Source organism: Bos taurus, chromosome 8 (genome assembly GCF_002263795.3).
Source record: "Bos taurus isolate L1 Dominette 01449 registration number 42190680 breed Hereford chromosome 8, ARS-UCD2.0, whole genome shotgun sequence".
Lineage (NCBI taxonomy): Eukaryota > Metazoa > Chordata > Mammalia > Artiodactyla > Bovidae > Bos > Bos taurus.
Window position 1 is genome coordinate 49,517,821 of NC_037335.1, and position 72,089 is coordinate 49,589,909.

The 72,089-nt window shown below is 37.8% G+C and overlaps 1 pseudogene; it reads left to right on the plus strand.

Annotated features, from left to right (window-relative positions):
• Positions 1 to 32,484: 32,484 nt before the first annotated feature.
• On the plus strand, positions 32,485 to 55,468 carry LOC100138486 (S-phase kinase-associated protein 2-like; annotated as a pseudogene).
• The last annotated feature ends 16,621 nt before the right edge of the window (positions 55,469 to 72,089 follow it).

A 72,089-nucleotide genomic window follows, 5' to 3' on the forward strand; every position in this document is an offset into this window, starting at 1 on the left:
GCCCACAGTAGTAGGTATAATGGTTATCTGAATTAATTTACTTAATTAATTAATGTACTGAATTAATGTACTTTGACACTGGTTATTTTCTGCTTTTACCACTAAGGATCAAACTCAGTTGTTTAAACTCATATTTCAGAATTTGGAAATAAGAGTGGGGATACAGAATATGTGTAACAGGTGTGATGCTTAAAATAACAAATTTGATGCTCATTCATTTTTAAATATGAGTAATATATAATAACACTAACCTATTTTTGGTTAATAAATATCATATGACTTATTAGAGAATAAATTTAGGTAAAATCAATGTTGCTAAGAAATAGAGACTATCTGTGACAGAAGTTGAATACAGCTTACACTTATTTCTTACGGGTTGAAATCAATCTTTTACTATGATATTTATTATTTCAAGATATGTTAATTCAAGATACGTTGTCACGTTCTTAATTACTTCCTGACTATTTTGCTAAAGCGACTGGAAAATTAATTTTGGGTCAGAGTTACAGAATAATATTTGAATACTCTATCAGATTCTATATCTTTTATGCAATAATTTATGGAGATTTCCCTTAGAGAGAGTAAGTTAGCATTTAAAAACAGGACTGGCTTTTTAAAAAGTTACTAAAACCTAGCATTCAATCATGAAACTTTATCAAGTCTGAATTACAAATTATAATTACTCTAAAAATTTTACTGCCAGCTAGAAGTTGTTGCTGAAGTTTTGGTAGCAAGTGTTTTCATTTATTAAAGGATTTTCACATTCATTTCTCTGGAATATACAATTTTAAATGTCCATCTAATAGCAATTCTACATTCCTCACCTTCTCCCTTTCACATAAAAGGAATTCCTGTGTGGTTAATAATTATTAATAATAAAAGGACTTAGGAAGGACATAGATGCTTAAAGTTGAAGCTATTCCTGGTTAGCAGAGCTATACTAACTGAATATGTCCTCCTTCCAGATCTCCAAATATGTCTTCTCAGTGTCTAACCATGCCTTCCCATTCCACCCTTCCTCAGTGTTTTTCATCTTTCCATTCCCATGCTCCTTCTCATTGGCATCTTATCTATTCCCACAACTCTCACTGCCATCTGTTGATATCTTACAAATCTGTATCTTCCGAATAGACTTCTATTCTGATAGACTGGTAAATTTAACTCTCACAAGCACATCAAATTCAATGAGCTGTTTCCAACCTACCTCTTACAACTGAGACTCCTTCTGATACTAAATTTTTTTGTTCTTTTGCATGGAAATACCATTTACCCACACAGCCTCCATAATGCGTGTCTAATATCCATTATGTGCATATGTGCTATATTGCTTCAGTCATGCCCAAGTCTGTGTGACACTGTGGACTATAGCCTGCCAGGTTCCTATGTCCATGGGGATTCTCCAGGGATCTTCCGTACCCAGGGATTAAACTCAGGTGCTTATGTCTTCTGCACTAGCAGGCAGGTTCTTTACCACTAATGCCACATGGAAAGCCTCTAATATCCATTAAAAGAGCACTTACTTTCTCTCACTAACAGTTAATTAGTCATTAAGCTTTACTGATTATATATTTTAACAATATTTCTGTTTTCATATTTCACATTTTGGGGTCAAACTCTATTGTTTTTTGCATGGACTAATATAGAATTTCTCAACTTCAATAGTATTGACATTTTGGGCTGAATAATTCCTTGCTGTTGGCAGGCTGTCCTATGCATTGTAGTATGCTTGGTAACATCTCAGTCCTCTACCCAATAGATGCTAGAAGCATCCCCCACTGGCAGTTGTGAGAATCAAAAATGTCTCTAGATGTTGATAACTATGCCCAGTGGGGCAAAATCACCCTCACTGACAATGCCTGGATTAGTACAACCAACTCATAACTTGTCACCATGTTGTGAGACTTTTCCAATCCATCTTCCACCAAAGTGAATTTTCCAAAATTAACTTATGACTCAAACTTCCCAACCCTTTACTGACTCCACAATGCCTAAAGAAAAGTAAAAACTTTTTCAAGCTATTTATTGAATCACTAATCTATTTCTTTTTGGTTGGTAGTATTTCTGAAGGAGACAAGAGTCAACCTCCAAAGTTTTGTATTTAATATTTTCATGATGTAGACAGGTACATTCTAACATTCTCTTTGGTAATATTTAATCACCATTTCTAGGTAGCTTTGAATAAATTTGGAAAGATATTTAATTACCCCAACTTTTCCTGTCCTTGATTTCTTATATTTCTATATAGCTGGACCAAGCAGAAAATCTCGATACAGTAAGAAGGCAGCACAATCATTTAAATTATTGTTAATGAAGAAGCTTACCCAGAAAAAGGAAATCAAAACATAGGCTGTAAGCTGTTAATTTTAATTCCTATTCTTCCCAAATAACATTGAAAAAAAAAACCCAGAGAAACAAAAACAACTGCCCTACAGAAAGAACAGCATATATTTCAATGCACAATTCAGAAGCACCTGCATTAGTCAGAAATGCCATGGCAATAACCTGACCTATTGTTAGAAATCTAGCAAGTACATTTTTCATTGTTCCCCAGTGGGACTTTCTGGCAACCAGTATTGATTGTGGGAGTTCCAAACTTCTATTAGACTTTTCTTATCTCTTAGATGATAATTATTTTAGTCCAACAATAAGACAATTTAGGATGTGAAAATAAGCTGATGTAGGCTAGGTCAAATGATGCCAATACTTGGGTAAACCTTATTTGAATTATAGTCTTATTTGATGTCAGAGCATAAAATCCCAATACAGGTATTTCTCATAAGACTTTACATTATTTTACATGCTATTACATATGATTTCTACTTGATTTTAGACATTATTGTTTTATTTTTTAAGAAGTATATGTTCAATTTACCATTAACACTTAATATGACTCAATACAACTGAATAGCATCAAGAGTTCATATGAATGTAGACATACTGTGATGTGAAGCAGGATTCAAGATTGATGGAAAAAGAAGAGGAAACATTGGCAAAGGTTATATGGAGAAGAAAGAAATTGGGATGTCACTTGGTCTTGATAGTAGATAGAGTTTTATTTCTTTGAGAGAGAGATCAGCATAGACTGTTTTAACTTGTTTCCTCTAATGCAGCATCTATAAAAGGTTACAGCAAACTATCAGTTTCTCAGTACCTGGAAACTCCATTAACATTTTGATCAATATAGTGTAGTAGTTTAAAAATGGACCCTGAAGTCAGACTGTTTAGACTTACGCTCTAATTGCACAACTTGCTAGCCATGTGGTGTTGGGTAACTCAGTACCTGAGTTTTCTCTCCTGAAAATTGGGCTGGGTACTTATATGCCACTTATCCCATGAGGCTGTGATATTAAATTAATAGCTTAAAGTACTTAGAAAATTGCCTGTCATTGAGTAACCACCCAATAAATGTCATATATAATTCCAGTAGTCATGTATGGATGTGAGAGTTGGACTATAAAGAAAACTGAGCACCAAAGAATAGATGCTTTCGAACTGTGGTGTTGGAGAAGACTCTTGAGAGTCCCTTGGACTACAAGGAGATCCAACCAGTCAATCCTAAAGGAAATCAGTCCTGAATATTCATTGGAAGGACTTATGCTGAAGCTGAAGCTCCAATATTTTGGCCACATGATGCGAAGAACTAACTCATTAGAAAACCTTGATGCTGGGAAAGATTGAAGGCAGGAGAAGGGGATGATAGAAGATGAGATGGTTAGATGGCATCATCAACTTGATGGACTGAGTTTGAGCCAGCTCCAGGAGTTGGTGATGGACAGGGAAGCCTGGCATTCTGCAATCCATGGGGTCACAAAGAGTCAGACACAACTGAGTGGCTGAACTGAACTGAAATGTTATCTGTCACAGAATAAACCTTGTAAGTGTAAAAAGAAAAGGACAAAAGCAGGTAGCATCTCAATAGTCAATCTCACATGACTGAGGCAAACACCATTTAATACAAGCTGCAATGACTTTCTTCAAAGAAATGTTGTCTTTCCATCTGTTTTATCTGTTTTTAGACCTCTGTTTCATCTTCATGTGAAGAGTTCTAGTACTCAATTCCTTCCCGGGTTACCTTATGGTTATAGTGTCTTCAGTACTTGGCCTAGTTTTGAACTTGTAAGAGGAAATAAAAGCAATTACCTCTTTTAATTCTGAAAAGTCTTCTGTGGTCACTTTCAAATACAACTAACACATAACATGTCCACATTTTTCCAGAAAATCTTGGCCGAAGAAATGTGAACTTGTTTGATATGCTTACTTGTGATCTGCAGATAAGATCTCCTTTTGCTATTTCTATTTTGCTTTGTTCTACAATCTCTCTTTCTGCCGTGTTTCCTATCACAAGCTAACGTCTTCTTCTTGTTCCCTAATTTGACATTTTGCCATGCTTATTAGTTAAATGTTATTTATAATATTTGGGAGCTCTTGTCTGATGTCCTAAAGACTTAGGGAGAAAGGTACTATGGAAAATATTACTGTTGTTATTATTAACGATAGCAATAATAGCAGACTACAGCTGTGAAAGAATTTGGAGGAAATCAAGCCAAGTGTTTTTGCAGATATTTTAAAGTTTACACAGCAAAAGCTTGAAATATGTCTCCTCCTATATTCTGGGCCAAGCTAAACCTTTGATTTATGTTAATTGTGCCTGAAAATCCAATCCCCAAGGGCTTGGTCTTTTCATTCTCTCATTTAGAATTCATTCTCTTGAACTGGCTGGTAATTACTGGCCAATGTCCTGACCACCCAGGTGCACGCTGGCAAAGGTACCCAGCTTTTGTGTTCCCATCTTCTGCTGAAGTAAGCACTCTTTCCTGCTATTTAGTGACTGTTAAAATCATCTGCAAAGATGCAAATATTCTGCTCCTTAGTGCAGAGAGAGCTGGCAGTGTGAGTCTTCTTTTTTTTTGCATGATGCAAGTAAACCATGTATGAGTAGGAAATGAATGAAACTACTCTGGATGCTTATTTCTCTGGACTGAATTGTAAGGTCCAGATCATACGGCCAGAGGAGGCATCTCTGCTGCTTTCCACAAATTCTTCCACATAATGCTCTGAACAAGTGCTAAATGGCTAAGGGCAGGGATTTCATCCTCCTTAAATGAAATGAACAAGGGATAAAAAGCCAAATATAAGTTACTTTAAGAATCACTTCTTGTCTGAAGAGTTTGAAATTCTGTCTTTGAATTGACACCTTCTCTTCACTCCACCATCTTGTAACTTATATAGAAGCATAGGAAGACAACAAATCAAGGTTCAGCATGACCTACTGGCAACAAACACAGTTGTAAAGTGGTGCTGAAAGTGTGCCTTTAAAGACTTCACTGCTTCATTGAATTTATAATTCTTTTTTATCTATGAAGCTTTTTCAAGGAAAAAAATTTGTTCGCAACTAGTCATAAGATTGGGGATTTAAATAGACGGTTAAGCTCATACAGAGCAAATTATAAATGTCTAAAAATAAAACTTAGGTGTCCACATTTGAGATTGGTCAATGGAGCAACTTCTCAAGAAATAATATTTTAGCATTAGTAGAATACTGTCATTTTTGACATATTTATTGAGAAATTTTGAGTTGGAAGAACTTTAAATTCCACTCTTCAAAGAAAATCACCAAGGAAACCAGCTACTTCTTATAGCTAAAGGTATATCTCTCTTATGAATCTGGAACCTTGAATTTAATGTATTAATGTTAATTATAGATATCAAAGATGATAGTATGAGTGAGAAAGTGAGAATCTGTTTACCTAATGAATAAAAGTTACATTGAGATAATTATTTACTTTCCAAGAAACTGCTCAACTATTTCAACCTACATAAATCATAGTTTTGATGGTAAAACAATATATTTTTAGCATTTACCTAAGGTAGAATGGTATTTCTGGCTCTTTAGAACTACATTGTTCAGTATGGTCTAAGTAGTCATGTGTGGCTACTGAACATGTGAAATGTGGCTGGTCCAAACTGAGATGTGCTGAAAGTATAAAACAGACACTGGATTTCAAAGATTTAGTAAAAAAAAAATCTGTAAAACATATCATTAATAATTTTAATATTTTAAATGTTAAAACAATACTTTGGATTTAATGGATTAAATAAAATGTATTACTAAAATTAATTTCATCTGTTCCTCTTACATTTTTAGGGAAAAGTGAATAGTCCATAGAGTCGCAAAGAGTTGGACACAACTGAGTGACTTGACCTGCCCTGACCTGAACAGTTTAAAAACTAAAATTTCAAACTACACCTCAACTCACATTCCATTCCTAGTGGATTGTGCTGCTTCAGAGAAGTAAGCATCGTTAGCAAAGTGGGTGCCAGGAGTATGGAATGGAGAGGCCCCATGTGGTCAGTTCCCAAGTCTGTCCACTTTTTCTGATATCTGAGCAGTATGGAAAAAGAACTATAGACCTGAGCAGAAAGACAAGTTTTTACAAGGAACTATGAAAACAGTTATCCCTGCTTGAGAACTACCCTTAAAGACAAAATAGGAGTTAGGAGGATATTCTTCTCTTTAGAGCACCTGATGTTTTCCATGGCTTCTTTCAGGTCTTCTGGAAAGCAGCTGGGGGAATCCACTGGATGTGGCAATCTCCCTAGATGCTTGGAGGAAGAAAGCCAATACTAGTCAGACACAACAAAGTCCAGTGTACAAGTGTCAGAGACGCAGTAGCACCTGGTGGAAGCCTTGTGTGTAAACCATGAGTCTATTGAAGAACATCGGACTTTGTGGAGGACTGCATGAGTGATATGGCAGGATGTTATCAAGAACCAGAGTCCTATTACCATTGCATTTCTCCATCTGTACTTGTAAACTAGTGAAGACTTGGAAAAATTGCATTCCCCAAATTTATTCTTAGTGGCAAAACTTAGAAAGAATATTCAGATTTGAATTTTAATCACCACCCAGTTATAACTTTTTAAGAAATTTTTTCAATTATTATTATTATTTAGAGCTACTAGATTCTATTTTAAAATTAACCTTTAATTTTGGAATGCATGTCAAGTTTTTCAACGATTGAGGGTTTATTTTTGTATAAGTGTTTGGGAAGACCTATTTCTCTCCATGGATTTATTCTGTTTCATTTCATTTCCCAGGCTGGGGCTGGTGTGTAGACTTTTTAATATTCCTTTGTATAAGACCCAACTTTTATAATAAATTCCCTACTCTAGAATATTCATAGTGGTTCTGTTTCACTACTTGAACCCTGACTGTTGCAAGTAGCTCAATTAAAGCCACTCCATGCATCTTCTGCAAATGCTGCCTTTCTGAATGGGAGGAGACATTAGCTGGAGGTGCTGATTGTCTCTGTGGGTACAGTGGTGGGGAGGCAGAAAAAGTGGATATGGCCATATTTTTATTCATTCTCCAAATCTAGAGCTAGGTGATAGATTTTGTTTCAGCAAGAGCACTTACAATCTTTAGCTGTGGCTAAGAATTTGAAAGCCACCAAGGGAGACTATGTTCTCAAGAACAGAAGTAAAGATTCCACTAAACTTAACAAAGAATAAGTCAACAGAATAAATTTACTGAAAAAATACAGGCCTCTACTGTGTTTGGCTTACTTTTGTGTTGCTTATTTGATCATGTTTATTTGAAACTTGACTCCAATATGACAACCCATTCTGTTGAGTTTATTGTTAAAAGACCAAGAATGATTAATGACTCTAGTGAAATTATGGATTTTTATTGTTGCTAGGCTAATATAGTAAGTCCCAACTAAATCTTATAATGCATAATACATATATGTGTGGCATTCTTTGGGATATAAATGATTGTGGAAATGCAGATGCTATAAATTTTGCCTTCTGGACTATCATCAACTTCAGCTCACAAAATAAATAAAAAGGTAAATATGTTGAATTTAGTTATGGACTTTCTCCAAAGGGAATAAAAGAGAATAATTTTAAATATTACTTCTCCATGGAGTGACAAGAAATGTTGGCTAATTTTCATAAATTGAGGAGTGCAATCTGATTTAGGGCAAAATTACTACTTTTAAAATAAATGCAATTATATTGCTCTGTTTTATTATCATCTACTGACATGAAATTGCTATTCCATAATCTTCTAAACTTTTAAATAGGTCCTTTGTAATGGATAGATTTATGTGCATAGTGTATATTATTTATATAACAATGATAATAACAAGTATAAATTCCTTACTGGGTACCTGATATTGGGCTATATTTCAATCCTAAGAGATAAGCAATATTATTACCCTGATTTCACAAATGGAGAAACTGAAGTAAAAAGAAGTTTAATAATTTATCCAAGATGACATGGCTTATACAAGAAGGAGTCAAAATTTGAATGTAAATAGGTTAGCTCTTAACTTCTATCCTGTACTGGCAAGTTATGTAGAACTATAACGTCTGTAGATTGGTGGCTCTGGGTAACATTGGTTATTTTGGATGACCTGTTTCCTGTTTCTAGGTAAATTTATTCATTTGGTAAGAGTTCTTTGGCAAATGACTCTTCCATTGCATACAGTTAAAGTGGGACTGTCAGTGTAGATTATTTTCCACCTTCTAGAACTAAATGATGGTCAAATAAATTTTATCCAAGAATATAATTCTTAAGCAGAATGACACAAGAAAGATAAGTGATTGGATCTGAGCTATGTCCATGGTAATTCTTTGTATAAAGCCCTCCATTTCTTCCCAGGACACATTTTCCTGAGGGTATCCCTGGTTCCACTTTCCTGAGGCCTAATTTTTCAAGTTCTATCTTGATAATTTTGTTCCTGTGACCTGTCCTGACTTTCACATCTAAGGGCTAGAAAGGAATAGTTTTTTTGGCATTATTTTAAAAATTGAGATACAATTCACATTCTTTTACACAAAGTTTACCATTTTAAAGTATACAATTCAATATATTTTTAGACTATGTATAGGGTTATGCAACCATCAGTATTATCTAATTCCAGAATACTTCCTCACTCCAAAAAGAAACCCTGCTGCCATTAGTGATCACTTCCTAGGCTCCTTTACCCCCAATTTCTGGGATTCACTCTTTCATGATCAATTCATTTATACTGTTTAAATGCCCAAAAGCATTCCTTTTATAGCTTTTTCTAATTTTTTTTTCTCTATTTTTACCCACTGACGTTCAAATAAAAACAAAACAAAGTGTATTTGTGTATCGAGAGAAAATAACTATGACATTTAACCCATATATTTTTTTGTGGCTTCCCTGGGGGCTCAGATAGTAAAGAATCTGCCTGCAGTGCAGGAGACCCAGGTTTGATCCCTGAGTCAGGAAGATCCCCTGGAGAAGGTCATGGCATCCCATTCCAGTATTCTTGCTTGAAGAATTCCATGGACAGAGAGACCTGATGGGGTATAGTCCATGGCAAAAAGTCGGACATGACTGCCCCCATGTATTTTTTACACTTCCTTAATTCTCTCTCTCTTTTTTTTTTTTTTTTTGAGTATTAACGTATTTCTAAGTGTGAGAAATTGCATAGTCAAATACACATATTTAATCCATATGTGGGTGAATTCAAAAAGACAATAGATTGAAAGCATATACAGCATCGTATTCCATAATCATCCACAAAATATTTGTCTTTTTCCACCCTCCAATCACACTTCCTTATCATTAAATAGATAAGAAAAATTTCATCTTTAATTTAGCAATTTGAAGTAATTTGAAATTCCTTTGAATGTATACTATTTCTCATATTTCCTAATATCATATCTGAAAAAAATGATAGTTTTCTTATTATATGCTTTGTACTAAAGAAAGCAACAGGAAGCAACAGTTAGAACTGGACACTGAACAACAGACTGGTTCCAAATAGGAAAAAGAGTACGTCAAGGCTGTATATTGTCACCCTGCTAATTTGACTTATATGCAGAGCACATTATGAGAAACGCTGGGCTGAAAGAAGCACAAGCTGGAATCAAGATTGCCAGGAGAAATATCAATAACCTCAGATATGCAGATGACACCACCCTCGTGGCAGAAAGTGAAGAGGAACTAAAAAGTCTCTTGATGAAAGTGAAAGAGGAGAGTGAAAAAGTTGGCTTAAAACTCAACATTCAGAAAACGTAGATCATGGCATCTGGTCCCATCACTTCATGGCAGATAAATGGGGAAACAATGGAAACAGTGAGAGATTTTATTTTTGGGGGAATCTCAAATCACTGCAGATGGTGACTGCTGCCATGAAATTAAAAGACGCTTACTCCTTGGAAGGAAAGTTATGACCAACCTAGATAGCATATTCAAAAGCAGAGACATTTTACTTTGCCAACAAAAGTCTGTCTAAAAGCTATGGTTTTTAAAAAAAAATAAATAAATAAAAGCTATGGTTTTTCCAGTAGGCATGTACGAATGTGAGAGTTGGACCATAAAGAAAGCTGAGCATTGAAGAACTGATGCTTTGGAACTGTGCTGTTCGAGAAGACTCTTGAGAGTCTCTTGGACTGCAAGAAGATCAAACCAGTCAATCCTAAATGAAATCAGTCCTGAATATTCATTGGAATGACTGATGCTGAAGCTGAAACTCCAGTACTTTGGCCACCTGATGCGAAGAGCTGACTCATTTGAAAAGACCCTGATGCTGGGAAAGTTTGAGGGCAGGAGGAGAAGGGGATGACAGAGGATGAGATGGTTGGATGGCATCACCGACTCAATGGACATGGGTTTGGGTGGACTCTGGGAGTTGGTGATGGACAAGGAGGCCTGGTGTGCTGCGGTTCACGGGGTGGCGAAGAGTCGGACATGACTGAGCAACTGAACTGAAGTAAAGATTTAGTTAACAGCCACTACATAATGGTGTCTACTTACCCAAGAACAGTGATTAAATAATAATTAATATTTTCCTCTGGAATATTCTAGAAAAAATTTTAAATAGCCATTTTTTTTTCAATTTAGTAACTTTTAAATAAATTTATTTATTTATTTATTAAATTTAGACCCAGCTATGCTAGGTCTTCATTGCTGTGTGGGCTCTTCTCTAGTTGCAGAAGGCAGGGGCTACTCTGTAGTTGTGGTGCAAAGGCTTCTCACTGTGGTGGCTTCTCTTCTTGTGGACCATGGGCTCAGCAGTTGTGGCATGTGGGCTCAGTAGTGCTGCTCCTGGGCTCTAGAGCACAGGCTGAGTAGTTGCAGTGCATGGGTTCAGTTGCTCTGGCAAGTGGGGTCTTCCCTCACCGGGGACGGAGGCCATGTCTCGTAAACTGGCAGGAGGATTCTTCTCCACTAAGCCACCAGGGAAACCCCTCAATTTAGTAATTTTGACTCCTGTGCCCATTGTTCTTGGGCAGTATAGCAACTCCTATTTCTCAAAAGACCTGCAGAGGTCTTGGGAAGTAGAAATGTGACTTTTAAGAACTTTGGCTCTGGAGTCAGCCTGCCTGGGGTCAAATCCCACCTCTCTTCTTACTAACCACATGAACACAGGTAAATCACTTAACCTCTTTGTGTCTGTTTCCTTATGTATAAAAGGAGAATAAGACAACCTACCTGAAACATTTTTTTTAATCAGTGGATGAGATAATAAAAATAAAGTTCTTAAAAGAATGAGTAACATATTCCAAGGACTTATTTAAAGCTAGCAACTGATACAAGCTGGAACTAGCCTTCCTCACTTCAACCCAATGATTGAGACAGCAACAGTTTAATTAAGATACATCCAAGAAGATTCCCTATGAAAGATTAATGAAATACTATATCATTGAAACTGTAATCATAATAACAGCAGCTCTAAATCGTTGAACATCCAGGGCCAACATGATGATATGTTCTTTACTTGTTTTTCTGTTTAATCTCTCAGAAACCCTGTGAATTAGGTAGTTTTTCCATTTTACACAGTAGTAAACCGCATTCAGAAAAGTAAGATCATGGCATCTGGTCCAATCATTTTGTGGCAAATAGATGGGGAAATAATGGAAACAGAGCAAGACTTTATTTTTTTGAGTTCAAAAATCACTGCAGATGGTGACTGCAGCCATGAAATTAAAAGACACTTATTCCTTGGAAGAAAAGCTATGACCAACCTAGACAGTATATTAAAAAGCAGAGACATTACTTTGCCAACAAAGGTCTGTCTAAAAGCTATGGTTTTTCCAGTAGTCATGTATGAATGTGAGAGCACTGAATAAATGTATGAATAAAGTATTCATAAAAGTATGAATAAAAAAACTGAACACTGAAGAATTGATGCTTTGGAATTGTGCTGTTAGAGAAGACTCTTGAGAGTCTCTTGGCCTGCAAGAAGATCAAACCAGTCAATTCTAAATGAAATCAGTCCTGAATATTCATTGGAATGACTGATGCTGAAGCTGAAACTCCAATACTTTGGCCACCTGATGCGAAGAGCTGACTCATTTGAAAACACCCTGATTCTGGGAAAGATTGAAGGCAGGAGGAGAAGGGGACAACAGAAGATGAGATGGTTGGATGGCATAACCGATTCAATGGACATGAGTTTGAGTAAACTCTAGGAGTTGGCAATGGAAAGGGAATCCTGGTGTGCTGCAGTCCATGGGGTTGCAAAGATTCAGACATGACTGAGCCACTGACCTGATCTGAAACCACATTGCAGGCTAGCTAAGTAACTTGCTCATGACTTGCACATCCTTTACATTGTCTTTCCAAAAACTTCTCTGTTAAAGTGATTCCCAGTGACTTTGTGAGAACTCCAAGAGCTCAAATATATTAATTTACTAGATCTTCTAAAATGTTTCCTGTAAGGTAATCCATTAGTTTGCCTTGTCATATCTTCTTTTCAGGGACATTTAATTGAGAAAGCACTGAAGAAACACAAGTAGCAGACAAAGAGCAGAGAATAATCATGGGCAGATTTCACGAGTAAGGAGAGCTGATGTTTTTCAGGAATTTGCCATGGGTACAGTGGTAGGGTTAAGATCTGAATGTAATGTCTCTCCTTCAGAATGTTAACTCTATGTCCATTTCCACAGATGGAGAAGAAAGGCCCCATGAAGGAGAATCAAGACATGTCCTTGGAGTTGCTTTTGCCAACCTGAATAGGTTTTGAAGCTCCCATGAAGAACCTCATCCATTCAGCTTACTTAGGACCATTGGTGGACTCTGATAGCCAGGGAACAGACAATCTCTCGTAGGCCACATAAGTATGAGAGGGAAATAAACTTCCCAGGGTAAACATCACATATCATCCTAAAGTGGCAGTCTTAATAAATATAAGCAATCGAGAACACTATAGTTTTTAAGGTACACTTTATATTAAACCATATTAGGGAGTATATTTGGAGAAGGCAATGGCACCCCACTCCAGTACTCTTACCTGGAAAATCCCATGGACAGAGGAGCCTGGTAGGCTGCAGTCTATGGGGTCACAAAGAGTCGGACATGACTGAGTGACTTCACTTTCACTTTTCACTTTCATGCATTGGAGAAGGAAATGGCAACCCACTGCAGTGTTCTCGCCTGGAGAATCCCAGGGACGGGGGAGCCTGGTGGGCTGCCGTCTATGGGGTCGCAGAGAGTCGGACACGACTGAAGCGACTTAGCTTAGTAGGGAGTATATTATCAGAGTCCCAGCAAAGACTAGAAGCCATATTCTAAAGTACTTAATTAAACAATTAACAAGGGGACGATTTGTTGACATGTGAACAGAACACCAAAGGATACTGAAGCACGTATGAACCAGAAGCAGTGGGAAACTATTACCAAATTCAGAAGAGTGATTATTTCTCATTCCTCTTTAATTCTCTAGTATCTACCACAGTAACTGTCACATCAAAGTGAAAGTGTTCGTTGCTCAGTCTTGTCCCACTCTTTTTGACCCCATGGATTGTAGTCTACCAGGTTCCTCTGTCCATGGAATTCTACAGACAAGAATACTGGAGTGGGTTGCCATTCCCTTCTCCAGGGGACCTTCCCAACCCAGGGATTGAACCTGGGTCTCCTGCATCGCAGGCAGATTCTTTACCATCTGGGCCTCCAGGGAAGCCCTAACTGTGGCATAACTTGTCATTATGATCATCATCATTATAGCTATGTTTCATGAAGGCGTCTCATGTGCTGGCCACTAAACTAAATACGATACACTGTTTCATATGTTCTCAGCCATCTTGTGATTTGGAAACTATTGACTATATTTTACATAATGAAAAGTGAAATTCAAAAGTCAAAAAATGGATAACAATTCAAACAGGTGATAGGTGTGAAGCAGAATTAAAATCATGCCTGACTGATTTAAAATACAGTGTTATCCAAGTTATAGTAAGTGAAGGTCCATGTTAGACATCAAATAAAAGATTTCTCCTCCACTGACTATAAAATTTCTATTACTTCAAAAGCCAACCAGTAGGCTTCCATCTAAACTCCAAGGAATAGTTAATGAGATAAAACTATATCACTTATCGCTCTTTCGCCAGAAATTTGTTCATGCTTTGTCTCACAAACAGATCACAGACGCCTCAAAGAAGGATTCCTTGTGTTATACAGCTTTATATCTCCCAGAGACTCTGGTGTTTTGCGAATATCAGTTCTTGTTTATTTATATAATTTGTTTTTCTATACTTATTTCCATAGTTCTCCACATGGCTACAAGCCTAGTCCTCACAGGGTTTTTATGATAATTAGTTCTAGAGCAGCAGTTTCCATATCCTGAGTGTACAGTGCTCATTATGTTTAGTTTTCAAATTAAGGTTAATTTTGTCTTCCCAATGCCTCTACTCCCTTTGAAAACTTTAAGATGTCCAAGTTTGCAAAGATGGGCTTTGCAAAATTACAATTGGAAATTAATTTTACAAAGGGCAAATACTAAACCTGTCTGACTCATCTCTCTTTTATAATGGCTTTCCTAACCACAGGCATTCCTAGGAAATGTTTCTGACTTTGGTAGCTAAAAGTGAGAGAAGGAATCCTTACTGTTTGCTGACCCGTCTGACTGATCTTGAAATCAATGAGGTAAGGTCATTCAGGACAATCTTGCAAACTGCTTAGCAAAGCACTGAAGCTCTTCTGTGGCTTGGACCCAATTAAACACAAACTTGAATTTTCCAGCATCTTCTATCACTCTCTCGGCCCATGCATCTCCTAGACTCTAGCTGGAGAGAATGTTTAAGGAATATGCTGTGCCCTTATGAGTCTCCCTATTTCACATTGCTGACTGCCTCTTCCTGGAATGCTTCACCTCACATGGACTCAAATAAACAAGGATGCAGCTACATTTTGCAATAGAGTCTACTGGTTACTACTACATGTTCCAGAGCCAATCCCATTTTTCTAGTTCTAGTATATCAACTAGTTATCTGACCTTGAGCTTGACACATAACCATTCTGAGAATTAGTTTCTACATCTCTGACAGGAGCAAAATACTGTCTACCTCAATGCAGCTATTGTGAATATTAAAATGAGTTATGAAAGTAAAATGATCACACGATGTCTGATAATACAGTAAATGTTTAATATGTAATAGCTACTGTAATTTTTATTTAGATCAAATAGTTTCTCTCAATGAAGCCTTATTCTTCTCCAGCTAGATGACTTACTTCCTCTTTGCTCTCTTAGCACATTTTAGTCACCACTATACTGGCACTTTCTTCATTAATAATTTATATGACTGCATTCCATAATCAGAATTATATGACAAAATTCAGAAATACGACATAAATTTGACATAAATCAGAAATAATATGACATAACTCCATAATTCCAGGTGGCTCAGTGATAAAGAATCCACCTGCCAATGCAGGATATGCAGGTTTGATCCCTGGATCAGGAAGATCCCTTAGAAAAGGAAATGGCAACCCACTCTAGCATTCTTGCTTAGGAAATCCCATTGACACAGGAGCCTGGCAGGCTATAGTCCATGGGGTCACAAATAATTGGACATGACTTAGCATGTCAACTAAACATGCTAAAGCAACTAAACAACAACAATACCATAATCAGAACACAGGCCTTTAGCTTTTTATAGCTTTAGCATAGTTGGTTCCTGTGTGCTTATTAGGTACTGAATGAAATGAATGAATGAATGGTGAATGGAGGCTAAGATACAAAATACTCTTAATTAATATAAAGATGTTGATTATTCTAAAGTGACCAAGTTACTCAAAGTGAGTAATTTGGGTAATGAGAGACTCTGTGTTAGGATAAACTTGATAAGACCTAGTCAGCAGATAGGCTTGGCAATATGATCTTGCTGACTCATTTAATCAATCACTCATTTCTTTCTGAAGTTAAGAAGTGGGGAGCCTTTCTTATCTCTATATTTTATAACAGTGAGAAAATAAACGATCAATGCTCAATATCTGGGATCAATGCTCAATACCATTAAAGTGGTGTACATTTTGCAGTTCTTAATTAAATTGTGGCAAACGCATTGTGGTCTCCATGGCTAGCTTCATCTGCATATGGCAGCATAATCATTTTTTTCCCTTAAAGACTTGTTATGAGTCATAAGTCTTCTCCGGAGGGTGTGGTTATCATCTGATAATCACACCCTTGGGAGATTAAAAACACTTATCTTTGGATCATGACTTGCAATGCCCTAGGGGTGTGATTATCTCAGGAAACTCACACTTTCTGTCATGCCTAATTGCTTAATTATTATAGCGGCAAGTTCACACCACCATACAAGAGCTAAAGTTGTGTCAGCATTTCCACTATAAATTCTTTTTCTAAGACTCTATAGCTCAGCTATTAAAAAAAAAAAAAATCTATGTTTCTTAGAAGCACTGCACTAAAGGTCTTATTCAAAGAAACATATTTCTTCAATAGATTATTTTTATCTCAAAAATTGGGTCCTTGTCCCTGTAGTGAGTTGACCAAAGATGTAAGTGTTAATTAAATGTCTTTAAATCATATATTTTTCTGAGCAGCTGGGAAAATAATACACATTATAAAGATATAAATATGATTTCATCTATCTGAACAGCAAGAATGGCTCACACAATTTCCAGTTCCTTTGGAAATATGCTTACACTTTTTAGGACCATTTATAAAAGACTTTTCCTTTTGCAAGTAAAACAAGCTAGCCCATAGTTGAAAAATGTCATATATAAGTAAGTTCCAAACCTCAGCTAAATATTTTCTTAGGTCATATGCTGTTAACTTTCTAAAGAGAATTGAGTAAAGTCTAGTTAGGTAGAAAATGGGGAACAAGGAGATGCAGGCAAAACACTGCATAGTTACTTATAATAAGGCTTCTCAGTTTTATCAGTGTCTCAAAGGTGACAAGTGTCTCAAAGCCTGGAAGAGGCTGACTCACATAGATTGAATTTATGAGAGATCAAAGATTATGAGATACTGTTGTTCTTCAGTTGCTAAGTTGTGTCTGACTCTTGGTGACTCTATAGACTGCAGAATGCTAGCCTTCCCTGTCCTTCACTATCTCCCAGAGTTTGCTCAAACTCATGTCCGCTGAGTCAATGATGCCATCCAACTATCTCATGCTCTGTACCCCACTTCTCTTCCAGCCCTCAAACTGTCTCAGAATCAGGGTCTTTTCCAATGAGTCAGCTCTTAGCATTAGGTGGCCAAAGTATTGGAGCTTCAGCTTCAGCATCAGTCCTTCCAGTGAATATTCAGGGTTGATTTCCCTTAGGATTGGTTTGATTTCCTTGTTGTCCTAGGGACTCTCAGGAGTCTTCTCCAGCACCACAGTTTGAAGGCATCAATTCTTTGGCACCCTTCCTTCTTTATGGTCCAGCTCTTACTAGGCTACATGACCAATGGGAAAACCATAGCCTCGACTATAGAGACCTTTGTCGGCAGAGTAATGTCTCTGCTTTTCAACACACTAAGTTTGTCATAGCTTTCCTGCCAAGAAGCAATGATGACAAACTTCTGGAAGGACTTATGCTGAAGTTGAAGCTCCAATACTTTGGCCACCTGATGGGAAGAGCTGACCCATTGGAAAAGACCCTGAGGCTGGGAAATATTGAAGGCAGGAGAAGAGGACGTTAGAAGAAGTGATGGTTGGATAGCATAAATGACTCCATCAACAAGAGTTAGAGCAAACCCGGGAGACAGTGAAGGACAGGGAAGCCTGGCATGCTGCATCCATGAGGTTGCACAGTCAGACATGACTGAGTGACTGAACAGCAACAGTATTTAGAATTGTGCTAGTTACATTTCAAATAGTTATTATTTTTACAGATATTTTTCTATTACCAGTTCCTAGTTTAATACTGTTATAGTCAAAATACTCCATATGAGTACTGATATGTGTTTTATGGCCCTGCATACAGTTTTTGGAGAAGGAAATGGCAACCCACTCCAGTGTTCTTGCCTGGAGAATCCCAGGGATGGGGGAGCCTGATGGGCTGCCCTCTATGGGGTCGCACAGAGTTGGACACGACTGAAGCGACTTAGCAGCAGCAGCAGCAGCAGCAGCAGCATACAGATTATCTCAGTGATTGTTTCCTGTGTACTTGTGTATTATGCTGTTGATGGGCATTGTGTTCAATAAATGCCAATTAGATCAAGTAGACTGAATGGATATTTAGGCTTATTTATTTCACTTTTCTTGTTTGTTCCATTAATTATTAGATAAGTGTTGAATTCTCAAAGTATAATTGTAGCCATTTCTAATTCATTTTTATTATGTTTTTGCTTCACGAATTCTGAAACTCTCCAATCAGATGCAGAAACTTTTAAGATTTTCATGTCTTCTTTATAAATTGATTCTTTTATCATTATGAATTGTCCTTTATTCTCTGGTAATTATACTCATTATTTTTAGAATGTCAGTTATCACTATAAATTAAAGTCAGCTTTTTATGATTAGTGTTTGCTTGGTATAGCCTTTTCCATACTTTAACATAATGTATACTATCATCTGTATCCTTATATTTAAAGGTTATTTCTCATCAACATATTTAGATCTTTTAACTAGGATGTTAAACAGTTTATTTTTTATGTGATTACTGAAATGTTTGAATTGAAGTCTACTTTCTTGGTAGTTGTTTTCTATTTTTCCCTTCTGTTCTGTCTTTCCTTTGTAAATGTCCATCTTTGGGTTAGTTGAGTAATTTCTAGGGTGCTATTTTATTTCTATTATTGACCATGGCACAGGCAGCAAGATACTCATAAATAATTTTGACTCTTTCTAAGATTTTTAAACTTGTTTAGGGAAGCCGTAACCTTTATTTTACAATAAAATACCACTTTTCAATGTTTTAAATAGTTTGATTCATTTTTTCCCAATTTCTTATTTATGTAGGGTTGTAAGTGTGAAGTGAAAGTTGCTTAGTCGTGTCTGACTCTTTGTGACCCCGTGGACTATACAGTCCATGGAATTCTCCAGGCCAGAATACTGGAGTGGGTAGCATTTCCCTTCTCTAGAGGATCTTCCCAACCCAGGGATCGAACCCAGGTCTCCCGCATTGCAGGCAGATTCTTTATCAGCTGAGCCACAAAGGAAACCTAGGGTTGTAAGTTGGTCCCTTTTAATCTTTCAAGGGTTCTGTTAGCTTTCTAGGTCTGTTATAACAAAATACCACAGTGGATTAAATAACAGAAATATATTGCCTCACAGTTCTGGAGGCTAGAAGTCTTACGTGGGTCATGTTGCTTTAGAAGGCTCTAGAAAAGGATCTGTTCCAGGCCTCCCTCCCTGTCTCTGGCATTTCCTTGGTTTGGGCAGCCTACTCTAATCATCACACAGCATTCTCTCTCTAGGTACATCTCCGTATCCAAATTTTCTCCTTTTATAAGGGAATCAGTCATATTGGATTAGGGGGTCCATCCTACATTAAATAAGATCTTATATTAACTAGTTACACCTTCAACAACCCTATGGGTAAATAAGGTCACATTCTGGGTTACTGGGGTTCAGTGCTACAACAAATGTATATTGGGGAATGCAGTTCTACTCATAACAAGGATAGAAGCACAATGCCCCACATGAGTAATTTATGATATCAATCAGAAATTCTGCCATTCACAGATTAAGAAACATTATATAGACTGCTACTGCATATAATATGACTTTGATTGGGGATTACTACTATTTAAATTTACTGTCACACAGATATATTGGGGTGCACAGAAAATATTGGGGTGCAATGACTAGGTCTGGCAGGCTGTTCCCTTAAACATGCAATGTTTTCATTTCTAAAAACTATTTATTTATTTATTTGACTGCGCTGGGTTTTAGTTGCAGCATGTGGGATTCTTCATCTTTGCTGTGGCAGGTGAGCTCTCAGTTGTGGCACGTGGGATCTAGTTCCCAGGTCAGGGATCAAACCCGGGCCCCCTTTACTGGGAGCTGGGAGCATAGAGTTTTAGCCACTGGACCACCAGAAAACTCCCGCAACTTTTTGTAATTACTGTTGGGTGGTTATAAGTCTTTGTTGTATGCTATTTCAATTTTGTGTTTTGTTCCATTTCCTTATTGTATTTTATTATTATTACTATTAATACTATTATGATAAAAATAGTCAAGAAACTTATTCAATCTAACCAGGATTTACACATTATCCAGGAATATCTAAGTAAATTTAAGTGTTATTTTTTCCATCTTTATATATAAATTATTCTTGATATGTAGTTTTAAATCTTATATATTTAAAAATTATCAATTAAAAATTTACTTGAAAAATAATTACTGTAAGTGTGAAAATCTGTAGATGCTGAAACATTTTCCAGTGAAAATTTTCTAGATATACAGTTATATCATTATATACTATTCAGCTGCATGTAAGCAATCTAAATGTCCATAGATAGATGACACAAATAAAGAAGACATGGTACTTATATACAATAGAATATACCCCAGCCATAAAAATGAGATAACGCCATTTGCAGCAACATGGATGGATCTAGAGGTGGTCATACTGAGTGAAGTCAGTCAGATAGAGAAAGACAAACATCACATGATATCACTTGTATGTGAAATCTAAAAAAAAATGATACAAAAGAACTTCCTTATAAAACAGAAACAGAATAGCAGATGTAGAAAACAAACTTAGGGCTACCAGGGTGGAAAGGCAGGAGGGGCTTAAATTGGGATACTGATATCGACATACACACACTGCTATTTATAAAATAGATAACTAATAAGGACCTGTATAGCACAAAGAACTCTGTTCAGTACTCTGTAATGACCTATATGGGAAAAGAAACTGAAAAGGAGTGGATATATGCATATGTATGACTGAGTCACTTTGCTATACAGCAGAAATTAATAAAACATTGTAAATCAACTATACTCCAATTAAAAAAAAATGTTGTGATAGCATTAATATCCATTCAGTTCAGTTCAGTCACTCAGTCGTGTCCGACTCTTTGCAACCCCATGAATCGCAGCACGCCAGGCCTCCCTGTCCATCAGCAACTCCTGGAGTTCACTCAAACTCACGCCCATTGAGTCGGTGATGCCATCCAGCCATCTCATCCTCTGTCGTCCCCTTTTCTTCCATAAACTAGATCAAAAAACAAAAATGTTGATTAACAAAATGTATTTAGTAGACACGATAATTCAAGTAGATAAATACATTTTGATATGAAAATAGTGGTTTATAAAATTTAGTAGTATTTCTATATTCTTATCATTTGCCAATAAAATAGGAGTAAATAAGTGCTTTGACCAACATATTAACTGCCTAGAAATTTAGAAACACACGGCAGGAAAAGCTTTGTATCTATGGTAATACTGTGTGTGCATGCTTAGTTGCTCAGTCATATCCGACTCTCTGTGACCTCATGCACTGTAGCCCACCAAGCTTCTCTGTCCATGGCATTCTGCAGGCAAGAACACTGGAGTGGGTTGCCATGCCCACTTCCAGGGGATCTTCCTGACCCAGTGATCAAATCTGAGTCTTTTGCAAGCAGTTTCTTTACTGTCTGAGTCACTAGGGAAGCCAAGATAACAATAACAATAATAAATACTTTATGCCTATTAACTCGTTTATACTAACCATGGAGAAGGCAATGGCACCCCACTCCAGTACTCTTGCCTGGCAAATCCCATGGACAGAGGAGCCTGGTGGGCTGCCGTCTGTGGGGTCACACAGAGTCGGACACGACTGAAGTGACTTAGCAGCAGCAGCATACTAACCATAACTACAAAGGTAGATATAATTATTCCCTGGAAACTGAGGCAATGGGTATATTTAGTGACCTGCCTGATGTTTCCTCTTTGTTCTCCAGAATCTGCTGGCTGCTCCGGAGTTAACACAGCAGATAAGTTCACTGTGATCTCAGGTCTCCATATCTTCAGATAGGTTCATTCTGATGACTGTAATGACATCATCAAATGCTGCATTGTGTAGACATCTTTTATATTTTCTTTGCCTCTATTCTGTTGTCTATCAGTTCTAATCTATCATTTAGAGTTTTTCAAATGTTCTATTCCAGGGCTTTTCCTTTTCTTTCTTATGAAACTAACAAAGTTTTGTTGTTTTTGTTTTCCTTGGCGGGGGTATATTTTTTGTAATTCCAAAATACTTTTGGTGAAAAGTTAGGAATCTGAACACTCTTCCATCCTGCATCCTGAGGAGGAAACCCCTGCTGCTACTGCTAAGTCACTTCAGGCTCCACCGTCCCTGGGATTCTCCAGGCAAGAATAGTGGAGTGGGTTGCCATTTCCTTCTCCAATGTATGAAAGTGAAAAGTGAAAGTGAAGTCGCTCAGTCGTGTCCAACTCCTAGCGACCCCATGGACTGCAGCCCACCAGGCTCCTCCATCCATGGGATTTTCCTGGCAAGAGTACTGGAGTGGGGTGCCATTGCCTTCTCCAAGGAAACCCCTAGAAGGATTTTAAGCAGAGATGTACAGAGTTTTAATGACCAACAAGACTATTTAGGAATTTTTTTTTTTTTTTTGAAGTCAGGGTCAAAGTAAAATCTTAACTGTGTAACTGGGAAAATGGTTGTTTGTAACTGATCGATTTTCATCTTAGGTAGAGGGTAAGACAAAAATGTTCACTTTTCTTTTCTTTGTGCCACTCCAGTCTCTACCTCATCAAAGCAGGTTTAAAAACAACGTATTAGGCATTTACATTTACACTTGCTAAATGATATATACCTTATGAGACCTCAGTGTGAAAATACCTGCATAGGACAAAATAGCCAATAACTGCTTAGTTTTTAAGAAAGGCCACTACAAAGGCTGAAAGCTTACTTTAACCTCTTTTTTTTTTTTTGGTTAGTGTAACATCTATTTCTTTAATCTTATAGATTCTTTTTCTTTAGTTCATGGTTCAATCCTCATTTAATTAATAGAATGTTGGTGTCCTCCAGATATTCTTGGGATTTTTTTTTTTTTTTAAATAATAGGATCATGGCCACATATAAAGTACCATCATATGTATTCATTGCTGGTAAATTTAAAGGCCACTGATATAATATTTAATATAATAAAAAGTAGAGAAACTAAAATTTGGGAGATTAGATAATAAGGGTTGTGAAAAGAACTGATGTTTATTCAGTGCCTGCTATTAATACTTTTATCCTTTTCAAGAAATTACCATGTGTTAGGTACTATGCTAAGCATGTAACATTTATTAACTTATTTGCTTTCATAATAATCCAGAAATGAGTTCCCTCATTTCAAAGATGATGAAGGCTTGTAAAATGAGGGGTTGAAGGGCCCCACAAGATTATCTAGTGGTTAATCGGTCTTTCCAGGTGGCTCAGTGGTAAAGGATCCACCTGCCAATGCAGGAGAAGCAGATGTGGATTCAATCACTGGGTCGCAAAGATTCCAATGATCTTACTCCAGTACTCTCACCTCGGAAATCCCATGGACATACGAGCCTGGCAGCCTACAGGGTTCCAAAGGGTTGGACACGACTTAGTGATTAAACAACAAAGTTATTGATCATGCGAGAATGAGACAACAAACTATTCATTCAGATAGAAATGGCAAAAATCAGGCAAAATATCATGTCTCTCCATTTTTTGTTTTTCTCCAAACCTGTTTTCTTATAATGCCAACATCAGAATATTGATTATGTAAGCTTTTTCCCCTGGTCTTATCATTTTGATAAAAATTCTGAAAAAAATACAAAATGCAGATAGGATATGCAACTTTTGTTAAAATACTAGCTAAAGCAGAATTGGAATACATAATTCCTGATCACAGGGACTGCCGTTTGACCACATACATTCATGATCTGGTTTTAGAAACTTGGCCAATTCAAATTAAAACATTTCTGTTTGCTAATTACCCTCCAGAAATTAGTGCCCAAGAGAAGTGAGATCATATGTTGATAACCGATTCAGCCTTATCTTGCTTCAGTTGCATTTTATTATAAACAAAATAATTTATGTGTAAGTTACAATGGTCCCACCTACTACTTTCAGAACAGCTTCACTTCAACTAAATATAAGGAACTTAATCACTTACTTTATCAAAATCACGTCACTGGTACAGAGCTAATCTCACCTTGTAAATTCACTTGTCAGATAGTTAGCAGATTTAATATGTTCTGAGTGTACACTGTGTAATCAAATAACTAATTGAAAATTTAAAATGCATTTTTGCTTATTTTAATTTTCTTTATATTCATAACATTGTATTTTCTTGTGGCTGATGTACCACAGGCAATATAGAAATTACTTATTTTTTGAATATTTAACACAAGAATACCTCTTGTTGGATGATATAGTCTCTTTAATACAAGAAATAAGGAATTAAATTTGTAAAAGCTTTCTTTTAACATTTTAACAGATATTTTATACTGATTTTAAGCATCTTAATATATGAGTGAATATATGAATGAAACTTTAGAGATATGAATCAAGATCTGTTCCCCCATTTTTGAAGAGATGTGCCAAGTGTCTAAAAGGTCAGATGAGCAGTCCAAAGTCATACAAGAAGCGTGAGTCAGAAAAGGGAGATAAGGATGCAAGTTTTTCTGTCTCCTGGTATATATTTTATTATTTATTTTTTAAAATCTAATAAAATATAGTCCTAGTTATCTGTAACTAGTATGTTTATTTAATATTAAATCAAAGAGAGGTGGTAGCTCTGGCTGTTTCCATATCACTCACACAGTGGTATATAATATATCCCTATATACATATTATATATACATATAAGGAAGAATTGCTGAATATTGGATGATTGATATGAAGGAATATCAGATTTTCAAATACTGAACATTTGGCAAAACTGAAAAAGACATCATTTCTGCATGCCAGATGAAACTTACTGGCTTCTCATATACATCAAAATGTTTTTCAGGAACAAAAATTATCTTAACCAAAAATTATAATTATAACTCCATGTGTCTTTAAAACACATGTAAAGTTTTTATACAATATTCTTCAATAAATTCTATTTTAAATTCTCCATGCCAGGCATTTTCACAGCCATTTGGTCCTTAAAACATCCCTTTGAATAGATAGGAAAATATTACCATCATTTCAAAATTTTATTTTATTTAGTTTATTTCACCATTTCCATGTCAATAGTTAAAAGGAAAATCAAGGGTAATTAATTTAAATTACTTCCCCAAAGTCACATACACTGGACATGATAAATCTGGAACATCTCCTGGGTCTTAAATCACATTATGGTTGTAATTCTCCGTCTTCTTATGTTAATACTCTCGTTATATAATGTCCTACTTGCAAGTCGTCTGCCCTTGCCTAAAATTTGCTACCTCTGGCAGAGGAATAGATGGAAATTAACTTGCCTCCAAAAATAGTGAAGCTGAAATTTACTATCAGAGAGTTTTCAAAAATGTTATCACTGCAAATAGTGAACCACTTCACTTCAGGCTTACATAATTTCCAAATTATCATTGGTAATGATTTAAACTCAAGTTATTAATGTTTTAAAAAGAATAAACAAGAAAACAATAAGTAATTAGATAAATACATAACATAAATTGTAATATGGTGAACTTAATATTATTAAAGAAAGAATTGGTAAATACTATTTTAAAATCATAATCTTGGTGAAGAAAATGGGAGTTTTTAAAAGCTGTTTGAAAACCTGTGAAGAGTTCTTATTTATATTGTATTGCTTGAAATAACAGAGCTATTTGATATAATTTTAGAAGATACTAATGTTTCTAGGATGTAAGGGTATAGTTTTCTCACATTTTATCAAGGTAAAAATGCCAGTTTGTGATTTAAATAAGAATTTTGAAATTTCAATCATTTGTAGGGTCACTCAAAAATTTGAAATAATTCGTCTAATTGTTTTAAACTTCTGCTTTAGTTTTTTGGAACTTAAGGAAAATCCCATGGACGGAGGAGCCTGGTGGGCTGCAGTCCATGGGGTCGCTAGGAGTTGGACACGACTGAGCGACTTCCCTTTCACTTTTCACTTTCACACATTGGAGAAGGAAATGGCAACCCACTTCAGTGTTCTTGCCTGGAGAATCCCAGGGAAGGGGGAGCCTGGTGGGCTTCCATCTATGGGATCGCACAGAGTCGGACACGACTGAAACGACTTAGCAGCAGCAGCAGAGCAATTTTAGGGCTCAGTGGCTCAGTGGTTAAGAATCCACTTGGAATGCAAGAGACACAGGAAAACTGGGTTAGATTCCTGGGTTGGGAAGATCCCCTGAAGAAGGAAATGGCAACCCACTCTAGTTTTCTTGCTGGCAAAACCCCGTGGACAGAGGAACCTGGCTGGCTATAGTCCACAGAGACACAAAGAGTTGGACACGACTGAGCACGCATGCAGAGCAATTTTATTTTAAAAGTAAATCATCACTCTGGCATCCATGTGATTTATATACTGGCTCACATTTTTTCACTGCTATATAAATAAAGACAGTGTTTTTATTTTTCAGGAAGATTTACAAATATTTTATTCTAAACTAAAGGAAATGAAAAAAATACTATAATCTCACTCATTTCCTTAGAACCCACTCTTTCAAATATAAACTGACTATCTGGATATGTAAATGTTTCCATCCTACTTGTTTATTTTTAAAAGCAAAGATGTATTGTGTGTAGCTTTTATAATGCCACTGAATGAGTGAAGCTAGTCTTTTCATTCACAACTTTGGACACTACATAAACTCTATTAATTTGATACTAGACTCTGGGAACCTGTTACGCCTCTACCTTGCCAGTTCTATACAAAGGAACACAGGTGGCCATTTCAACAAGAGGCTGTCACTATCTGTTAGTGACATACTATTCTTACTCCATAATTTCCAATCCACGTAGTTACAAATTTCCCAACCCCCAAATTCACATGTTGAAGTCCAAAATGTGACTACAAGATAAGGTCTTTAAGTAAGTAATTAAGATTAAAGGAGGTCACAAGTTTAAACGAGGTCATATAGAGCTATCATCCAATAGAACTAGTGTCTCTCTCTAAAAAAAGAAGAGACATGAGTGAAAACTTTCCCTCTCTCAAACACAGCGGGAAGGCCATGTTAGGACAAAGTAATATACACATCAGGAAAAGAGACCTCACCAGAAACTAGTCCCGAAGATGCCTTGATCTTGACTGTCTACTCTCTAGAAGAATGAAAAGATATATTTCTGATTTAAACCACTCTCTCTGTGATATTTTGTAATGGCAGTCTCAGCAAACTGTACACATTTATACTCAGTTTTCCCTGGCTTTTGTGACTTGTATACCAAGTCTTTTGTTTTCTCTTTATGCTAGCTTCTCAGAAGTGCTACTTCTTGCTGCAGGATAATGTCTTTATCATTCTACCTCCCACCAAGAAATAATAGTCAAACTAATAAAATTAGAAATGACTCTAATTTGTAAGAAGTGTATTGGGAATAACTAGCCATCAAAAAGGAGAAGGCAATGGCACCCCACTCCAGTACTCTCGCCTGGAAAATCCCATGGACGGAGGAACCTGGTAGGTTGCAGTCCATGGGGTCGCTAAGAGTCGGACACGACTGAGCGACTTCTCTTTCACTTTTCTCTTTCACGCATTGGAGAAGGAAATGGCAACCCACTGCAGTGTTCTTGCCTGGAGAATCCCAGGGACGGCAGAGCCTGGTGGGCTGCCGTCTATGGGGTCACACAGAGTCGGACACGACTGAAGCAACTTAGCAGTAGCAGCCATCAAAAATAGACTTATACAATCTCTATCAAAATATAATGGCATTTTCTCCCTCAGAAATAGAAATATTTATCCTAAAATTCAGCAGGATCTCAAAGCAGCTTAAATAACTAAGAAATCTTGAAAAAGAAAAACAAAGTTGAAATTTTCACAGTTCCTGATTTCAAAACTTATTACAAACTATAGTAATCAAACCAGTATGGTACTAAAGATCAACATATAGATCATTTTGGAATAAAATAAGAGCCCAGAAATAATTCTTCTTTATAAGGTCAAATGATTTTTGATAGAAGTTCCAAGACCATTCAATGGAGAAATGAAAGTCTTTTCAACAAATAGTGTTAGGAAAACTGAATATTCTTATGCAAAAGAATAAAGCTGGACACTTACCTTACATCATATATGGAAATTAACTCCAAATGGATCAAAGATCTAAATGTAAGACTAAATGTAAGAGCTAAAACTATAAAACTTTTGAAGAAAACATAAGAGAAAAACTTCACGTCATTGGACATTGAAATGGTTTCTGTTTCTTTGATATGATACCCAAAACATAGGCAACAGAAATTAAAATAGATAAATTAGATTACATCAAAGTTAAAACAAAAACAAAAAATTGTGCCTCAAAGGACATAATCAGTGGAATTAAAAGGTAATCTACAGAATGAAAAACAAGTTTGTATATCATTTCTTCTGATAAGGAGTTAATATCCAGAAATACTGAAAGAACTACGACTCAACAATAAAACAATTCAATTAAAAAATGAGTAAAGTATTTGATAAAATATTTCTGCAAAGAAGATATACAAATGACCTACAAGTGCAAAAAAGGATGTTCAAAATTAGGAAAATGCAAATCAAAACCACCAGGAGATACCACCTCAAATCCATTAGGATGTCTACTGTTAAAAACCAAATTTAACAAGTATTATCAAGGATGTAGAGAAAAGGAAAGGCTTGTGCACTGTTGGTGGGAAGGCAAAATGGTGCAGTCGATATGAAAAATATATGGAGTTCCTTCAAAAAATTAAAAATAATATTACATATGATACAGCAGTTTCACCTCTAGTTTAACACTTGTTATGGACTAAATTGTGTTTCTCCAAATTCATATGTTGAATTCTGAATCTCTAGTACTTTAGAATATGATTGTATTGAGATATAGGGCCTTTAAAATGGTGATTAAATTAAAATGATTTGTCCCAATCTAGTATGACTGGTGTTTTTGAAAGAAGAGGAAATTAGGACACAGATGTGTGCAGAGGAAAGGCTATGTGAAGTTACAGGGAGATGGCCATCTACAAGCAAGAAGAACAGCCTCAGAAGAAAGCAATCACTATGGTGTGAATTTTTATGTCCTTCCAATATTCATATGTTAGAATTCTAATGCCTAGTGTGATGGTATTAGAAGGTAGGGTTTTTGTGGGATAAATAGGTTGAGGGTAGAATTCTCATGAATGGGATTAGTGATCTTATAAAAGAGACCTCACAAAGATCCCAGCTTCTTCCAATATGTGAAAACACTGAAAAGTCTGCATCCTGGAAGAGGGTCTTCATGTAACCACACTGGCACCTTGACCTCAGACTTCCCACCTCTATGCTATGCTATGCTACGCTAAGTCACTTCAGTCGTGTCCGACTCTCTGCGACTCCATAGACGGCAGCCCACCAGGCTCCCCCGTCCCTGGGATTCTCCAGGCAAGAACACTGCAGTGGGTTGCCATTTCCTTCTCCAATGCATGAAAGTAAAAAGTGAAAGTGAAGTCGCTCAGTCGTGTCTGACTCTTAGCGACCCCATGGACTGCAGCCTACCAGGCTCCTCCATCCATGGGATTTTCCAGGCAAGAGTACTGGAGTGGGGTGCCATTGCTTTCCCACCTCCAGAACTATGAAAAATATATTTTTGTTGCTTATAGGCTCCCTGGTCTATAGTATTTTTTTTACAGTAGCCTGAAGGGACTAATACACCAACCCTATAGCAATATTCACAACAGCTAAAAGGTGGAAACAACCTGTGTGTCCCTAGTCATATAAATGAATAAATAAAACTGGAATATTATTTGGCCTTAAAAAACTCAGGTTATAGCTAAGAGATTCATCCATTCACATGGATGAACCCTGTGGAGACTATGCTAAGCGAAGTAAGCCTGTCACAGAAAAATATACCATATGATTCCACTTACATGAGGTACCTAAAATGATCAAATTTATAAAGATTGAAAGTAGACCCAGGTGGTTGACAGGGGCTAGATCAAGGCAGGAATGGTGAGTTGCTAAACGGGGATGAGAATTTCAGTTTTGCATGTTGAGAAGAATTTTGGAGGTTGGTTGCACAGCAGTGTGAATATACTAAACACTCTGGAACTATATACTTAAAAACTTAAAAATGGTTAAGATGGTAAATTTTATGTTATATGTGTTTTACCACAATTTAAACAAAAATGGTTATATGCAAAGTGAAGATCCTATTTAGCTGTTAGTGGTTGTTATTGTCTTAAACATCAATATGAGTATTTTTTAAACTGTAGTGAGTATTAGATATATAGAAATTGGAGTTGCCAGATAAAGCACAAGATATCCAGTTAAACTTGAATTCAAAGAAAAAAAGAATACTCATTATTATAAGTGTCTCAAATATTGCACAGCACATTCTTATATTTAAAATAATATTCATTGTTTCTTTGAAATGTAAATTTAATTCAGCACTATGCATTTTTATATGCTAAATTTAATCAAAATAAGATACTTTGCCGTAGAAGAGTGCATTCTGTTCTGTATAAAAGATATGTATTAGCTTATATTTGAGTATATGAAATTATAAAGTCAGGGACTATCTGACATGTCAAATTATAAGTACCAGTGACATTTTGAGAGCTATAGGTGGCCCTTGTAAAGGCGTTTCTTCTATAATTAGCAATTCTAACCTCATGTTTTTACTCTGATTCCTCACACTCTTGTGGCACTTGAAGTATTTCTACATTTAAATCTATTTGACCTCTTTTTGAAATGCAACATTTTTTGTTAGGGATAACATCTTAAAAGTATTTGCTGAGGTATAGAGAATTGCTTTACACACATGCACACACATTTATTTCTGTTATCAAATAAATCTATTAAAAGTTGACTCAAATCAGTTCAACTTTGGAGAATTCTGCAATGATTGATTGATAATCATCATCATAACTCAGACATAAGCAAATAGTCATATATGAATAAGGAACAGCAGAAAGCACGTGCATTTATAATCAGAAAGCCTGTGTTTGACTCATGGCTTTGTTAATTTTTGATTTGGCGATCTTGGACAAGTCATAAAGCCTCTTTTGTAACATTGATGCAATAATAATACCTATTTCTCAGGATATTGTATTATTGAAAATTGAAAATGAGTGTAAAATTATGTATCAATCTATATTTTGATATAGAACATGTAGAAAGCTTACTCCTTGGAAGAAAAGTTATGACCAACATAGATAGCATATTGAAGAGCAGAGACATTACTTTGCCAACAAAGGTCCGTCTAGTCAAGGCTATGATTTTTCCAGTAGTCATGTATGGATGTGAGAGTTGGACCATGAAGAAAGCTGAGAGCCGAAGAATTGATGCTTTTGAACTGTGGTGCTGGAGAAGACTCTTGAGAGTCCCTTGGACTGCAAGGAGATCCAACCAGTCCATTCTGAAGGAGATCAGCCCTGGGATTTCTTTGGAAGGACTGATGCTAAAGCTGAAACTTCAGTACTTTGGCCACCTCATGCAAAGAGTTGACTCATTGGAAAAGACTCATGCTGGGAGGGATTGGGGGCAGGAGGAGAAGGGGACGACAGAGGATGAAATGGCTGGATGGCATCACCGACTCCATGGACGTGAGTCTGAGTGAACTCCAGGAGTTGGTGATGGACAGGGAGGCCTGGCGTGCTGTGATTCATGGGGTTGCAAACAGTAGGACACGACTGAGCAACTGAACTGAACTGAAGTGAGAATGAGCTTGATGAGAGTATGAAGCACTGCCATTGGCAAGTGGGAAGAGGAGGAGATTGAGTCCTCAGGAAATAAAAAAGAGAAACAGACACTGAAAGGTACAAATGCACTAAAGGGGCAATGAAGACAAATCTTGAACCTCCTAAGTATTTCTTGCTCTTTCTCACTTTGGACAAGTAAACAGAGATACAGAATCAACTGTTTAAAGTGAAAGAGTTCAGTGGAAGAGAGATTTGGGGTTATATCCCACTTCTAATTTTTACTGGGAGAGCGTGCGGCTCCAAGAAACTCCCGGGAGACACTGCGGGAGTGAGTACAGGGCTGAGTATAGGGAATTGGCTGTCACTGTGGGGCAGGTCCCTGCGACAAACCTCACAAAAGCGGGGCCAAGAGGAGCTACCTCACGTCCAAGGTCAGGGGTGGCGGCCGAGAGGAGCTACCCAATGTCTGAGGTCAGGCGCGGCGGCTGAGAGGAGCTACCCCACGTCCGAGGCCAGGGGTGGTGGCCGAGAGGAGCTACCACACGTCCAAGGTCGGGGCAGCGGCTGAGAGTACCAGGCTGCGATGGCACAGGAGCGGCTGAGAGGAGCTATCCCAGGTCTGAGGTCAGGGGTGTCGGCCGGGAAGAGCTACCCACTGCCCAAGGCCAGGAGGTGGGGCGGTGAGGAGATACCCCTCGTCCAAGGTAAGGAGCAGTGGCTGCGCTTTGCTGGAGCAGCCGTGAAGAGATACCCCACGTTCAAGGTAAGAGAAACCCAAGTAAGACGATAGGTGTTGCAAGAGGGCATCAGAGGGCAGACACACTGAAACCACAATCACAAAAAACTAGTCAATCTAATCACACTAGGACCACAGCCTTGTCTAACTCAGTGAAACTAAGCCATGCCCTGTGGGGCCACCCAAGACGGGCAGGTCATGGTGGAGAGGTCTGACAGAATGTGGTCCACTGGAGAAGGAATGGCAAACCACTTTAGTATTCTTGCCTTGAGAACCCCATGAACAGTATGAAAAGGCAAAATGATAGGATACTGAAAGAGGAACTCCCCAGGTCTGTAGGTGCCCAATATGCTACTGGAGATCAGTGGAGAAATAACTCCAGAAAAAATGAAGAGATGGAGCTAAAGCAAAAGCAACACCCAGTTGTGGATGTGACTGGTGACAGAAGCAAAGTCTGATGCTGTAAACAGCAATATTGCATAGGAACCTGGAATGTTAGGTCCATGATCAAGGCAAATTGGAAGTTGTCAAACAGGAGATGGCAAGAATGAATGTCGACATTCTAGGAATCAGCGAAATAAAATGGACCAGAATGGGTGAATTTAATTATATCTACTACTGCGGGCAGGAATCCCTTAAAAGAAATGGAGTAGCCATCATGGTCAACAAAAGTGTCCAAAATGCAGTACTTAGATGCAATCTCAAAAATGACAGACTGATCTCTGTTCATTTCCAAGGCAAACCATTCAATATCTCAGTAATCCAAGTCTATGCCCCAACCAGTAACGCTGAAGAAGCTGAAGTTGAACGGTTCTATGAAGACCTACAAGACCTTTTAGAACTAACACCCAAAAAAGATGTCCTTTTCATTATAGGGGACTGGAATGCAAAAGTAGGAAGTCAAGAAACACCTGGAGTAACAGGCAAATTTGGCCTTAGAATACTGAAAGCTACGATCAACCTAGACAGCATATTAAAAAGCAGAGACATTACTTTGCCAATAAAAGTTCCATCTAGTTAAAGCTATGGTTTTTCCAGTACTCATGTATGGATGTGAGAGTTGGACTACAAAGAAAGCTCAGTGCCAAAGAATTGATGCTTTTGAACTGAGGTGTTGGAGAAGACTCTTCAGAGTCCCCTGGACTGCAAGGAGATCCAACTAGTCTATCCTAAATGAAATCAATCCTGAATATTCATTGGAAGGACTGAAGCTGAAGCTGAAACTCCAATACTTTGGCCACCTGATGGGAAGAAGTGACTCATCTGAAATTACCCTGATGGTGGGAAAGATTGTAGGCAGGAGGTGAAGGAGATGAGAGAGGATGAGATTATTGGATGGCATCACTGACTCAATGGACATGAGTTTGAGTAGGCTCCAGGAGTTGGTGATAGACAGGGGCACCTGGCATGCTGCCGTTCATGGGGTGTCAAAGATCCAGATACGACCTGGTAAGTGAACTGATGGACTGAATGTATAATACTATAAATGTAGACTACCTAGAACTCTGAGTTCTACTAAATAAAATTTAAGCCATTTGTATGGCAAAACAAAATAACAGACAAGATCAGTAGACATGATACATCTGGAAAAAAGACAATGCAAATAGCAGGCAATGAGTTCAGTAAAACACAAAGAGTTTGTACAGATTAACAAGAAAAAGACAAAACATGCAATATAAAAATGGATAGAAGATATGAATACACAATGTGCCAAGAACAAAACCAAATGACTAGCAAACTTGGGAAAAAGGAAATCCACTAGTTTCTGGTGAAATAGAAATCAATATAACAATGATTTAATCTGAGAACATTTAAAAATGCTGTAAAACTTAATGCTGGCATGGATATGAGGTATAAGGTATTGTCTTAGATTGCTGGTAGAACTGTAATATGATTTACCTAATTTAGTGTTTTGTTTCTGAGGTCCTTATATTAATATGCAATATGAGAATCTGCTAAAATCTACAGTTTTTTTTAAAAAAAATTTTAAGAAAGCTATTCCTTTCCTAGAAAGCTTTTCTATAGAGACTAACCCCCAAATCCAACTTTAAGAGCTTATACATAAAAATACATATGGTAGAGTTGTTCAGGATAATGTAAAACAAAAGTAAAAATTATAAAAACCCAACTCTGAAAATGTGTGTATGAGTATATATATTCACATATATGGTCTATAAAGATCATCAAAATGTGGAGAAAAAAATACATGTAGACATACACTAAGGTATTAATATGAATTGCCTAAAGGGAAGAGCTTGGAATTGACTCTTGCTATTGGGGAAAAAAGGGGGACAGAGGAGAGAAATGTGTTTGTGCTAAAACAATATGTATAATTCCACTTAGAAGGAAGCAGTGGAAATTAAAACATACTTTTTGTTTTGTTTTAACCTATTTTGGATCAAATAGAAAGATTATACATTGGTATTTGGAGAATTCCTATTTATGAAAAGAAAACTAAAAGTTGGATTAATAAAATGCAACATGAACTTTAAAAAAAAAATACAGCTGCATGTAGAAGCAATAAAGTAGATGTTTTAAGCTTATTCAAAATAAGCCCATGAATAAAATAAATGAAACAATGATTTTGGAAATCAAGTTAGCCATTCATATTTTCTCATAGTGGAACTTTTACATGATTTGAAGTGGGATGAAAACCAGGAAACTTGTTTCTAGCTAATAACTAGCTATTGATAGTAAATGATCCAGGAATATGTTCATTTAAATTAGATTTGGTAAGTTTAAAAAAAATTTTTTTTTTGAAAAATTTTTAAGTAAAATTTTAAGTTAAATTGTCTTTTTATATTATTTAAAAAAATTTTTTTGGAGTTTACTTGACTTCACTTTAAACTGCTAGATGTTGATCCTTTTTATGTTCATATTTAAGGAAGTGCTGAGGGTCACATCACTCGAAGCCAACCCCATCAGGCATCCTACCATGATGATCTGTGATGAGGTCAGAGGTTGGAAGGACAAAGAGAAGAGGTAGATTTTACAACTCGAGTTCAAGGAACTTGTCACTCTCCTCACAGAGCATCTCTTTTCAGTGAAAAGAGAAAAGGCTGCACTATGAAGACAATAGAATTCCCTCTCTTATGTAGATTTATGTTTTTCATGAGATACATATTCTGTATAAAGCATTTGTACAGAATATAATGTTTTATTGAAAGTAAATTATTTCTTTGGGGTTTAGTAGTGCTTGACTGAATTGTCCCACCCCCTCTACAATTCTTGTGTTGAAGCCTTAACCCCCAACATTACTGTGTTTGGAGACAGGGCATGTGAGGAGGTGATAAAGGCTAAATATCAGAAGAATGAGGCCTATCCAATAGAGATGATGGCCTTAGTAGAAGAGGAAGTGATATTAGAGATATATCAGAGATATCAGAGCTCACATTCTTCACCTTGTAAGGATGGACATGGAGAGAAAGTGGCCACATGCAAGCTAGGAAGAGAACTCTCACCAGAATTTGAATGCTGCCAGAAACTTGATCTTGGACCTTCCAGCCAACATGCCTGTTCTCTACTCCATTGTGGTTGTCTTGATTCTTCTGATACCTGGCAAAGGTGATGAACATTCATTTAAAACAACAGCTTCATTATAGTCAGTTTTTTCTAATTTAATGAGTAAATTTAATACCAAATTCACCATCTTTGAAAGCTATTATGATTTTATATTGCAATTTCTTTTTAAAAATTTAGTGAATATTTGGAAAATAAGAATTTGGCATTATCTGTTTTTTATACTTAAAAATTGCATTTATACAATTTTTCCAGTGTGTCATTTGATATGATGATAATTAAAGCTTGAGTTGACACAGATGTTTTAAAGTTACTCTCTAGACTTCAGTATTTCAAATTCAGAAACATAAGGAGTTTGTTGAACATCAGCTTTAAAATTACTATACAAAACAAAGAACTGACTCAAAGAAATTTAAATGACTTATCAGTTCAATTCAGTCACTCAGTGGTGTCTGACTCTTTGCTACCCAATGGACTGCAGCACGCCAGGCTTCCCCATCCATCACCAACTCCCGGAGCTTGCTCAAACTCATGTCCATCGAGTAAATGAGGCCATCTAACCATGTCATCCTCTGTCATCCCCTTCTCTTCCTGCCCTCATTCTTTCCCAGCATCAGGGTCTTTTCCAATGAGTCAGCTCTTCGCATTAGGTGGCCATTAGGTATTGGAGTTTGAGCTTCAACATCAGTCCTTCCAATGAATATTCAGGACTGATTTCCTTGAGGATGGACTGGTTTGATCTTCTTGCAGTCGAAAGGACTCTCAAGAGTCTTTTCCAACAACATGGTTCAAAAGCATCAACTCTTTGGCATTCAGCTTTCTTTATAGTCCATGTCTCACATCCATACATGACTACTGGAAAAATGACAGCTTTGACTAGATGGACATTTGTTGGCAAAGTGATGTCTCTGCTTTTTAATATGCTTAGGTTGGTCTTCCAAGGAGCAAGCATCTTTTAATTTCATGGCGGCAGTTACCATCTGCAGTTATTTTGAAGCCCAAGAAAATGAAGTCTTTCACTCTTTCCAAAGTTTCTCCATCTATCTGCCATGAAGAAATGGGACTGCATATCATGTTCTTAGTTTTTTGAATGTTGAGTTTTTATTCAACTTTTTTACTCTCCTCTTTCATTTTCATCAAGAGGCTCTTTAGTTCTTCTTTGCTTTCTGCCATAAGGGTGGTGTCATCTGCATATCTGAGGTTATTGATATTTCTCCCAGCAATCTTGATTCCAGCTTGTGCTTCATTCAGTCCAGCATTTCTCATGATGTACTCTGCATGTAAATTAAATAAGCAGGGTGACAATATACAGCCTTGGCATACTCCTTTCCTGATTTGGAACCAGTCTGTTGTTCCATGTCCAGTTCTAACTGTTGCTTCTTGACCTGCATACAGATTTCTCAGGAAGCAGGTCAGGTGGTTTGGTATTCCCATCTCTTGAAGAATTTTCCAGTTTGTTGTGATCTACACAGTCAAAGCCTTTGGCGTAGTCAATAAAGCAAAAATAGATGTTTCTATGGAACTCTCTTGCTTTTTTGATGATCCAACAGATGTTGGCAATTTGATCTCTGGTTCCTCTGCCTTTTCTAAATCCAGCTTGAATATCTGGAAGATCACGGTTCACATACTGTTGAAGCCTGGCTTGGAGGATTTTGAGCATTACTTTGCTGGGGTGTAAGGTGAGTGCAATTGTGCTATAGTTTGAACATTCTTTGGCATTGCCTTCCTTTGGAATCAGAATGAAAATTTACTTTTCCAGTCCTGTGGCCACTGCTGAGTTTTCCAAATTTGCTGACATATTGAGTGCAGCACTTTCACAGCATCATCTTTTGGGATTGGAAATAGCTCAACTGGAATTCCATCACCTCCACTAATTTTCTTGAAGTGATCACTCAGCTATAAATTTTTTTCAGTCCTGAGAAAGGGGGAACTTTCGCTGGCATAGTGACTGTGGAAGAAAATGAGAATTGAAATGGAAACCACAAATTGCAAAGTGTATCCTAAATCACAAGATACACAAGATATGTAAAGGGTGCCATAGAAAATTATGTTTATCACACACCATCTAAACTCCTCATTCTTTTTTCCCCAGTTTATTTAGACCTTTCTAGTTTAGATAAGACCACAGGTGAACTGCAAGGAGATTAAACCAGTCAATCCTAAAGGAAACCCACCCTGAATATTCACTGGATGAAATGAGGCTGAAGCTGAGCTCCAGTGCTTTGGCCCCCTGATGTGAAGAGCCAACTCACTGGAAAAGACCCTGATGCTGGGAAAGATTGAGGGCAGGAGGAGAAGGGGATGACAGAAGATTAGATGGCTGGACAGCATCACTTATTCCATGTACATGAATTTGAGTAAACTCCAGGAGACAGTGAGGTTCAGGGAAGTCTGGTGTGCTACAGTCCACTGGGTCACAAAGAATTGGACATGACTTAGCAGTCAAACAACAGCAAGTGAACTGGCAAACAATAATTTCACAGGGATTCATAAATCCTAATATTAAAGACTTCCAATAGTTTCAGCAATTTTCTGGGCTACACACTGACCAATCTCTCCCAAGGTCACCCTATGAATCCAGCACTTTAATCTCTAGAAACATTCTTTTCCCAATTTCACTCTCTCCCCTTTGAGATACTCTAAGTACACAGGATAGGGGGTCTTCAGAGAAAGACAACCAGGCATGGATTTCTTGATAAAAGAGAAGCCATTCTGGGCCTAAGTCATTGTGTGATCTGAGCCTGCCCATAATCCTTGTGTTTGAATGGGTCTCAATAATTAAGGATCTTAAGAGAAGCGAGGGAAGGCAGGAACAAAGGAAAAGCAGTCAAGAAACAATAGGTCAGTGATAAAAGTCCTAGTTCTTCCTGAAGGGATATGCATAACAATATGATGTATATCTTTGAGTTCTGCAAGAACAAAGGCCCTGAATAAAGGTGGAGGATGGATTTCTCAGTCTACAAATTCTGGGCTCTGTTGATCCTTGCCCCAATTCTATAATGAATTTTTCTGTGCCCAAGACCCTTCATGAATATGCATGCACTGGCCAAGTCTTTATATGAGTATGCATATATACCTAGCTTAAAAATTCCACAATATTGCTGTTCAAGGACACTACTTTGGGAAAGATCCCTGATGTTCTCCTTACTTGCTGCAAGAAATAAATCTTTCCTTTTCCCACTCTTTGGCTTGGTTGTGTCTTTTGGCTTGACACCTACCAAGAGGTAAATCCAGTTTTCAGGTAATATTTTGTACAGACAAACTTACTTAAAAGAGTAAGTTATACCTGACATAATTATATATCATTATAGTGTAATACAATACATGAAACATGATACATTGTACATATTCATGTTATAATTTGATAGGTCCATTTAAATGGTTATTCTTTTTCTATTTTTCTTTTTATATTCCGTTAAAATTAGAAGTTCTAAAATCATAGAGCAAAGTAAGTAATACATTTTTAGAATTTAAACTGTTACATGGTAAAAGTATCCTTTTCATGAAAAGAAACACTTTTTGTCATATAGCTATCATCATGGCAGATTAAAAATTGCTTGGCAAGATATAATGAAGAAAACATCTTTACCATGCAGAAACTAAATGATCTTAGTAAAAATAAGTTAGTGTCCCTGAGCCTTAGTTTTCTCATTTGTGAATTTGGAATAGAGAAGAAAACAGTAGAAAATTGTAGTCAGGTGAGGCTATTGGTCTTAGTGACTGAGATGGGAAAACAATACCTGACCCATTCTACTCTTTCTTCAGTTGTCTCGTGTAAAGTAAAATTCATATTTTTTGTCAAGACAAGAAAAATTTACACATAAAAATGTCTCTACCCTTAGGTGACCTCTCTCTCCACCTGTGCATTGTACATCTGTATTACGCATCACCCAAACCTCCCCCATCAGCAGCAATATCTGCTCAACCATAAACAGCAGCTTTCTAGCATTGACAAGACAACTTCTTAAAAGATAGTATTCCTTCTTGATACTGTTAAGGGTCACATGACCTACCATGGACATGACTGAGTGACTTCACTTTCACTTTTCACCTTTCCTTTCATGCATTGGAGAAGGAAATGGCACCAGTGTTCTTGCCTGGAGAATCCAAGGGATGGGGCATCCTGGTGGGCTGCTGTCCATGGGGTCGCACAGAGTTGGACACGACTGAAGTGACTCAGCAGCAGCAGCAGACCTACCATGATGACACTTAGATCTGGATTGTGCAGACTGTCAATAATATGTCCTTTGATGTACAGTCCTTTGTCTCAGAAAACTTATATATCTGTGTCTTGGCTTCTAAGTAGCAGAACAGTTCTCAGAGCTTTCTTAGATACTCGTTCCGGGTGGTGGTGGTGGTAGTTTAGTTGCTAAGTACTCTTCTGACTGCATGGACTGTAGCCCCCCAGGCTCCTCTATCCATGGGATTTCTCAGGCAGGAGTACTGGATCAGGTTAATATTTCCTTCTCCAGGGGATTTTCCTGACCCAGAGACCAAACCTGGGTCCTCCTCCTCCTCAAATTTGGCTCAAATAAAACTTGCCATTTCTTTCTAAGATCAACTGATTAATTTTTTGTTGATACTAGTTGATAACTAGTCTCCCCATCAGTTATTCCCCAAGGCTAGAAAACAACAATTCAAGTTACTTTCTAGGTCTCTAGGCAAATTATCATTCTTCCAATATAACTCAGGCTAGGCATACTTACTTTTCTCTGACAGGCTCTGCTCCACCTGATAAAAAATTATCATCAGCCTTTCCTTGCTATGTAAACAGACTCAGTGTATGAAAACAGAGAACATAAAGAGATAGCTTGACTTTAAAAATATAATCTTCCTTAGATTTTTAATATGCACATTCTCACCAAATGTTTTTGTTTATTATTTGGGAGATTACAAAACCCTGCAACTATATATATTTACAATAACTTGCTATCCATTTTCATTCAAATGAGACGTCTTTACTATTCAATGTAATGTTTACTTTTGGAAGCCCACCAAAACTGGTAAACCAGAGTTAGCATACATTATGTTGTTCCTCTCCCTAAGAATCAGTCTTCTGCATTGTTGTTGAAGGAATGAATATCCTTACATTGCCATGTTTTACTCAGAACTCATATATGATAAAATATCCTTCGCTATTCTTCAATATTCAGCCTGAAACGGTAAATTATAAAAACATTCTTTTAGGGTTTTTAAAAATTATGGCTAGTATGAATTACTTTTGCATTTTCTTTAACAAATTTTGATAGAAAAGACTTTAATATGTCTTCATCACTTATCTATTATACTAGATAAGAAAATATACACAATTAAGTAACAATTCAGAACATAAGCACTGAGTTCACAAATATAAGGCCAGAGAATATTTAATTATGTGACAAACTTGGATTATGTAGGCAATATTGGAAATTCTGAGAAAAAAAATCTCAAAATATTTTCCCTTTTTGATGGCAGAATAGTTTTTTGGCTGTGCTGGGTCTTCGTTGCTGTGTGGGCTTTTCTCCAGTTGTAGAGAGTGGGGGCTGGCCTCCAGTCGTGGGGCTTGTGCTTCTCACTGCAGTGGCTTCTCTTGCTGCAGAGCACGGGCTCTGGGGCAGACGGGCTTCAGGAGTTGTGGCTCTAGAGCACCCGCTGCACCAGTGCAGAATTTTTAAGTTGTGAATGAATGAGATTGTGTTTTTATCATTCCACTTCTTATTGCCTTATTTTAAATTTCCATAAATCATGTCTAATTTTCTCTAGTCAAAAATGAATGAAATGACAAAAGTTTTTTAGTCATTTGTAAAGCAGTAAAAGAGTCAACTTAAAACCATATTCAGTCAGCAAAGGCAGAAACTCTGATTTATTTTTTGATTGCTATTCATATTTTTATAGTAATTATAAAATAGAACGTATGTCTAGTTCAAGTGGCTTATTTAGTTTCAAGTATTTTAAAGAGGCTCTGAATTTGTGCAGGCATGTAGAACTACAGCTCAGAATTGTGATGGGATAATCTTACTATGCCAAATATTTCGATTGGAATGAGTAGTTGAGTTTACATTAGTGACTGGGCAACAACAAAAGTATATTTATATTCTATCACAAATGAAGATTTATTTAAAATTTTTTTATTCCTTGATCTAAAATGAAACTCCATACATATCTGAATAATCATTATTTTTCAATCTTAACAACAGGCTTTGTCATATATAACTCCAGGCCTACTAGAAGGTAATCAAGAAGTTCTACCAATTTTAAGGAAATCTGTATGAAAATTTCAAAGTCACGCTCCTAACCCAGGTTTTTGTGTCAATGGCTTCCTAATTCTAACTGAACTAAATCCCAAATTCTCAGCCTGTCTTGAAAAATTTCCACTTTGGGGACTGTTATAAACTGGATTATGTCCCTTGAAAATTCACAAGTTGGAGCCCTAAGCCCAGTAGACTATATTTATAGATAGGACCTTCAGTTCAGTTCAGTTCAGTCGCTCAGTTGTGTCCGACTCTTTGCGACCCCATGAATCACAGCACACCAGGCCTCCCTGTCCATCACCAACTCCCAGAGTTCACCCAGACTCACGTCCATCGAGTCAGTGATTCCATCCAGCCATCTCATCCTCTGTCGTCCCCTTCTCCTCCTGCCCTCAATCCCTCCCAGCATCAGAGTCTTTTCCAATGAGTCAACTCTTCGCATGAGGTGGCCAAAGTACTGGAGTTTCAGCTTTAGCATCATTCCTTCCAAAGAAATTCCAGGGCTGATCTCCTTCACAATGGACTGGTTGGATCTCCTTGCAGTCCAAGGGACTCTCAAGAGTCTTCTCCAACACCACACTTCAAAAGCATCAATTCTTCGGGGCTCAGCCTTCTTCACAGTCCAACTCTCACATCCATACATGACCACAGGAAAAACCATAGCCTTGACTAGATGGACCTTTGTTGGCAAAGTAATGTCTCTGCTTTTGAATATGCTGTCTAGGTTGGTCATAGCTTTCCTTCCAAGGAGTAAGCGTCTTTTAATTTCATGGCTGCAGTCACCATCTGCAGTGATCTTGGAGCCCCCAAAAATAAAGTCTGACACTGTTTCCACTGTTTACCCATCTATTTCCCATGAAGTGATGGGACCAGATGCCATGATCTTCATTTTCTGAATGTTGAGATTTAAGCCAACTTTTCACTCTCCACTTTCACTTTAATTAAGAGGCTTTTTAGTTCCTCTTCACTTTCTGCCATAAGGGTGGTGTCATCTGCATATCTGAGGTTATTGATATTTCTCTCGGCAATCTTGATTCCAGCTTGTGTTTCTTCCAGTCTAGTGGACCTTAAAGGAGGGTAATTAATGATGTCACATTCTGGGGTCTAATCCTATAAGACTGGTATCCTTATATGAAAAGAAAGGGACACCAGAGCTCACTCCACAAGGATAGAGAGGGAGGGTCATATAAAGATACAGGAAGAAGGTAGGCATTAACAAGCCAGGAAAAGAGGCCTCACTAGAAACCAAATGTACTGACAAATTGATCTTGCATATCTAGCCTTCAGAACTGTGGAAAAATAAATTTTTGCCCTTTAAGCCACCCAGCCTGTGGTATTTTGTTATGGTAGTCCAAGATGACTAATACAGAGAACTAGTCTCCCTGTGAGTCTTCTCATCTTCTTCTATTGTAGCTATATTCATATTAGTATCTTTTGCTTAGAATCTTGCTTCTTACTTATCTTCCCCAAGTCCCTTCTCCCTTGGTAGCCACTAATTTGTTCTCTGTATCTATGAGTATGTTTTGTTTTATTTGTTTTTTAAGATTCCATATATGGGTAAAATCATACAGTGTTTTTCTTCTTTCCTTATTCCACTTGGAGTAATACCTTCATGGTCCACCCATGTCGTTACGGATGGCATGTCTCCATCTTTTTTATGGTCGAGTAGTATTCCTTTATATATATAAATATATATATTCCATTATATATATATAAATGTTATCCATTGATCCTAAACACTTAGCTTATTTCTTTATCTTGGTTATTATGAATAAAGCTGCATTGAACATAGAGGTGCATATATCTCTTTGAATTAGTATTTTCATGTTTTTCAGATAAATATCCAGAAGTGAAATATTTGGGGCATATGGTAGTTCTATTCTTAATTTTTTGAAGCTCTCTATACTGTTTTTCATAGTGGCTGCATTATTACAGTCTTAATAACAATGTATAAATATTCCATTTTCTCCACAAGCTCTCCAACATTTACTATATTTTTTTTTCTTCTCAATAACAGTTATTCCACCAGGTGTGACGTGAGATCTCATTGTGGTTCTGATTTGTATTTTCCTAATTATTAGTGCTGTTCAACAGCTTTTCAAGTACCTGTTGACCATCTGTGTGTCCTTTTTGGAAAAATGTCTGTTCAGACTCTTTGCACATTTTAAAATCCAGTTGTTTATCTTGTGAGTTGTATGAGTTTTTTATATATGTTGAATAGTGACCCCTATGAAGCATATGATCTGAAAATTTCTTCTCTCATTCAGTAGATTATCTTTTCATTTTGTTAATGTTTCCTTCTCTGTGCAGAAACTTTTGATGTGGTCCCATTTATTTTTGCTTTTGTTTCTTTTATCTTTGGATTCAGAGCCACAAAAGTGTCATTAGGTCCAAGGTCAATTAAATTACTATATTTTCCTCTAAGAATTTTGTGCTATCAGGTCTCACATTGAAGTCTCTAATCCATTTGGAATTGTGTATGGTATAAGATGGGCTCCCCAGGTAGCTCAGCTGGTAAAGAAATTGCCTGCACTGTAGGAGTCCCGGTTTGATCCCTGGGTTGGGAAGTTCCCCTGGAGAAGGGAGAGGCTACCCACTGCAGTATTTTTGGGCTTCCCTGGTGGCTCAGCATAAGAGGCCTGGATTTGAAACCTGGGTTTGGATGATTCCCTGGAGGATAGCATGAAAACCAACTCCAGTATACTTGCATGGAGAATCCCCAGGGACAGAGGAGCCTGGTCGGGTACAGCCCATGGGGTCACAAAAAGTTGGACATAACTGGGCAACTATGCACAGCACAGCACAGCAAGTATTATTCTGCAGATATTGTCTCAAAAGTCCCTTAAGCTGTCTTCTTTTTAAATTCTTTTTTCATTTTTCTGTTCTCTCTGGGTGAGTTCTATTGTTTTGTCTTCCAGATCACTGATTCATTCTTCTACCTCATACAGTCTGCTACTGAACCCATCCAGTATTTTTTTTCTTTTTCAGGTCAGTTATAACTTCTGTTTGGTACTTTCTGAAATGTTCTCTCTGTTTATCGAAAATCTCACTGAGTTCATGCATTCTTCTCCTGAGTTTGGTGAGCATCTTTATGACCAAACTTTATGTCAGGTAAATTGCTTATCTCCATTTTGTTTAGCTCTTTTTCTGAAGTTTTATCTTGTTTTTTACAACTGCAACATATTCCTTTGTCTCCTCATTTTGCCTAATTCTTTGCATTTGTTTTCCTGCATTAAATGTATAACCTGTCTCTCCTAGTCTTGAAGAAGTTACTTTATTGAGGGGACAAACTGTGGAGCTCAGAAACACTATCCTGCCTGGCTACCAGAGCCAGGCACTCAAGGAGGTGTCCCCAATGTGTGCTGTTTTTCCCTCCTGTTGTGTTAGGGCTGCAACTGTTGTGGGACACATACAGGGAGTGTTGGGCCCTGGGCTGGTTGAAGGATCCAACAGGGGCTGTCATGGGGCACTGTTGGGCAGGGTTATCACTGGACCGGCTAAACCACAGTTGTAGAGTCTCTCAGCAGAGTATGCCCACTGGTGTCAATGGTGGAGAATTCCAAAATGGTCCTCTCCTATGCCAGTATTTGGCTCAGATGGTAAAGAATCTGCTTGCAATGTGGGAGACCTAGGTCCAATCCCCGGGTCAGGAAGATCCCCTGGAGAAGGAAATGACAACCCACTATTAGTAATAAGATAGCCTGAGATTGCATAAATAACACCTGCCAGTAACTTAGTCCCCAAAGAATGTCTCAATTGTTTTCTGAGTCTCTGGCAGATGCTTCAAGATTAGTTACGTATGCTCCTTTCACCTAAGTCCCATGCATTTTTCAATCACATGCTTCACTGCTGGTTTTTGGGTTGTGTGTGCCTGCTCATGAGCTCTTTAACAGTGGGTTTTTTTCTTCCCTGCAGTTCTGTAGTTTTCCTAAGCTTATTCCTCATTGATTTTTCAAAGTTAGGTGTTTGGGGAACTCAAGTGCCTGATGTAGAGTTCAAATTCCTTGCTCACTCAGAGAAAAGATCCATAACTTTGTGATCTCTCCTGATTGTGAATTGCCAGGCCAGGGTATGGGTTTTTCCTTGTCAAGCCCATATCAATGTTGGGTTTTTTGTTTGTTTGTTTGTTTGTTTGTTTGTTTTTTTAATTTAGCAAAAGTTCAAGTTTCTTTTATCCTTTGTTTTGGAGGTTCTATTCATTCAATTTTCAGGTCTCTTTTGGGGAAATTACTCCCAGGTGGTGCTAGTGCTAAAGAATCTGCCTGCCAATGCAGGAGACGAAAGAGATGTGGGTTCCATTGCCAGGTCAGAAAGATCCCCTGTAGGAGGGCATGGCAACCTACTCCAGTATTCTTGACTGGAGAATCCCATGGACAGAGGAGCCTGGCGGGCTACAGCCCATAGGGTCGCAAAGAGTCGGACACGACTGAAGCAACTTAGTACACACTGCACACATTCCATTTACAGTTGTAGACTTGCTCTGTCTGTGGAAGGAGCTGAATTCAGAAACTTCCTATACCACCATCTTAAAGCCTCCTTCCACTTATCTCCCGCACTTGATTGCTAGAGTTGCACTTAAAAATTTAAAGCCCATGTCAAATCTTCCCCAAAAATACCTTTTTGTTTTCTCTTTCCTATATATTCCTATCCACTGAAAGCATATAATTGCTCTTGCTTGAAGCTCCATTAATACTTCTCATATATCTAGCAGAGATATGATATATTGACTAACATTTTATCTATTTGGACATCTGTCTCAACTTCTCTATTAGATTAATTAAACAATATATAAATTGGTTAAGTCTCCTTGAGGGTCTACTATGTACCAATTTGATTACCTGTCAGACATTTGTGTTTTCACTTACTGTCTATAGTTCAGTTCAGTTGCTCAGTCATGTCTGACTATTTGCAACCCCATGGAACACAGCACGCCAGGCCTCCCTGTCCATTGCCAACTACCAGAGTTTACTCAAACACATTCCACTGAGTCAGTGATGCCATCCAGCCATCTCATCCTCTGCTGTCCCCTTCTCCTCCTGCCCTCAATCTTTCCCAGCATCAGGGTCTTTTCAAATGAATCAGCTCTTCACAAAGTATTGGAGTTTCAGCCTTAGCATCAGTCCTTCCAATGAATACTTAGGACTGATCTCCTTTAGGATGGACTGGTTGGATTTCCTTGCAACCTAAGTAACTCTCAAGAGTCTTCTCCGTCACCACAGTTCAAAAGCATGAATTCTTCAGCACTCAGCTTTCTTTATAGTCCAACTCTCACATCCATACATGACTACTGGAAAACCATAGCTTTGACTAGATGGACCTTTGTTGGCAAAGTAATGTCTCTGCTTTTTAATATGCTGTCTAGGTTGGTCATAACTTTTCTTTGAAGGAGCAAGTGTCTTTTAATTTCATTGCTGCGGTCATCATCTGCAGTGATTTTGGAGTCCAAAAAAATTCTCACTGTTTCCTCATTTATTTGCCATGAAGTGATGGGACCAGATGCCATGATCTTAGTTTTCTGAATGTTGAGTTTCAAGCCAGCTTTTTCACTCTCCCCTGACTTTCATCAAGGGAGTCTTTAGTTCCTCTTCGCTTTCTGCCATAAGGGTGATGTCATCTGCATATCTGAGGTTATTGATATTTCTCCCAGCAATCTCAATTCCAACTTGTGTTTCTTCCAGCCTGGATTTTGCATGATGTACTCTGCATATAAGTTAAAAAAGCAGGGTGACAATGTGCAGCCTTGACGTACTCCTTTCCTGATTTGGAACCAGTCTGTTGTTCCATGTCCAGTTATCACTGTTGCTTCCTGACCTGAATACAGATTTCTCAAGAGGCAAGCCAGGTGATCTGGTGTTCCCATCTCTTGAAGAATTTTCCACAGTTTGTTGTGGCCCACACAGTCAAAGCCTTTGGCGTAGTCAATAAAGAAGAAGTAGATGTTTTTCTGAAACTCTCTTGCTCTTTTGATGATCCAACGGATGTTGACTTTGATCTCTGGTTCCTCTGCCCTTTCTAAATCCACCTTGAACATCTGGAAGTTCATAGTTCATGTACTGTTGAAGCCTGGCTTGGAGAATTTTGAGTATTACTTTACTAACGTGAGATGAATGCAATTGTGCAGTAGCTTGAGCATTCTTTGGCATTGCATTTCTTTGGGGTTGGAATGAAAACAGGAGTGGATGTTTTCCACTTCTGTGGCCACTGTCGAGTTTTCCAAATTTACTATCTAGAGAACCTTGAATATAGAAAGTATTAAGCAATGTTGAGTTAAATTTATTTGAGTTGGTTTTGAATCAGGTTAGGTAATTAGTATAATCCACTTGAAATTATCAAAAAATATCAAGATATGTAACTAAATAAAGGTAAGCACCACAAACTAATTTACTTCTCAAAACACTGTGTTGCTTTCTCTAAGTTGAAATTCTTTATGTGGAACTCATATGAGCTCACTATTGAATTTGCAGGGATAAAAATCAATTCTCTCATTTAGAAAGAAGCAGCTATGTAAAATTTTGCCCCAGATCCTTTACTTAAAATAGTTCCCAGTAGCGAACATTTTCTTTCTAACTTTTATTCTCACTCCAGCTGCCTAAAAATCCTTTTTTTCCCTCTTGCTATCGTTTTATGAATAATTCTGTGTCTGCCCTTAATACAAGATTTCAAGAAACAATGGAATATATAGATATATTGAGATATATCTGTCACTATAGATGTACCTATATTCTAATGGAGATTTAGGGATGCAAAGTAAAACATTAGTAGGCTGAAAAGTACAACCCTGAAGATATCTTTTATAATATTTATTTTTTGAAATTTAAGTTGATAACTAACGTTTTTGGTAACCTAACTGACATACCATTATAAGTTAATTACTATTTGTTTTTATCTTTTAAAGCATATGTGAACAATTTCACAATGTATTATAGAGCTATTTTTTGCCTAGATGATGTTTGCATCTTTAATAGAAAATATTTTTGACATATTCTATATTTCATAACGTACACGAAATCAATTTGCCTGTCCCCTATGGAAATAGTATATTTCTCTACCCAGTTGATTTTAGGTTTGGACACATGACTGACTTTCCCACTAAAATATGAGCAAAAGGAACAGTGCACTATTTTTGTGTCTGTCTGTCAATTTCTCATTCTTGCTCTTGCCATGAAAGAGTAGTGTATGCTGAGGGAGGTTCCTTTATCCTTGAACCCAGACTGAAGAAAAAAAGAAAAAAAAAAAATGAGCAGATTCATAGCTCCAAACCAGAAAATGTAAGTCTAACACAGTTAGAGCAGAACCATAGAAACGAGGACCATTTTGTAAGAGAAAGAAGTTTGCTCTTGTAAGTCACTGAGATTTGGGACTATTTGACTAAGAATTTAGATAGTATAATATCTATCTAAGAATTTAGATAGTATAATACACATTATAAAATATGTACCAAAAAAATCTTTATTATTTAAAACCTGACAAATAATTTACTGGGATTCAAGAAACATCCAGGTCTAGCTTATATTTATGTATTTATCTATAGTTAGAATTTGGAGAAGGCAATGGCAACCCACTCCAGTACTTTTGCCTGGAAAATTGCACGGATGGAGGACCCTGGTAGGCTGCAGTCCATGGGATCGCTAAGAGTCGGACACAACTGAGAGACTTCACTTTCATTTTTCACTTTCATGCATTGGAGAAGGAAATGGCAGCCCATTCCAGTGTCTTGCCTGGAGAATCCCAGGGACGGGGGAGCCTGGTGGGCTGTCATCTATGGTGTCACACAGAGTCAGACACAACTGAAGTGACTTAGCAGCAGCAGCAGCTATGATTAGAATATTTTAAAATTTAACAAATTATACATTTTAGGTTTATATCTTTTAAAATGTATACCAGAGACTTCCACTTCTTGGTAAGACAGAGTACTGTCGTTAGTTGTTCAGCTGCTAAGTCATGTCTGACTCTTTGCAATCCATGGACTGCTGCACGCCAGGCTCCTCTGTCCTCCACTATCTCCCAGAGTTTGCTCAAATTCATGTTCAGAGAGTTAGTTTTGTTATCTAACCATCTCACCCTCTGCTGCCTGATTCTCCTTTTGCCTTTAATCTTTACCAGCATCAGGGTAGGCATACTTTTAAAATTATCACGAAGTTCAACCAAACGTCTGTACGTATTACATAAGAGAAACATAAAAAGACACTGAAATATGGAAAGAAGATGGTAAGTTTTTCAGGGACCTCAGAAACTGAGGGAAAGCAGTGGTCAGTATCCTGGATTTTCTTCTTGTCTCATATATCCCAGCTTAAAGCTGAAAAAATGGGCAACAAAGAAATACCAAAAAGCACTGACAAAAAAATTATGGCAAAAGCCTGCTCTCTTTCACCAAAGGAATAGCCTAGCAAAACAAACCTTTTAGACAATAACCACTTTATTGCAGCTGAACACCAGACCAAAAAAAAAAAAAATGTGGCCTGATTCCAATGACACCAACAAAGACTGTGGAACCTCGACTTCCACACCTGTAAGGCTGCCATAAGGCAATTCAACATCTCCACTGGGATGATGTTAGAATGACAAATAGAGAATTTCATCCCTGCTAGATGGTAACAAAGTGACTGCCTTGTCCTCTCTCCACTAGAATAGTGTCAAAGGAGGTCTAGAGGACGGTTGGACTATTTACCATTGCCACTCTTACCGTGATGCCAGTGGAGCCCAAAGAGGATTGGAAACTCCCATCCACCTAGTAGTAACGAAGAACCCTCCCTGCCCTTGAACATCACTTTAAGTGCAACAGTATAGACTGAAAGTAAAATGATGAAAGAAAGATATTAAATGCAAACATTTATCAAAGGAATACAAGAATGGCCATTTTAATATCAAACAATAAAGTGAAGTGAAGTGAAAACCACCCAGTCATGTCCAACTCTTTGCTACCCCAGGGACTCCCCTGCCAGGCTCCTCTGTCCATGGAATTCTCCAGGCAAGAACACTGGAGTGGGCCGCCATTCCTTTCTCCAGGGAATTCAAGTCTCCCACATTGCAGGCGGGCAAAGAAAATTACCATAGACAGAAAAGAACATTATATGATGATAAAAGGATCAATCCACTCCACCCAGAAAAACACAGCTGTCACAATTATGTATGTATCAAATGCTATTAAGCAGCAGAATATGTAAAACAAAACCTGAGAAAACTGAAAGAAAAAGTGAACAAATTCACAATTATAATTGGAGACCTCAACACTCCTTTTTCAACAACTAAAAAGAAAGTCAGCAATTATTTAGAAGAGCTTAACAACACTATAAATCAACAGGATCTTATTGATATTTATAGAACATAACAAGTCCCAATAACAGTAGAAAACAGTAGAAATCATGTGCCCATGAAACATATACCAAGACAGACCATATCTCAAGCCATAGGATGAACTTCAACAAAGTTTAAAACTTGAAATCATACCAAATGTGCTCTCTGATCACAATGGAATCAAACTAGAAATCAATAATAGAAAAAAATAACAAGAAAATCTTCAAACACTTGAAAATTAAATCATAATTTTAACTAGTCCACAAATAAAAAAAAGCATTAGAAAAAATAGAAAATAATTAAATGAATGAAATATCAAACATTTCATATCATGTTTGATAAACATCAAATTTTGTGGTCCATAGCTAAAGCAGTGCTGAGAAGAAAAATTTATAGCACTAAATGCATTCATTAGAAAAAAATAAAAATCTGAATAAACAATCTAAGCATCCACCTCAAGAACAGAGAAAAAGAAGAGCAAAAGAAGTCTGATGAAAACAGAAAAAGGAAATGCTGAAGATAAGAAATCGATTAAATTAAAAACAGGAACACAGCAGAAAAAACAATCAATGAAGCTATGAGCTAGTTCTGTGTAAAGTTCAATAAAATTGATAAATCTTTAGCAACACTGACAAGGAAAAAATAGACATTATACACATCAAATGTCAGAAATTATATGGGACATTATTACAGATGCTGTGAAATTCAAAACAATACTTAGGACATGGCCCAAAGAATTCTACTTATTAATGTACATAATGCACATAATTCTACTTATTTATACAAAATAGACTAATTCCTCAAAGAACGTAAATAACCACAACTCACCTGATATGAATTAGAGAAACTGAATATCCCTATCAGTTCAGTTCAGTTCAGTTGCTCAGTCATGTCTGACTCTTTGCAACCCCATGAATTGCAGCACACCAGGCCTCCCTGTCCATCACCAATTCCTGGAGTTCACTCAAACTCACGTCCATCGAGTTGGTGATGCCATGCAGCCATCTCATCCTCTGTCGTCCCCTTCTCCTCCTGCCCCCAATCCCTCCCAGCATCAGAGTCTTTTCTAATGAGTCAACTCTTCGCATGAGGTGGCCAAAGTATTGGAGTTTCAGCTTTAGCATCATTCCTTCCAAAGAACACCCAGGACCGATCTCCTTTAGAATGGACTGGTTGGATCTCCTTGCAGTCCAAGGGACTCTCAAGAGTCTTCTCCAACATCACACTTCAAAAGCATCAATTCTTTGGCACTCAGCTTTCTTCACAGTCCAACTCTCACATCCATACATGACTCCTGGAAAAACCATAGCCTGACTAGATGAACCTTTGTTGGCAAAGTAATGTCTCTGCTTTTCAATACACTATCTAGGTTGGTCATAACTTTCCTTCCAAGGAGTAAGCGTCTTTTAATTTCATGGCTGCAGTCACCATCTGCAGTGATTTTGGAGCCCCCAAAAATAAAGTCTGACACTGTTTCTACTGTTTCCCCATCTATTTCCCATGAAGTGATGGGACCGGATGTATGATCTTAGTTTTCTGAATGTTGAGCTTTAAGCCAACTCTCTCACTCTCCTCTTTCACTTTCATCAAGAGGCTCTTCATTTCCTCTTCACTTTCTGCCATAAGGGTGGTGTCATCTGCATATCTGAGGTTATTGATATTTCTGCCAGCAATCTTGATTCCAGCTTGTGCTTCTTCTAGCCCAGCGTGTCTCATGACGTACTCTGCATAATAAGTACTAAGAAAATTTAATTTGTAATTTTAACACTTTTAGAAAAGAAGTTTCAGGGTCCAGATATTTTCAATGTAAAATCCTACAAACATTAAAGAAGAATTAACACCAATTCTCTAATCTCTTTTAGATAACAGAAGAGAAGGGCATACTTCTCTACTCATTTTATGAAGTTTGGCTCCCTGATACCGAAACCAGACAAAGGATGTACCTGCCTTCTCTTGCCACTACTCCCCAATAAAAAAAAGGAAAGAAAAAAAAGATCAATAGCTCTCCTAAATAAAGACATAATAATCTTTAAAATATTACCAAATATAAGTAAGCAAAACATAAAAACATTATATACCATGACCAAGTATCCTGGGATACCAGTCTAGTTCAATATTTTGAAATCAATCAGTATAATCCACTATATTAACAGGCTAAAGAAGAAAAATTGCAGCATCACATTCAGTCCAGAAAAAAAGTTGACAAAGTTTAATACTCATTTATGATAAAAGCTCTAAGAAAAGTACAAATAGAGGGGAAATTCCTCAACTGATCTAAAAAAAATACAGCTATTGTTATTCTTAATAGTGAAGATGAGGGAGTACTTTCTTCCAACTATTGGAAACAAGGCAGGAATGTCTACTCTCACCACCCTCATTCAACATAGTGCTGGAAGTTCTAAGTGGCATAAGGCATGAAAACATGAATAAAAGGCAAAAAAAAAAACAACAACAACAACAACAAAACAAAACCAAAAAACAGAAAAGAAGGAAAGAAATCTGACTCTACTTGCAGATGATGTACTTTTCTACAAAAAAATGAATACTCCATATTGAATCCTTTACTGTCATCTTACTGATCTAATTCCAATAGGTTTCATGAGAACGTGATATGGGAGTGCTAACAAAAGACATGACACTTCAGAGTTTTCAAATATCTTCACCTGTTTTGTTCCTAGCATATTCAACTTTATTTGCATAGGATATTTATTTGTTGTTATAACACTCTGAAGTTAAAAGAAGAGGTTATTCAGATCCCTCTACTGTTGTTTAAGACAGTTCCAGGATCAATCCTCAAGATGAGTTCCTGGTTCTACCAAAAAAAAAAAAAGGAACGTAGAAGAAAAATGACAAATGAAGCCAAGATAATTTAAATGACACATTCAGAGGCCAACTTCCTAAGAATTGAAGACCACCCAACGAGAGGTGTATGGAAAGGTTAGACTGTGTTTGGGAATTTGAGCATCTTTTGGAAACCTCTACCCAGATGTGGTTGGTCGGCTCTTGTCCTGAGGGGTGGTTGCCTTCCGCAGTCCACGATCATTTATGGAACAACCATTAGTTGAACATTTTGGCCCTTTTCTTCTACAGCACCTAGACCTGTAGAACTCTGTGATCCATGTGTCTACCATGCAAGCCTTCTGTCTCACTGCTCCAAGTTGCAGAATCTCAGCCTGGAAGGCCTCCAACTTTCAGATCCCATTGTTGATAATCTTGCTCAGAACACAAATTTACTGTGACCAAACCTTTCTGGATGTTCTAGATTCTCTGAATCTGCCCTGAAGACTTTGCTGAGCAGCTGTTCCAGACTGGATGAACTGAACCTCTCTTGGTGCTATGATTTCACTGAAAAGCATGTACAGGTGGCTGTTGCACATGTGTCAGAGACCATCACCCAGCTGAATCTGAGTGGGTACCGAAAGAATTTGCAGAGACCAGATGTCTCTACCTTAGTTGGAAGATGTCCCAATCTTGTCCACCTAGACTTAAGTGATAGTGTCATGCTGAAAAATGACTGCTTTCCAGAATTTTACCAACTCAACTACCTCCAATACCTATCACTCAGTCGGTGCTATGACATAATACCTAAAACTTTACACGAACTTGGAGAAATTCCCACATTAAAAACACTACAAGTCTTTGGAATCATGCCAGAAGGTACCCTTCAACTGTTAAAGGAAGCCCTCCCTCATGTACAGATTAATTGCTCCCATTTCACCACCATCGCCGGGCCGACCATTGGCAACAAGAAGAACCAAGAGACATGGGGCATCAAATGCTGACTGTCACTGGAGAAACCCAGTTGTCTATGAAGCCTCTATGGCAAGATGGTGTCTCCTTTTTTCTTTGAACAGGGAAAGTAAGCAGGAAGCCCAATTGTGGAGAGCTCAGCTATTTTTATTCTTGGTTTTCCGTTTCCCTCCTTCTACAAGTATATTAGAGGACCATTGGAGACAGAAAACTATGAAGTGATGCTTTTTAGAAATGACTGTGAAAGCTTTGCCAGATCCTTTGACTGTGTGGATCACAATAAACTGTGGAAAATTCTGAAAGAGATGGAATACCAGACAACCTGACCTGCCTCTTGAGAAACCTATATGCAGGTCAGGAAGCAACAGTTAGAACTGGACATGGAACAACAGACAGGTTCCAAATAGGAAAAGGAGTACGTCAAGGCTGTATATTGTTATCTTGTTTATTTAACTTCTGTGCAGAGTACATCGTGAGAAACGCTGGGCTGGAAGAAACACAAGCTGGAATTGAGATTGCTGGGAGAAATATCAATAACCTCAGATATGCAGATGACACCACCCTTATGGCAGAAAGTGAAGAGGGACTAAAAAGCCTCTTGATGAAAGTGAAAGAGGAGAGTGAAAAAGTTGGCTTAAAGCTCAACATTCAGAAAACGAAGATCATGGCATCCGGTCCCATCACTTCATGGGAAATAGATGGGGAAACAGTAGAAACAGTGTCAGACTTTATTTTTCTGGGCTCCAAAATCACTGCAGATGGTGACTGCAGCCATGAAATTAAAAGACACTTACTCCTTGGAAGGAAAGTTATGACCAACCTAGATAGCATATTGAAAAGCAGAGACATTACTTTGCCAACAAAGTTTCATCTAGTCAAGGCTATGGTTTTTCCAGTAGTCCTGTATGGATGTGAGAGTTGGACTGTGAAGAAAGCTGAGCACCAAAGAATTGATGCTTTTGAACTGTGGTGTTGGAGAAGACTCTTAAGAGTTCCTTATACTGCAAGGATATCCAACCAGTCCATTCTGAAGGAGATCAGCCCTGGGATTTCTTTGGAAGGAATGATGCTAAAGCTGAAACTCCAATACTTTGGCCACCTCATGCGAAGAGTTGACTCATTAGAAAAGACTCTGATGCTGGGAGGGATTGGGGGCAGGAGGAGAAGGGGACAACAGAGGATGAGATGGCTGAATGGCATCACCGACTCAATGGACATGAGTTTGGGTAAACTCCGGGAGTTGGTGATGGACAGGGAGGCCTGGCGTGCTGTGATTCATGGGGTCACAAAGAGTCGGACACGACTGAGTGACTGAACTAAACTGGAACATTTTAGAAAAAGCGAATCTGTTTCACAGGTTGTGCGCAGCTTCCCTTGCACTCTCCTCTATGCGCAAATAATTTAATGTGAGAGATGCTACAACAGGAGCGCTCACATTTCTCCTCATTCTTCTGTCCGCGGCCTCTCTTGTACTGTCTATAAAATCTAAGCTGTAACGTTGTGGTAACAAAGCCGCTGTCATATTCCAAGTCCAGGTGCTGAATGCAGGAGTTTGCAAGACTACAAGACTGCCTGAGACACATACTCCTCACTCTTTGCTTCGGTCAAGTACTGTGAGTTAATTCACCTCTTGTCTTTAATTCACACCTGAACCAACGTCCCCTCGGCTGTACTCCGGGAACGCGTCTTTTTATTCCAAGTACTACTTTTTGCATCTTTTTGGCAGCTGTGGGCAGGGGAAGACTTTCTAAAGAAGGGAAGATCTGACGACGTAACAGCAGATTCAGTTCTGGCACTCCCTCTCGTGGTGGACTGGAACTGGCACAAGAGGCAGTTGGGAAAACCGCCCTTGATGGGGAAGAGGATTGTGGAAAGATCTAAAGGTTTTTCGGTCCAGAATCAGTTTCTTTTTCCTGCCCTAGCTGTAAGACAAGAGTCAGCCCAGAGGTTTCAGAAACGGAAGAACTGAAAATAATGGAGGAGTTTATCTTGCCATTTCTGTTTTATTGACTATGCCAAAGCCGTTGACTGTGTGGATCACAATAAACTGTGGAAACTTCTGAAAGAGATGGGAATACCAGACCACCTGACCTGCCTCTTGAAAAATGCTGTTTAGGTTGGTCGTAACTTTCCTTCCAAGGAGTAAGCATCTTTTAATTTCTTGGCTGCAATCACAATCTGCAGTGATAAATAAAGTCAGCCACTGTTTCCACTGTTTCCCCTTATATTTGCCATGAAGTGATGGGACCAGATGCCATGATCTTAGATTTCTGAATGTTGAGCTTTAAGCCAACTTTTTCACTCTCCTCTTTAACTTTCATCAAGAAGCTCTTTACTTCTTCACTTTCTGTCATAAGGGTGGTTTCATCTGCATATCTGAGGTTATTGATATTTCTCCTGGGAATCTTGATTCCAGCTTGTGTTTCTTCCAGCCCAGCATTTCTCATGATGTACTCTGCATACAAGTTAAACAAGCAGGGTAACAATATATAGCCTTGACATACTCCTTTTCCTATTTGGAACCTAACAGTTAAAGATAGCTCCATGAAGGTGAAAATTTCCAGGATTTTAAAGGTAGGGACAGTCTTCCATATAAATTACAGAAAATAGTAGAAATACTTAGCTGAGTTGAAATGTCATGCTTTAAGGGTAATATTAATATAGCAAAGATACAACATCACTGGCATCTAATCCTTCCGCTACAGTCAAGAATAGCAACTATGTGAATCAGTTTGACATAACATCAAGTCTTTTTCTCTTCTTGCAATGACTATCTCATAAACATATAAATGGTACTATTTTGGGAGGTATTAAAATGGACATCCCAATAAGTAAAAATGGACTTATAAACAGTATATTATACAACTGATATTCATTTAATGAAACCAGGTAACTGTAACATTACATTCTAAACATGGGAAAGTTCATTTTTCAAGCCAATTTAGGAAAATTAAAAGTCAAAATAATGATTAATTCTGTTGGATTTGTCTATTTAAACATCCAAATAAGGAAAGCATATTTAAGAGTTAGGCTTCTTTAGTAGATTCAGGTTTTTTAAGAAAAGTTCATTTTTTAAGTAAATGAATTATGCTCTAAAATTTTTTAAGTAAATGAATTTTATTTAAAAATTTTTAATGTAAATGAATGAAATTTAATAATGTTTCTCCAACTCAAACCTAGGCCACTGATTTCATTTTTGGATCCTAGAGAGAAAAGAAGGAAATGTTTTCTATTTATTTTAGTTTGTTTACTTTTTACCACAATTCCCTGCTCTATTAAGAAAATTAAGACCATTAAACTACGAGAAGTTCAAAATATTCTAGAATTAAATGAATTGCCAGAATTAAATAAACCCTTTTCACAGAACAGTTACTCCACTATGTGAAGTTTAGACTCTAAATGGAACAGATAAAAATGCAAACTGAAATCTGTAACTACCAATTATTTTAATAATGTTTCAGTCTCTCACATATCAATTTAACATTGGGGATATTGGTTTAATCTTGAACAATTTTCTTCTGTTTTCAGAATTTATCTTCCCAGCAATTAAATCTATTCCTTTTCATCTTTACCAGAAGCCATTTCCATGTTAAGCAGGTTAAATTATTTTCATTTCAGACTTTAACATGTAGTTTTGTACCTAGCTTAAAAAAAATTCCAACTTAAAAAATTGGACCACCACCCTAGCCCTGATTTATGTTTAAAGCTTTAAACAAAAAGTTTGCATCTGTTACCCTCAAAGTCTGTAATTAGTAGTTGAACCATACAAAGAATCAACATGATGTCATGTCTAGACAACATGTAAATTAATATGAAAGCAATTGATTTAAAAACTCTATACTAATACAAATTAATCTGAATTAAGTTTAATCCTCAGTTATTAACTGATTAAGTGTCGCTGTTGGTAGCTACAGGATGGTGATTTCCATCTGTGAATGTTAAGGACACAGTCATTGATTCTGTATGGAGAAATAGTGAAAGCATAGACCATACACAATGATGTTCCATCACTGCTCCTTGCACAGAGAAGTAAAACTGAAATACACAATTTAAAAACATATAGGAAGCTTTTCTCAAGTGTCATAATTAACTTTTGGCAAAGGGGATGTTTCAGGCATGTTGACTCTGGCTGTGACTGGCACACCATGCCTCTGAGAAAGTGCATTCATCTGTTCTGAGGGAGAATTCACTCTTGCTTTGAGCAAACATGAAATCGAAATTGCCAATATATTCTTTCTTTTTTAAGCAGAATTATTACAATTTACTATGGACAAGAAAACATCATTATTAAGTACTGACCTCTGTGAAAGACCCTTGGATTTTGGGGTGACAATATTCTCAAGTCTTCAGAGCAAATCAACAGGTGCGTACTCTGAACCCAGAGTAGGTTATTATTCTAAAATCTCACACATAGTCTGGGTGCTAGAAATGTCTATCTGTCTCATTTACTAATATATATATTTATTTGTTTTTAAATATTATGTGTCCTCAAGTTTTTTTCTAAAGCATTGTTTTGTTTTGCTTTGCTTTTTTTTTTTTTTTTGAGGACTATTTGTTTAAATAAAGTTAGCTTTTATTCATTTTAGAGGGCTAAAATCTCAACCTCAATATCATTAGAATATAATAAAAATGTTAGCTTTGCTTTCATTAGCTAGTTCCCATAATTGTGTAATATTTCTTCAGATAACTAGAAATCAAGAACCATTGTTTAAATTATGAAAAACATTTTATGTTTTTTAATTTGGTGGTCATGTTGGTTTAGTTTGTCAGAAAACTCTATAGCTCATGTTGGAACAAAATTCAGAAGTATTTTGTGACTATAATATACATAAGTTTGATAATTAAAAAGCAACTAAGTTATATCAAAACGAGGGTCATTGTATTTATATAGACTCTTTTATAGACATCCTACTCATTGTCATAATAACTGAGGCTGTCATGACCATGGTCTGCACCTCACATGAAGCCCTAAACAATTCTGACAGGCTGCAGCTCATTAAGGGACAGTCATTTTGTTGAAATGTCTATCAGCTTGCAGGGATGCACTAAGATGAATAGGCCCAAAACAATAGGCCCATTTGTTAGAGCAGTAGCTTCTCTAATACATGATGAGACAATCAAGCCAAGCTGCCTTCGGCACAAAGACATAATTAATCAAATGGACAAATGGTTCAAAAATTGCTCTAGTATATTCTGTAGTGGACAGAGGTTTCCATGGAAACATTGGCGTTTGCATCACAGTTAATGACCATTCTGTACAATGAAGTCTCCCCCTTCACACACACTTCTTCACTCCCTCTCCACTACGCCTGCTCTCCCCATTTCTCCAGCCATTAAAAAATACAACCTGGAGAAAAACAAACAAAATGAGGAGAAAGCAGAAAAGAGAATCCCCAGTGTCTGATTTCCCTAACAGAAAATCTAATAGTTCTATATCACTATTTATGAAATTAATTGTAAATTTTTATCATGTTTTCAATACTTTAAAAATACCTATGTAGAAAACCAACCTTAAATTGTGACTTTGCATACTATTAAATAATCACAGTGACTTCACTGAAGTACTTACAGATACAAATTAGATTACTGTCATGATTTAAATATATTTGAAAAAAATTGAATTGCAACCTGTCTAAAATGTTAAATGAAAATTTAGTAAAGCCTTGTGAAAAGCGAGACTTTAAATTTATTGTCAGTCTCTGGAAAAGGATACACAAATACTTCTTCAGTATGACTGCTTTTACCTTGAGTTCTAAAGCATCACTGCTTAATATTTAATATTTAATCAGTTAAAGGCTCTCTCTACTTTGCTGTTGTTTGTTGTGTTTGACTCTTTTGCAATCCCATGGACTGCAGTCCTCCAGGCTCCTCTGTTCATAGATTTCCCAGATAAGAATATCGGAGTGGGTTGCTATTTCCTTCTCCAGGGGATCTTCCAGACCCAGGGATTGACCTTGTGTCTCCTGGATTGAAGGAAGATTCTTTACCCCTGAGCCACTGGGGCCTTAATAAAACAAATTCCCTATAGGTAACTGCATCTGTTCTTTGAAGGTAGTTTCTTGTTACTATATGATGGCTTTGAGTTTGAATCATTGCTCTCCACCCTCCTTCCAAAATGCAGCTTATCTGAGTGTTCTTTTCAACCACAAGAAGGACAGTTGTTTTGAGGTGTCCTGCAAATGAAATATGCTCCATTCTGGTAGTTTAAGAACCATAAAATTGGCTAAGTTTTATGCCTATTTGGCAGTCTTCTGTAGTACTTAAAACACGAGTATGATTCTTTGGAAAAGATACTGCAAAGTAGCTTAATAAAATTTTTGCTGTTGCTGTGTCACTTCAGTTGTGTCCAACTCTGTGTGACCCCATGGACTGCAGCCTACCAGGCTTCTCTGTCCATGGGATTCTCCAGGCAAGAACACTGCAGTGGGTTGCCATTTCCTTCTCCAATGCATGAAAGTGGAAAGTGAAAGTGAAGTCACTCAGTTGTGTCTGACTCTTAGCAACCCCATGGACTGCAGCCTACCAGGCTCTTCCATCCATGGGGATTTCCAGGCAAGAGTACTGGAGTGGGTTGCCATTGCCTTCTCCTGCTTAATAAAATAGTTATCTGTTTTTTTCCCCTTCTAATTGCATTTTTCTCTTGTCACTTTCTTGAAAAATCTTTTGTCTTTGCATGAGAACTAGATTGCTTTGCAGTGTCCCTTGAGGATTGTTTTCTTATTATTTATTTATTTATTTAATAATATAAATTTATTTATTTTAACTGGAGGCTAATTACTTTACAATAGTGTATTGGTTTTGCCATACATCAACATGAATCCACCACGGGTGTACACGTGTTCCCCATCCTGCACCCCTCTCCCATCTCCCTCCCTATACCATCCCTCTGGGTCATCCCAGTGCACCAGCCCCAAGCATCCTGTATCCTGCATTGAACCTGGACTGGCGATTCATTTCACATATGATATTATACATGTTTCAATGCCATTTTCCCAAATTATCCCACCCTCGACCTGTCTCATAGAGTCCAAAAGACTGTTCTGTACATCTCTGTCTCTTTTGCTGTCCTCATACAGGGTTATCGTTACCATCTTTCTAAATTCCATATATATGCGTTAGTACACTGTTGGTGTTTTTCTTTCTGGCTTACTTCACTCTGTATAATAGGCTCCAGTTTCATCCACCTCATTAGAACTGATTCAAATGTATTCTTTTTAATGGCTGAGTAATTTCCATTGTGTATATGTACCACAGCTTTCTTATCCATTCGTCTGCTGATGGACAACTAGGTTGCTTCTATGTCCTGGCTATTATAAACAGTGCTGCGATAAACATTGGGGTACACGTGTCTCTTTCATTTCTGGTTTCCTTGGTGTGTAGTCCCAGCAGTGGGATTGCTGGGTCATATGGCAGTTCTATTTCCAGTTTTTTAAGCAATCTCCACACTGTTCTCCATAGTGGCTGTACTAGTTTGCATTCCCACCAACAGTGTAAAAGGGTTCCCTTTTCTCCACACCCTCTCCAGCATTTATTGCTTGTAGACTTTTTGATAGCAGCCATTCTGACTGGCATGAAATGGTACCTCATTGTGGTTTTGATTTGCATTTCTCTGATAATGAGTGATGTTGAGCATCTTTTCATGTGTTTGTTAGCCATCTGTATGACTTCTTTGGAGAAATGTCTCTTTAGGTCTTTGGCTCATTTTTTGATTGGGTTGTTTATTTTTCTGGAATTGAGCTGCAGGAGTTGCTTGTATATTTTTGAGATTAATTCTTTGTCAGTTGCTTCATTTGCTATTATTTTCTCCCATTCAGAAGGCTGTCTTTTCACCTTGCTTATAGTTTCCTTTGTTGTGCAGAAACTTTTAAGTTTAATTAGGTCCCATTTGCTTATTTTTGCTTTTATTTCCAATATTCTGGGATGTGGGTCATAGACGATCCTGCTGTGATGTATGTCGGAGAGTGTTCTGCCTATGTTCTCCTCTAGGAGTTTTATAGTTTCTGGTCTTACATTTAGATCTTTAATCCATTTTGAGTTTATTTTTGTGTATGGTGTTAGAAAGTGTTCTAGTTTCATTCTTTTAGAAGTGGTTGACCAGTTTTCCCAGCACCATTTGTTAAAGAGATTGTCTTTTCTCCATTGTATATTCTTGCCTCCTTTGTCAAAGATAAGGTGTCCATAGGTGCTTGGCTTTATCTCTGGGCTTTCTATTTTGTTTCACTTATCTATATTTCTGTCTTTGTGCCAGGACCATACTGTCTTGATGACTATGGCTTTGTAGTAGAGCCTGACGTCAGACAGGTTGATTCCTCCAGTTCCATTCTTCTTTCTCAAGATTGCTCTGGCTATTCGAGGTTTTTTGTATTTCCATACAAATTGTGAAATTATTTGTTCTAGCTCTGTGAAAAATATCGTTGGTAGCTTGATAGGGATTGCATTGAATCTATAGATTGCTTTGGGTAGTGTACTCATTTTCACTATATTGATTCTTCTGATCCATGAACACGGTATATTTCTCCATCTATTAGTGTCCTCTTTGATTAGTTTCACCAGTGTTTTATAGTTTTCTATATATAGGTCTTTTGTTTCTTTAGTTAGATATATTCCTAAGTATTTTATTCTTTTCATTGCAATGGTGAATGGAATTGTTTCCTTAATTTCTCTATTTTCTCATTGTTAGTGTATAGGGATGCAAGGGATTTCTCTGTGTTGATTTTATATCCTGCAACATTACTATATTCACTGGTTAGCTCTAGCAATTTTTTGGTGGAGTCTTTAGGATTTTCTATGTAGAGGATTATGTCATCTGCAAACAGTGAGCGTTTTACTTCTTCATTTCCAATTTGGATTCCTTTTATTCCTTTTTCTGCTCTGATTGCTGTGGCCAAAACTTCCAAAACTATGTTGAATAGTAATGGTGAATGTGGGCACCCTTGTCTTGCTCCTGACTTTAGAGGAAAGGCTTTTAATTTTTTACCATTGAGGGTTATGTTTGCTGTGGATTTGTCATATATAGCTTTTATTATGTTGAGGTATGTTCCTTCTATTCCTGCTTTCTGGAGAATTTTTATCATAAATGGATGTTGAATTTTGTCAAAGGCTTTCTCTGCACCTATTGAGATAATCATATGACTCTTGTTTTTCAATTTGTTAATGTAGTGTATTACATTGATTGATTTGTGGATATTGAAGAATCCTTGCATCCCTGGGATAAAGCCCATTTGGTCATGATGTTTGATATTTTTAATGTGTTGTTGGATTCTGATTGCTAGAATTTTGTTAAGGATTTTTGCATCTATGTTCATCAGTGATATTGGCCTGTAGTTTTCTTTTTTTGTGTGGCATCTTTGTCAGGTTTTGGTATTAGGGTGATGGTGACCTCATAGAATGAGTTTGGAAGTTTACCTTCCTCTGTAATTTTCTGGAAGAGTTTGAGTAGGATAGGTGTTAGCTCTTCTCTAAATTTTTGGTAGCATTCAGCTGTGAAGCCATCTGGACCTGGGCTTTTGTTTGCTGGAAGATTTCTGATTACAGTTTCAATTTCCGTGCTTGTGATGGGTCTGTTAAGATTTTCTATTTCTTCCTGGTTCAGTTTTGGAAAGTTGTACTTTTCTAAAAATTTGTCCATTTCTTCCAAATTGTCCATTTTATTGTCATGTAATTGCTGATAGTAGTCTCTTATGCTCTTTTGTATTTCTGTGTTGTCTGTTGTGATCTCTCCATTTTCATTTCTAATTTTATTGATTTGATTTTTCCCCCTTTGTTTCTTGATGAGTCTGACTAATGGTTTTTCAATTTTATTTATCCTCTCAAAGAACCAGCTTTTGCCTTTGTTGATTTTTTGATATGGTCTCTTTTGTTTCTTTTGCATTTATTTCTGCCCTAATTTTTAAGATTTCTTTCCTTCTACTAACCCTGGGGTTCTTCATTTCTTCCTTTTCTTGTAGCTTTAGGTGTAGAGTTAGGTTATTTATTTGACTTTTTTCTTGTTTCTTGAGGTATGCCTGTATTGCTATCAACCTTCCCCTTAGCACTGCTTTTACAGTGTCCCACAGGTTTTGACTTGTTGTGTTTTCACTTTCATTCATTTCTATGCATATTTTGATTTCTTTTTTGATTTCTTCTGTGAATTGTTGGTTATTCAGCAGCGTGTTGTTCAGCCTCCATTTGTTGGAATTTTTAATAGTTTTTCTCCTGTAATTGGAATCTAATCTTACTGCATTGTGGTCAGAAAAGATGCTTGGAATGATTTAAGTTTTTTTGAATTTACTAAGACTAGATTTATGGCCCAGGATGTGATCTATCCTGGAGAAGGTTCCGTGTGCACTCGAGAAAAAGGTGAAATTCATTGTTTTGGGGTGAAATGTCCTATAGATATCAATTAGGTCTAACTGGTCTATTGTATCATTTAAAGTTTGTGTTTCCTTGTTAATTTTCTGTTTAGTTGATCTATCCATAGGTGTGAGTGGGGTATTAAAGTCTCCCACTATTATTGTGTTATTGTTAATTTCCCGTTTCATACTTGTTAGCATTTGTCTTACATATTGCGGTGCTCCTATGTTGGGTGCATATATAATTGTTATATCTTCTTCTTGGATTGATCCTTTGATCATTATGTAGTGTCCTTCTTTGTCTCTTTTCATGCCTTTTTTTAAAGTCTATTTTATCTGATATGAGTATTGCTACTCCTGATTTCTTTTGGTCTCTATTTGTGTGGAATATCTTTTTCCAGCCCTTTACTTTCAGTCTGTATATGTCCCTTGTTTTGAGGTGGGTCTCTTGTAGACAACATATATAGGGGACTTGTTTTTGTATCCATTCAGCCAGTCTTTGTCTTTTGGTTGGGGCATTCAACCCATTTATGTTTAAGGTAATTATTGATATGTATGATCCCGTTGCCATTTACTTTATTGTTTTGGGTTTGAGTTTATACCCCGTTTTTGTATTTCCTGTCTAGAGAAGATCCTTTAGCAGTTGTTGAAGAGCTGGTTTGGTGGTGCTGAATTCTCTCAGCTTTTGCTTGTCTGTAAAGCTTTTGATTTCTCCTTCATATTTGAATGAGATCCTTGCTGGGTACGGTAATCTGGGCTGTAGGTTATTTTCTTCATCACTTTAAGTATGTCCTGCCATTCCCTCCTGGCCTGAAGAGTTTCTATTGAAAGATCAGCTGTTATCCTTATGGGAATCCCCTCATGTGTTATTTGTTGTTTTTCCCTTGCTGCTTTTAATATTTGTTCTTTGTGTTTGATCTTTGTTAATTTGATTAGTATATGTCTTGAGGTGTTTTGCCCTGGGTTTATCCTGTTGGGGACTCTCTGGGTTTCTTGGACTTGGGTGATTATTTCCTTTCCCATTTTAGGGAAGTTTTCAACTATTATCTCCTCAAATATTTTCTCATGGTCTTTCTTTTTGTCTTCTTCTTCTGGGACTCCTATGATTCGAATGTTGGGGCACTTAACATTGTCCCAGAGGTCTGAGATTGTCCTCATTTCTTTTAATTCGTTTTTCTTTTTTCCTCTCTGATTCATTTATTTCTACCATTCTATCATCTACCTCACTAATCCTATCTTCTGCTTCTGTTATTCTACTATTTGTTCCCTCCAGAGTGCTTTTGATCTCATTTATTGCATTATTCATTATATATTGACTCTTTTTTATTTCTTCTAGGTCCTTGTTAAACCTTTCTTGCATTTTCTCAATCCTTGCCTCCAGGCTATTTATCTGTGATTCCATTTTGATTTCAAGATTTTGGCTGATTTTCACTATTATTATTCCGAATTGTTTATCAGGTAGATTCCCTATCTCTTCCTCTTTTGTTTGGTTTGGTGGGCATTTATCCTGTTCCTTTACCTGCTGGGTATTCCTCTGTCTCTTCATCTTGTTTATATTACTGTGAAATGGTATGGACCTAACAGAAGCAGAAGATATTAAGAAGAGATGGCAAGAATACACAGAAGAACTGTACAAAAAAGAGCTTCATGACCCAGATAATCACGATGGTGTGATCACTGACCTAGAGCCAGACATCCTGGAATGTGAAGTCAAGTGGGCCTTAGAGAGCATCACTACAAACAAAGCTAGTGGAGGTGATGGAATTCCAGTTGAGCTATTCCAAATCCTGAAAGATGATGCTGTGAAAGTGCTGCAGTCAATATGCCAGCAAATTAGGAAAACTCAGCAGTGGCCACAGGACTGGAAAAGGTTAGTTTTCATTCCAATCCCAAAGAAAGGCAATGTCAAAGAATGTTCAAACTACCGCACAATTGCACTCATCTCACACGCTAGTAAAGTAATGTTCAAAATTCTCCAAGCCAGGCTTCAGCAATATGTGAATCGTGAACTTCCTGATGTTCAAGCTGGTTTTAGAAAAGGCAGAGGAACCAGAGATCAAATTGCCAACATCTGCTGGATCATGGAAAAAGAAAGAGAGTTCCAGAAAAACATCTATTTCTGCTTTATTGACTATGTCAAGCCTTTGACTGTGTGGATCACAATAAACTGGAAAATTCTGAAAGAGATGGGAATACCAGACCACCTGATCGGTCTGTTGAGAAATTTGTATGCAGGTCAGGAAGCAAAAGTTAGAACTGGACATGGAACAACAGACAGGTTCCAAATAGGAAAAGGAGTTCGTCAAGGCTGTATATTGTCACCCTGCTTATTTAACTTATATGCAGAGTACATCATGAGAAACGCTGGATGGAAGAAACACAAGCTGGAATCAAGATTGCCGGGAGAAATATCAATCACCTCAGATATGCAGATGACACCACCCTTATGGCAGAAAGTGAAGAGGAACTAAAAAGCCTTTTGATGAAAGTGAAAGTGGAGAGTGAAAAAGTTGGCTTAAACTCAACATTCAGAAAACAAACATCATGGCATCCAGTCCCATCACTTCATGGGAAATAGATGGGGAAAAGGTGGAAACAGTGTTAGACTTTATTTTTCTGGGCTCCAAAATCACTACAGATGGTGACTGTAGCCATGAAATTAAAAGACGCTTACTCCTTGGAAGGAAAGTTATGACCAACCTAGATAGCATATTGAAAAGCAGAGACATTACTTTGCCAACAAAGGTTCGTCTAGTCAAGGCTATGGTTTTTCCTGTGGTCATGTATGGATGTGAGAGTTGGACTGTGAAGAAGGTTGAGCCCCAAAGAATTGATGCTTTTGAACTGTGGTGTTGGAGAAGACTCTTGAGAGTCCCTTGGACTGCAAGGATATCCAACCAGTCCATTTTGAAGGAGATCAGCCCTGGGATTTCTTTGGAAGGATGATGCTAAAGCTGAAACTTCAGTACTTTGGCCACCTCACACGAAGAGTTGACTCACTGGAAAAGACTCTGATGCTGGGAGGGATTGGGGGCAGGAGGAGAAGGATACGATAGAGGATGAGATGGCTTGATGGCATCACTGACTCGATGGATGTGAGTCTCAGTGAACTCTGGGAGTTGGGATGGACAGGGAGGCCTGGCGTGCTGCGATTCATGGGGTCGCAAAGAGTCGGACACGACTGAGCCACTGATCTGATCTGATCTTCTGTATTCTGGCAGTTTGTGCAGTTCTCTTTATTGTGGATTTTCCTCACTGTAGGTGGGGTTGTATGGGTGGCTTGTCAAGGTTTCCTGGATAGGGAAGCCTGTGTCAGTTTCTGTTGGGTGGAGCTGGATTTCTTCTCTCTGGAGTGCAGTGAAGTGTCCAGTAATGATTTATGAGATGTCAGTGGGTTTGGAGTGACTTTGGGCAGGCTATATATTGAAGCTCAGGGCTGCATTCCTGTGTTGCTGGAGAATTTGCATGGTATGTCTTGCTCTGGAACTTGTTTGCCCTTGGGTGGTCCTTGGTTTCAGTGTAGGTATGGAGGCGTTTGATGAGCTCCTCTAGATTAATGTTCCATGGAGTCAGGAGTTCTCTGGTGTTCTCAGGATTTGGACTTAAGCCTCCTGCTTCTGGTTTTCAGTCTTATTTTTACAGTAGCCTCAAGACTTCTCCATCTATACAGCACCATTGATAAAACATCTAGGTTAAAGATGAAAAGTTTCTCCACAGTGAGGGACACCCAGAGAAGTTCACAGAGTTACATGGAGAAGAGAAGAGGGAGGAGGGAGATAGAGGTGACCAGGATGAGATGAGGTCGAATCAAAAGAGAGAGCAAGCTAGCCAATAATCACTTCCTGATGTGCACTCCATAGTCTGGACCGCTCAGAGATGTTCATGGAGTTATACAGAGAACAGAACAGGGAGGAAGCAGACAGAGGTGGCCAAGAGGATAAAGGGGAGAATCAAAAAGAGAGAGACAGACACAGCCAGTAATCAGTTCCCTAAGTGTTCTCCACCATTGGGAACACACAAAGAGAGTCACAAAGTTGGGTAGAGAAGAGAAGGGGGAGGGAGGAGATAGAGGCGACCTGGTGGAGAAAAAGAGAGTCCAAAGGGGGAAAGAGGAGTCAAGCCAGTAATCTCGCTACCAAGTAAAAACGGGTACTGACGATGGGGTTCTTAAAGATATAAAATTGATAACAAATACCAAAAAGCAAAGATTAAAAGTCTAGAGTAGAAGTTGGATTTTCAAAAATACAATATTAATGAAGAAAAAAAACAAAGTTACAAAAATTATAAAATATATGTATATGAAGTTTGCTCAAAAAAATAGGGTCTCTCTCTCTCTCTTTTTTTTTTTTTTTGCAAAGTAATAGTAGGTTATAAAAATGTAAATTAAAGGAGTAATAGAGGACTTAAAAATAAAAAAAATTTTTAATTAAAGAATGATAGTAAAAATAGTAAAAATATATCTAGGATTTTCTCTGGTGTTGTTGTGGGCAGTGTGGGGTCAGTTCATTTTCTGATAGTTCCTTGATCCGGCTTATATTTCTCAAGATCTATAGGCTGCTTCCTATGTAGTTTGTACTAACTACAGGGTTTTAATCTATTACTCCTGTCACTTCCAAGGCGATTCCCTCTGTTTAGCTTCTTCTGTTTTCCGGTCTCTTCAGTGTCTAATTTCTGCCCTGACACAAGGGGGCAGTGGTGGACACTTTTTTAGGCTCACTTGTTCTGTTGTGCTGTTGGGAGGGAGGGATGCTGCAAACAAATAACACTGGCGTGTGTTCGCAGTGTCTCGGCCACACTGGGCCTGCCTCCGCTCACGGCGTGTGTGCCTTCCCTGTCTACACTGCTTAGGCTCTAGATTGCTCTGCCGGGAACTGTCTGAGGCCAGCCCTGGGTTGTATGCACTTCCCCGGTCTAAGCCATTCAGGTTCAGGCACTCAGGTAGTCCTCAGAGGCGCAGACTCTGTTGGGCCTGCCTTTTGTGCCCTTCCCAGGTCCAAGCAGCTCAGGTGATGAGGTGTTAGGCGAGCGCGGTCGCTGCGACTTTTCACCTCCCCCGTCCCTGCTGCTCGGTTTTCTGGGTGTAAAACCGGCGCACCTTCTCAGGCGGATGTTGACTGTCCAGAACCCCAAGAAGTCTTGGTTAGCAGAGAGGCCTGCTTGAAGTTCAGTAGATAATGCCTCTCTGGGGCTGCGATTGACCCATTCCGGCTCTGGCTGCCTGTCACACGAGGGTGATGGTCTGCAGCCGGCCAGTTCTGTTCAGTCCTTTGTTCTGTGCACAGGCCTGGTGGTTTCTTAGGTTAGGGCTTTTCCTGTGGTAGCTATCCCACAGTCTGGTTTGCTAGCACACGTTAGTTCCCTCAGATTGCCCTCGGGGCATTCAGGCCTGGTTCTTACTCTAAGCAATGCAGCCCGCGCCTCCCTGCCCAGCCCCCGCTTGCTAGTGGCGGATACAGGCATCTCTGCTGCTTCTCTGCTGGGGGAGTCAGTGTTGGGCACGTAATCTGTGGGTTTTAATTATTTATTTATTTTTCCTCCCGATTATGTTGCCCTCTGTGGCGCCAAGGCTTGCCACAGACTCGGCAGTGAGAGTGTTTCCTGGTGTTTGGAAACCTCTCTTTTTAAAGATTCCCTTCCCGGGATGGAGCTCTGTCCCTACCTCTTTTGTCTTTCTTTTCATCTTTTATATTTTTTCCTACTTCCTTTCGAAGACAATGGGCTGCTTTCCTGGGTGCCTGATGTCCTCTGCCGGCATTCAGAAGTTGTTTTGTGGAATTTACTCAGCGTTAAAATGTTCTTTTGATGAATTTGTGGGGGAGAAAGTGGTCTCCCCATCGTATTCCTCTGCCATCTTAGGACCGCCTCTTCTTATTGTTTTTTAAATCTTTATTTTTAAAAGGCTGTGTCAGTGGAGTCTTTTGCAGGCAGGAAGCATGAGGAGGAGAGAATCTGAGGCTTTGGAGTGAAGGTAGGCTGGAGGATGGATGCAGCAAGGACACTGGTGGCATTTCCAACACTGAGAGGAGGGAAAGGACTGCTGCATGAGTGCTCAGTCGCTCAGTCATGTTGACTCTTTGTGACCCCATGGACTGTAGCCTGCCAGGCTTCTCTGTCCATGGAATTTTCCATGCAATTTTCCAGTGGGGTGGCATTTCCTCCTCCAGAGGATCTTCCTGACCCAGGGATCAAACCTGCGGCTTCTGCATCAGTGGGCAGATTCATTACCACTGAGCCATCTTGGAAGTCTAAGAGACCTGCTAGTCTTGAAAAAAATAAGGGCTCAGATCACTACCCTGGGTGTGAGGGTTTTATGTGTCAACTCTAAGCA